We start from the raw sequence: 72,089 nt of genomic DNA, 5'->3' as shown, positions 1-72,089 counted from the left end.
CAAATGGTCTGGATACACAGTTTTTCACTGAAGTGATATATTCAGCCAGGAAGCCCTTCAGCACAGAACAGAGAGAGCAGAGGGACAATGTTGGGCTGCAGAGAGCCCGACCTATGATGGCAGCCTCAGTCAACACGGAGATTCTCTCCGCAGCAGATTTGCAAATATTGAATTTCAATTGTATTTAAAAAAATATTTTTCAATATTTAAACATGCATCATGCTCTAAAACATACTTTTTTATTCTGAAAAAAAAATCTGACTTTGAAGATTGAAAGCCTTCAGAGTTGCTTTTTTGCTTTGTTCTTTTACTTTTTTTTTTTTTTTTTTTTTTAAATCTAGTCCAGTGCTGCATTATTGATTATCAATTTGTCATCTGGGAAGGTTTTAGTAAAAATGCATATATAAGGTAGGTATACACATACCTACCACTCACCCAACATTCCCATGTCTTTTTAAAACTCTAATTTACTAAACCCAGTAACAGAATAAAAAATAATACTTTGCATGTAATAGCTAAGCTGCAATAGCAACATGCAGTGAAAGGCAAATAAAAACGGAACACTTCTCCGCAGAAGATAACATGTACATTGCAAAGGTGATGATGCACCCACTAACATTTAAGTAACAACTTCAATCAGCTCATAATCCTTAGCCTAGAATAGAAATATTGAAAGAAATCTTCCTTCTCTAATCTTATTTTGCCTCATTCAAGTAAGATCTTTACGTGCCTTCATACCTCCTTGCTATGCTCTCTATACAGAATGATTTATATATCTTGGCACGTGTTTTTTTTGTTTGTTTGTTTTTCCTCCTTGTTGTGCACTAAGCTTGGTTCAACTCTGCTTTCAAGGTTTCATTGCTATAGTGACCAGTGACATCATTTTCAGCTTGTGTTTACCTTCAGGGCCTCTGGTGCCACTCCATGTTTGTATTACACCTTCTTCTATCATGTTGCTGGGGGTCTTTGCTACATCAGAATCTTTCTGGCTTTATCCCAAAAGATTGAAGAAAAGTAAAGTAGGGAGAATATTTTCCTCTCATGTTGGATCTGGCCAGAGTCCCATCACAGCAATTTGACAGTATATTAACATACCAGGTTGTTAGATTTTGACTTAATAGTTGTTCCTTTCCATTCCGTTCCGTTCCTTTCCCTCACTAGGAGACACACTCATTTCTTTGTTCCACTACCATCATTGCACTGCTTATTAATTCCCTTTAGTTTGTATACAACTATGGTGAGGTATCTCAGGATGCATGTTGATCTTTGTTGTCTAGAGAGATCACAGGTGCAAAATAAACTGCAGGGAATAGGAATTTCACTAACTCGATACTCAGGTAATGTAACTCAAATACTTTCCTAGCTAATAATAGAACTAATTTTTCCTTTTTCATCTGTTAGAAAATGGCTTAAAAATAAAAAATAGCCCCATGGCTATCTCCCTGTTGGCTAGCATGACTAGACACAATGACTTATGTATACCAGCTTCCTTTTGTAATTTGATCAAGGTCAGGACCTAGACCCAAACACCTACACATAATTGTGTATACTATACCATGGTCTCAGAAGAGTTTCAGCTGAGATTGGCTATCTGTAGCAGCAAAATTGTGCATGGAATGTAGCTGTCCCACTCAGGAGAGGAGAAGAGTTCACTCATAATTTGCAGAAGCAAACCATGCCCTCTCTGGTCTAGGGAATAGTATCCAGTCCATTTTATTTACTAATGTCAGCATGGCTGATAAAACACATCTGTATTCAAACAACAAGGAGAATTCAGGAAACTACAGGCCAGTCCACTTCATCTCTGTCCCTGGAAAGATGATGAAACAACTTGTTCTGGTTGCCATCTCCAAGCAATTGGAAGAGAAGAAGGTTATCAGGACTAGTCAACATGGATTCACCAAGGCGAAATCACGCTTAATCAACCTCATAACCTTCTATGATGTCATCACTGCCTGAGTAGATGAGGGGAGAATAGTGGATTCTGTATAACTTGTGTATTGACTTCAGCAAGGCTTTTGACACTGTCTCCCACAACATCCTTGTAATGAAGCTTAGAAGGTGTCAGATAAACGAGCAGACAGTGAGGTGGATTGAGAACTGGCTGACTGGCAGAGCTCAGAGAGTTGTGACCAGTGGTGCAGAGTCTAGTTGGAGGCCTGTAACTAGCAGTGCTCCCTGGGGGTTGGTACTGCATCCAGTTTTGTTCAACATCTTCATCAATGATCTGAACGAAGGAAGAGTCCACCCTCAGCAAGCTTGCTGATGATACAAAGCTGGAAGGACTAGCTGACACACCGGAAGTATGTGCTGCTATTTACCAAGACCTTGACAGGCTGGAGAGTTGGGCATAGAGGAACCGGATAAGGTTCAACAAGAGCAAGGGTAGTCTTGCACCTGGGGAGGAATAACCATTATACAGGTGAGGGGCTGACCTGCTGGAGAGGAATTCTGCAGAGAAGGACCATGGGAACGTGGTGAACAACTGTGGGAGTGTGGCCATGGGGGTCAACAAGCTAACGAGATAACATCGACTCCTAACAATGAGGCCACAAGGAATGTAAAGAGTTTAAAAGGAACAAAGAAGGGTGATTCAGGAGACGCCTTGCTGTCTCAGACTGCTTGTTCTCCAGCCGTTAAGACATGGAAGTTGCTGGCTGTTTGCTGTTGCCGGGCAAAGTTGTTGACTAATGAACAGTTAGTGGAAAGGTAGTGCTGTAGAGTGAGTGGTATAAGAAGGGAGCCTGTCCTCAATAAGAGGATTTGAAGTTATGCCTTCAACAAAGGGCACCCTTCACTCACGCATGCTCACATACCATTTGTGCTCGCTCTCTTGCTGTCCCGTGCACCCAGTTTTTCTAGGAGCTAGTACTTCCCCAGAGCTTGGAGATAGACTCTTGTTGGGGCAGGAGCCAGGAGGTTGGAATGTTTGGTTTGTTCTAACATCTGCAAACAGAGTTTCTGATGTTGAGGAGTAACAGGTAGTTTTCTACTGACTGGAAGCAACTTGAGCCAGGGTCTATGTACCTTACAATTGGATTCATTGTTCTACAGTGGTCCCCTTTCCCATTGGTCTCAACTATGTATCCATGTAGTCTGCATGTTGCTCTGGTGGTGGCAGAGTTTAATAGCATCTGTCTGATGGCAGAAGAAGCCATCTTTGGGGATGAAAAGCAGGTCACAAATGTCCTGATTTTCTGAGGAGCATAGTATTACAGTGCCTACTGAATTCCAAGATTAATCTTCCTGGGCAGCAGATTGTTGTTATCCGGACATAATGGTAGCCTGCATACAAGACCTGCAGATTGGTATTTTGGAGATCCAGAGCTCTTCCCCGATTGTGATTTTTAGTTTTTCTTTTCAGACATGTCCTTGCCAAAGAAAGATGGTAGAAGACTGCTGAGACTCCTAGTAAGAGAGACAGGCAGCAAAAGTTCAGACAAGTCTTTTAGTTTTAAATAATTTCATCTTTTTATTTTAAACTTGTTGTGCATTATTGCATAGCACACAGACTGTGAAGCTGGTGTCTTTGTTCTTTATGTTGGATTTTATGGTTTTGAACCCTTGCACACTCTCCGCCAGAAAAGTAGCTCCTTCCTGCTTTGGATGTCTTTGAGAATGTTTTTGATTTCTGCAGATTTCATTGATAGGCTTAATTATGGAAGCCACAGAATTGATTTTGCTTTTGGGCTGTCTGAGTGGTTCCCTCATCTGTGGCTCCATAGGGAACATCTCCTCTGAACAGATTTCACCTCTTTGACACCTTAGATTTTCTCCTTCAAAGACATTTGGGACTGGCAGACCAGCAGCTCCTTGATGATGTGACCGTCTTACAGAATGTGCATGTTTCTTAATGATCAAATTAATGGCTCTCATTTTGGAAGCAGCAGATGACATCGTGCTTTTGGGCTGGGGTAGTGCTTCTCTCATCTGTGCCAGTTGAATTGCCTGGTCCAGATAACCCTCACCTTTTTGACTTTTGTCTTCACTTTTCCTCAAGTTGACAGTTTCTGTGCATCTGAGAAACTGATGACAGAAAACATAGACTTTTGGAGACTGAAAACAAGGAAAGAAGAGGCTGCCTTCATCAGAGAAGGAAAGGAAAAGCACAAGTGTTTGAGTTCTATTTTTAATTGTGCTTGTGACATAGTAGAAGTACTTGCTGAATTACAGACTCTACTAAATACTACTTGCTCCCCAAGAGAAACCTGTGCACAAACCCTTCAATTTACGGCAGGATTTAGAGCAACATGTAAGAATTTTCTATATTTCTGCTGCTGTCTTCGAAACATCACAGAGAAATATGAATGGGAAACCTCATTCATTACCACATTCAAACAACACTGTATAGGACACCATCCTAAAACCATCATTATGCACTTCCAAAAGAGGGCAGCTATTGGCAGAATATCAAGATCTTGTTGTACCAAGTAGTGCTGGAGTAAGAGGCAAAGCAAATAAGGATCAGCATCTCAGTATACATGCCAAATGACACAATTATTAATTGATAAAGTTACCTCTTGAGTTTGAAAGGCTTCCACTGGGCCTTTTTGGAGGTTGTTCCACTACACTCAGCTTCCCTGGTACAGCTAACAGTAATCTGGATTTTTGTTTCTGCCTGTGAAGGGACATCACAAAACAATTCTACATTAAGAGGCGTAGGCCCAAACAGTTCCTTTATGGCAGTGTACTGTGATGATTTAATGGGTTACAAGTACCACAAGGATCCCATGTACCAAGAAATTTGGACAAAGTTAGGTGAGGTTCGAGGAGGGCAAGTCAGAGCATGACATACATGTGCAAGCTGTGTCTGTGTAACAGCTGAGAGAGCCACACAACATGAGAAGGTATAGAGTTAACACCCTAGAAAGCTGAAAAGAAAATGGGTTGCAAATTTTCCCATGTCTACTCTGTTTAAGGAGAATCATAGAGGATCACAGTATCATAGAATCACTAAGGTTGGAAAAGACCTCCAAGATCATCTGGTCCAACCATTCCCCCACCACCAGTGACACCCACTAAACCATATTCCTTAGCACCACGTCCAACCTTTCCTTGAACAACTCCAGGGATGGTGAATCCCAAAATAAGGCAAATAATAGCATTTTTCCCTTGAGCTCTTTAGCAAGGTAGACCTAATTTGTTAGTATTAAAAATGTCATTGTTACCTTTGAAGATTTGAGCTGGTGCTTGGAGCAAGGAAAGGTAGTCCTTGAAGGGGTCATCTGCCCATTCTCAAACTGTTTCCTCACTACAGCCAGGCCACCAGGCACAGTGCAGGACTTGATTTCCTCTGAAGTCATGTGATCAAATAAGGCCAGGTGTTTTCCATTTGCAGTAAGAATGTAGCATGCATTTCAATGAGAAAGGGCAAAGTGGTCTAGAGCATAAATGAAGCAGTTCATATATTCTTAATATGGTTTGGTTGGGTCAGGCTTTCTACAGTCATTCCTTTTGGGGAGAGAGAGCTAATGGCAGTATTGTTGGCAGCATCGAGAAGAGGACATTGGAACCTTCTTGGCCCAAAGAACTGCAGAAATCTGCTCTGAGTACACAAGGGCAATTAGGAAATAAAGAAGCCGGTAAACAGGAATTGCCTGTACCTGGACTCAGAAGGTGAGTGTGGCTGGTCGCTGCTTCCCCTAGGTGGTTTCTGGGATACCTGAGTACCCATACCTGAACTGTTTTATAATGTGGTAATTTCAAATTCTTCAGTTTGAGCAGCAAGAGCTCTAAATTCATTGCTCTCCTGAATGTGACTTTATTATTTGGCGATAGAGAATAGTTGTTGTGATAAAGAAACTGCCTTGTTTTGTCATCATGAGCAAATAGGATAACCGCGATGCTTATTTCTTTCCTGTTTATTGTCCTCATACGTGAAGTTCAGGCAAAGGTGGACTAAAGGGAAGAGTACTTCCATGAATTAATGGGGATTGCCCAAAAGACAAAAGGCATATAGCATGACAAATCTCATCTGGTAGAAACAGAGACTGATGGATAACTATGTTTGCTATGTAGATTTCCTAATTTTGGATTTAAATTTTGATCCACTCTACAATCCATCTGATAGCTTGCTTGTAGAAATTTTGACAGTTATGATCTGTCCCTGTGCAAAGTAAAGGTAGAATTAAGAAGATAATGAGACATTGGTATCTTACATTGGAAAAGCAGTTGGTGCTCTCTGACTTGGACACAGCAGCCTGGTAGAGAGCCGTTTTTTCTTTCAAGGAGACATTCTCCTGAAAGTCCATCAGTGTGTTGCCAGTGTTGGGAGGGCTCTCTTCTGGAAGTCCTCCTACAGCTTTGCAACCACCCACTGCAACTACAAACAGATATTATAGTTGAGGTCAGGGAGATGGGTGCATGTGTTTCAAATCTTGAAAGAAAAGCAGTAAGCAAAATGAACAGTAATGCCAACTTCTTAGCAACTGTGTTGTACTTTTACTTTAGAGCACATCAAGTACAGAGTGTTTGATTTGTGGAAACCAGAAAGCCATAAATAAAAGTTAACCGGTTAACCAAATATGTTAAACAGTTAACAAATATGTTAAAGAGTTGACCAAAGTAACACTTTGCCAAGTCCAAACTATCTTCACCAAATGAGAAAATGAAGATAGCACTTTTTCATAATTGATGAATGTTACCCATATTTTTGATATCATATTTGTGATTTGGGTTGTCTTCATCAAAAATTATCTTCTCAAAACATAAGACATTCTGTTGTGTTTTGTTCAAAAAGTATTTAAGAGGCATCAGGCACTCCTCCATAATACAAAAGACAAAATGGAGAAAGCTGGAAAGCTTGTTTTGCATTGATAAGAACACCACATTCCCTTCCTGGGCAGCCTGGGGGCTGCCCTGATATGAGTGTGGTTGCACCTTGTCTCATCAGAGATTGAGTGCATTGAACTAGTGCAAGAAATCAGATCTAAGTGGTAAGGCTAACCTTCAGTGTTGATGTTATGTCCTTTTCCTGAGGACATCTTCTCAAAGATTTCCCTCCCCCTTTTCACGATGGACTCCATCAGAGATATGTCTGTATGGCTCAGAGGCTGTGTCCTGGTTTCAGTTAGGACAGTTATCCATGTAGCCTGCATGTTGCTCTGGTGGTGGCAGTGTTTAATAGCACCTGTCTGGTAGTAGAAGAATACATCTTTGAGGATGAAATGCAAGTCACAAATGTAAGCTGTTTTGATGATGATTTGATGTTTATGTCCTGCTGTGGTTTGTGTTTATTAGGTGTTCAGAATGTATGACTGTCACACCTTGTGTGTTTTTCTTTCTTTCTGAACCACAAAAGATGATGGGAGAAATTCCTGCATTCTAGCATGGAAAAATCATTCAAGTTTGATTAATTGTTTTAATGGGATATACAGGGAGATGGTTCCTGCTGCAGGCAAACTGGTTTTCCACTTCTGGACCCCAGGAATGTGGTCATGAAACAGAATTGTCTGAGGAGCATTTGATGAAGATATCCTGGTGTCAGGACACACCTGACAGAGGAAACAGGAAAATTTAATATAAAAGATTTTTCTCTTTGTGAAAGATGAAAAATCTAGGAGGAGCAGGGGGATTAGAGTAGATAATCTGTAATGCAAGAGAAGAGATGTAGACTTACAGTTTTATTTAAGTACAATGTAAGCAGTTGAAAATTTCCACCCCCCCCCCAAAAAAAAAAAAATATATATATATAAAAAAAGGAATATGTATTCATGTCTATTTAATGGAATATCTACTTATGTTTAGATCCATAACCTTTGAAAGTTTTTCACCTTGTTTTCATATCACTCACATTCACCACTGTAATGTTTGAAAAAGGAAAAATTTCTGAAAATCCTGTTTCACAGAGTAAATAAAGAGGTGATCTGTGTCCTGGCCTAACGTAATAAGCATTGTCACATGTATATTGTTCTGTCTGGAAATGTCAGTGTATTCAGTTAATGAGCTATCTTTATTTTTGCACATAGAGTTTTGGATAGAAAAAGACATTTATGACCATCCAGGATGCCCTGTATGGCATACAAAGTGGATTTTCATCCACTGCATCTAGCACCAAGTCTGTGGTTCTTTCTTATTGTTTATTTTATGTGTGAAACCGTAATTTGCTGGTGATTAGAGCCTTTTTTTTTTCTTTTTTTTTTTTTTTCCTCTGAAATCAGCAAGCTTTTTATTTTAGGTTGCACTACATACTATAGTGAAAGGCAGTGTGGGATACAGTGTTCTAAAATTCTCAATTTGCATTGTAGAATTCACTGCTTAATATGGAGAAATTCTGTCCAAAAAAACATTATAAAAATATAAATCTCCAATTCCCTATATATGTGTATATATATATGTACGTATCTCTAAATTTCCTATAAAAATAGTTAATGGAAGCATATTATTCACCACATTGAAATTTTGATTTTGTTCTCCCTTCAGTGCATGTGACAATTAAAATACTTACTTTTTTACCTCTATGTAATTTAATAAAAAAATAAAGTTAATTTGCCTTAGATATGTCCTACGCTGCTATCCAGATAAACAGAATATCCACAAAGTCTGTGTTAATTTCTTCCAGGTAGTAAGGGAGGAGTTGTATACCCTTATGCCAAAAGAATTTCTGAATGATAAATTGGAATGAAGCTACAGTTCAGAATATATTATCCTCTTAATAATTCTTTTCCACTTTTCTATTTTTTCCTCCTTCCTCCTCATTATTCATCTTCATTCCATGGTTCTTCACATAAGTTCTGCATTATGTATCCCCTGTGTACTGAGTAGTTGGTCAAATTGCCCCTGTAACTCAAGTTAACTTGTTAACTCATATTTCAGGTGAGAGGAATAGCTGGTATTTGGTCAAGAAAATTAACAGTGAGAGGGATTTTTGTTTATTTTAGCTTAGAACTTTTTTTTTTTTCTTTGACAGGGCATGTTTGATGATGGTTAGGAAGGTCTTGGTGGTACCATATCTTCATTATGGTATAAGAAAGCTTGAAAGCAGGGATTTATGTATCATACCCCATGATCTATCTATATATATAATTTGTTGTTTTGAACCTTGTTGTAGTTCTATTCTCTCCAACAGGTTTAAGAAAAACCTTCCCTGGAATAGAGATTGTGGGCTGAGCTGTAACATGCTTGGCATTGTCTGTGGCTGACCTTCTGCCGCATCTTAGGCTGATTGAAGTACCCTGTCTTTGAACTTCTCTTGGTGATATGCTTGAGATCCTGACTTGTTCTGAATGCATGCTTAGGGAACGTGAACCTTAACCAAGTCTTATTCCAAAACAAATACAAATCCTTGGCTAATAGAAGGATGCATACAGAGTCTGTTTGACTATTGTGGCTAAACTGTTGACTACTGTACATAGTAACGCTCCATGGACTTAATTTTATATGAATAGCTATGTTTGTAAAGGAACAAGAGCTCCATATTTTCACACAGTTCCCACAGGCATTTTGTGTTCCGGTAGGGATGTGACAACAAGCACTGAAGAAGTGCAAACTGCTTTTGAAAACAGGCTTGAAGGACTATGTAGCAAACCTTTTTGAAATGTTTCCCTTGTGCCTGCTTTGCACAGACAGAACATCTCATCTGCCTGGTACAACTGAGCTACTGAACACTCCAGATGCAAGCACCTTAGCCCAAAGCATTTTAAACAAGTTAAGGCTCTATATTACATAAAAGTAGGAAGAAACATAGGCATTTACATAGCCAGAGAGCTGGCATTTCACAGTGAGATCTCTTGCACACCTAGAAAGCAGAAATAAAGACATTTAAGCATTCATAGCAGTGAAAAATATAAAATAAAAAATAAACCTCAGCACCCTCAGGTGCATTCCATTGGGGCCCATAGATTTGTGGGTGTCTAGCTTTCCTAAATAACCTCAAACCCAACACTTCTCAACCAGGGAAAAGTCTTCCTTTCTCCAGGTTTTCTCTCTCGTTTCCAGGCTTGGTAATGGGGGCTAGTCTTAGTAGTGAAGACAGAAGCAAAGAAGGCATTCATTAACTGCCTTCTCTGTATCTGCTGTCACGAAGGCACCCACCTCATTTAGCAGTGCCCACAATCTATGGCTGAGCCACTGGGCAGTTAATACATTTTGGCTGTCCTTTACCTTTTATTTTTCCAATAATACCTATATTTTCTGAAAGCATCATCAGATATTTGTAATATTTATGTCAAATAATTGATACCACAGCTGAACTTTATCAGGTATATTAGTCATCAATAATAGTAAGATAATATCAATAATAATTTTAATCATCAATATTAGTGAGACGCTATCAGAAACGGTAGGGCATTACGTGAACTGTACACTATCGAATTTGAAAACTCTTTGAACATGTTCTTCATTGATACTTAAAATAATTCTTAATCACGATAACATGTAAAGATAAGATTGAATGTATTCTGAAAGCTTAAGTGCATTATATCTTTTCAGTAACCAATTTTTAATTTTGTCATACAATGAAAACAAGTATGTTTGACAAGATCTATAAAACATTCAAATGAAACTCTTCCTTTAATTATTTATTTAATTCTTTATCAATTTCCCTTTATTTCCATAAGGATTTAATTCAAATTAGTCAACTTCTAGCTAGTAGGTCAGAGCCTTTTGTTTTGTTTGTTTTGTTTTTATATTATTTTTGAGTATTGACTCAATAGCTTCCTTTCTTCTGTTAACACTAGTGGGCCAGAGGTCTCTTACAGATTTTTCCATTCAGGGTTTTTGGGGGACAGCTAATTTTAAAATTACTATTTGTGAATCTTTTCAGCATTTTCCTTGACTATGTGAAAGATTAGTGACTTGTGTTTTTCTTTGGCTGGTTTGTTTGTTTTGAAGCAAACTTTGAGCATTGGTTGCCTCTCAGATCATGTCACCACACACTGGGATAAGTTCTTGCATTGGACTATATATAGTCTGGATATATATATTGGACTGATAGATAAGAGGAGGAAACCTACTTGGTGTTTGTCTCTCATTATCCTTGTGGTAATCTGGAAGGGGAAATTCTCAAATCTAAAACTTGAGAAAGGAATTATGTAATATGTAAAATGTGTAAAAAGAATAATAAATTATTTTGGGGGCTGTCCTAATCAAAGACATCTCTTCCATGAACAGTTTTCTGTAGCTCTTTAGCTCACACCATTGCATACACTGGATTTTCCTTGATTATATACTTCATGCTTTAGGAGGAAATGGAAAAGCGTAGAAACAACACATTTATGATACCACAAAAATCATGACAACAACCCTACCAACCATGTTTTTATCTTTTAATCCTCATTTTATGTATCTGAGATTTAACATTAACCTTGTTAACATTGAGTTGCTATTCAGTATGTATTGCAAAGTCAGTAATTCTAGTAATAAAATATTCTGTTCTATCTGAAAATAGTAAAACAATTTTTCAATATCAGGAATTTAATTCTGCATGATTTTCCTCTTGCTTTCTAATTGGATGTTATTACTCTATACTCTAAACATTCTGGTAGCAGCAGAAACTAAATACCACTGTCAGTTCTCCCCTCTAGAGCTGGGTTCTATCACCCTAGTCAGTGGTGAGTTCAAAATGTCCTAGAACAGTTTAATACTAAAATACTAATAGTGGCATGTGTGATGACTGTATTACACCTTTTTAAGTAGATCAGGTGATGGGGATCAACATCTAGAGAAGACACACAGTAATATGATTAATGACACCTTGGACATATTTATGAGAGACCACATCTACTGCTGTCTCCTAACTTTAAGACTGCATTAAGGTTTATTTAATAGCAGTTATTGACACATTTAAAGAAACAAGGTAATGAAAGGGATTATGATTTGTCTTGCAATTTATCAATGATGTTTATCTCTTTAAGTATGTGATTGTCTACATTGTTAGTGATTTTGTATATACTCATGAGGATAAATAAAGACTGCTGTTTCTCTCACATTAAAATTTTGCAGTAAGACATCATTTTCAAAAAGGAAACCTTAGATGAAGCTTTAAGCATGTGACGGTTTTTATACACTGCTTCGCACAATTTACTGAATACATACAGCGTTTCTCCATTTGCTCTTACTTCAATTTGTCATTGATACTTTGAGTTTTATATCTCAAGCTAAGCCTTTATATCATCTGTTTTAGTTAACAATAATAAAGTCTATTTTTTTCACCACAGTTCTGAATATTCTTGTTGATGTTCATAAAAGTAACTTTAAAATGAAAAGTACAAAGATCACAGTAATGAAAGTATAACTTTGCTTTTTACAAGAAATTGTAATAGTCAAAGAAAACAGAAATAGAAAATAATAGTAGAAAAAAAAATCTGATTAAAAAATGGCTAAACTGAAATATTATCATAAATCTGAAAAATAGGGGAGCAAAAATCAGTGTACCTAAAAGTGATATGTTAAAAATTTCCCCAGAATGCACTTTCAATAAAATACCAAGATGCAGAGCTTTTTCATCTCTTGCTCTTTTATGAAGTCTTTAAAAAGTGTCTTCATGGGGAAAGCTGGCAGCTCACCTCAGTCCTTTCACTCTCCACTCACTCAATCATCTCAGTTATTTGATCTTCAGCATCCTTGGTCTCACAAACATCCTGAATAAAAGCAAAGGCATACTATTAATACATATATTGCTGTCTTCACTGGCTTTGGCAAGATCTTGGACATAATTTAGAGCATAAAAATTGGCTTCATGTTGTTACAAACATTTTTATGTGCTTTCTTTCTCTACTTTATTGTTTTCTACCTTTCTGTTTCTGTATATTTTTTACCTTTGATAAAGAAAACCAGTTTAGTGAAGCAAGACTATCTTTATCACAGAGTTGCTGTGAGCCACAGGGAAAGAGCAGCTAAAAAGCAGTCTCTTATACAGTCTGATGTTTCTGTGAGTTTGGAGGGTCTTAGAGGAGCAGCTCAAACTGCCTGTTGTGCATGCTGTTCTTTTCTGCAGACTTCTGTGTAATTTGTCTTATTTCATCTTGAGCATAAGAAGATCTGAATTCAACCAGGACAGCAATAAAAACAGCTTTTGACCTTCTCAGCTTACCATTGGGAAGAGCTGATTCTGCCTCAGGGCAGGAACTAGATGACCTTTCAAGACCTATAGTCTAATATTTTCTACTGTAACATTTTCTCATTTTCACAGAAAGGCAAGTTATTACCATCTTTATTACCATCTAAAAGACTGTCAAACAAGAAGTTTTCTTTATAAAATCTCTTAACAGCTAAAGGAAAATGAAATAAGAGGTATTGCCAAATGAAAGCCTTACTGAATACTGAGCATTTAAAATACTTTAATAAATTCTTGTTCTAGGTGTTGGAGAAAATTATACTTATAAAGGAAACCAAGCATGCCAATAAGTTACTACCTAAAACATAAAACTATTCTGAATTCCTTGGTGTTATGCAGTGACTTTTCAAGGACTTGCAAACCTGGTTTCCAGGACTCATGTTATGAGGTGCCACTGCACTTGCTCCCATCCTAACTGGTTATCCTTGTTTGGGCTGAGATAGTGCTACTTTTCTTTATATTGTCTGGTATGATGTTGTGGTTTAGATTTAGAAGAAAAAAATAAAAATAAAATTGCTGATTACACACTGTTGTTTTAGTTGTTGCAGAGCAGTGCTTACACAGAAGCGAGGACTTTTCAGCTTCTCATACTGCCTTTCCAGTAAGGAGTCTGGGGTTGCACAAGAAGCAGGGAGGGAACAGAACCAGGGCAGCTGACCCCAACTGAAAAAGGGATATTCTATACCTTATGACATCATTTGGAATAATAAAAACTGGGGAGAGTTGTGCAGAGGTGTAGTCAATTCTCAGGGACTGGCTGGTCATTGCTCAGTGGGTGGTAGGCAATTTTATTATACATTTTGTATATTACTATTATTAATTTCCCCTTCTTTTCTGTCAAATTACCATCTCAACCCACTGGTTTTACTTTTATTTTTTTAATACCCTCCCCCAACCCACATGAATGAGTGAACACATGGCTGTATGGTGCTTACCTACCTACCAGCCTAAACCATTACACTGATAGGAAAAAAATGAGTAGGCAACTTCTGAAGTTAGGGATTTTGTTTAAATTTAATGCAGAATGTGAGATAATAAAAACATGATTTAACTGTAAACAGATATTTGTTGAAGTGTACTGGGTCTGGCTGGGGTGGAGTTAACTTTCCGCACAGCACCCCATGCAGTGCTCTGCTCTGCACTTGTAGCTAGAACATCACTGGTATCACACTGATGTTTTATTTACTGCTGAACAGTGCTGGCAATAGACAGCATCAAGGCTGTCTTTCCAAATACCCTCCCTCCACTCCTCAAAAGTACATAGGCTGGGGTTGAGAAAGAAGTGGGGAGGTGACATCACCATGGCAGCTGACCTAAACTGACAAAAATGATATTCCATGCCATATGATGTCACACTCAGCAATAAAAGCTAGGAAAGGGGAAGAAGTGATGGACTCTCATTATTCAAGTGTCTGTCTTTTCCAGGTGTGGTGGTTTTATCATGCTGGGCAGCTAAACACCACAACTGCTCTCTCACTCCTCCTCCTTAGATGAGGAGGGGGAGAAGTAAAGCAAAGGACAACTCACGGGTTGAGATAAGGATAATTTTATTAAAGGGAAATAATAATAATAATAATTAAAGAAAGATTATTATGAACTAAACAATTTAACTAAAGGGAAATAAAAAGGAAAAGGGAAAATAAAAAAAAAAAAGGGAGGAAAACAAACAAATAAAACAAATGAAGGCTATGTGGAAGTGCAGAGGAAAGAAATTACTCTCTACTTCCCACAAATGAGCGATGATTGACTACGTCCTTGAAGCAGGGCCTCAATGCACATAGCCAGTGTTTGGGAGGAGGACTGACGTTTTCACAACGAGAGCCCACCCCTCCCCTCTTCCTCCTGTTTCCACCTTTTATTGCTGAGTGTGACATCATATGGTATGGAATATCCCTTTGGTTGGTTTAGGTCCGCTGCCCTGGTGATGTTTTTCTTCTCACTTTTTGCCTGCCCCCTAGGAGGGTTAGAGAGAGGCCTGATGCTGTACCAGCACTGCTCAGCAGTAGACACAATATTGGTGTGATAACACTGCTGTTCCAGCTACAAGTGCAGAGTACAGCACTGTATGGGCAGCTGCAGGGAAAGTTAACATCCCAGCCAGACCCAGTACACCAGGCAACCACTATGTGCATTGAGGCCCTGCATCCCAAAACATGGCTCAACATCTCTTGCTGATGGGAAGCAGAGAATAATTTTTTTCTCCTTTTGCTTCCACATGGCCTTTGCTTGTTTTTTTTCTTTTCAGTTAATCAAACTGCTCTTTATTTCAACCCATGAGACTTATTTCTTATCTTCTCCCCATCTTCCTTTGAGGAGGGCAAATAAGAGAGCAGCATGGTGGAGTTTAGCTATCATTGTGAAATAACCATGTCAAGACTCTGTACAAATTCACTGAAGTTGTTATACAAGACTTTGGAATAAAAGTTCATGAAGCCATGTAAGCCTTTTCAAATTTTTCTGCCATATACTAAATGTTTTGAGCAGGCTATAGCCTATGGTCAGGCTATTTAGGAGGCAAAGCTAAGCTCCTCACAGAGGTGCATGGTGTGAGGATAAAGGTCAGTGACCACACACATGCACAAAAGCAAAAAACAAACAAAAAATGTTGAAAGTAGGTTTAAGGAATAACTTTTTCACCAAGACAGCAGTCCAGCAGTGGAGCATTTTACCCTGAGATATGGTGCATCCTTGGAAATTTCCAAGTCTGTCCTTGTTAAGATCCTGAGCAACCCAGTCTGATCCATTGCTTTTAAGTCTGGATCAAAGACCTTCCAAGATCCCTTCCAACCTGAATTATCATATGATTCCATGACCCTGTGGTTCCCACATAACATAAGTGGTTGCAACTGCTGAAGAAAACCTAAATATTTTGTTTTCTGTTTTGAAGAATTTCTTGCTTGAGGCCTTCAGTTACTTTTAGTTGTACTACCTTTTTAGTCTACCAAGTGGTAAGATAAAAATGTTCTTTTTATTTATACTTTAAATATCATATGGGAGATTTTATTTAGGTTGTGAGAAAATGAAAGACTATTCTGACACCATTTTTTTACCAAAAATAGATTAGCATTTTTGTTTTAACAATTTTATTTAAACCAAAAATTTAAAGAAATGAATGCAAAAGTTCATCTGTATTAGCCCTAGACTGTCTTGGTTATTTAAGGCAAGTTTCCATTGGGAAAGCCAGCTCCCCATGGGAATGTTGTTTTCCTAGTATGCAACTGAACTGAAAGTATGAGTTAACCTGTATGGCGCATAGTGGTCTGAGGATGGAAAATACATGCGTTGTTTGAGAGAGAGCTAAGCGTTAAAGCCTTGCACAGTGTAGAAGTCAAATGAGATACAGTCCCCTTGGGAAAATCTCTTGGAGTGGATTATCCTCTGAGATCCTAGAGAAAACTTAGAGCTATTATGAACAATTTAGAGCAAGCTAAAAATTAAGTGGCGTAGAAGATCCAATGGTCCAATACTGCAAATGAAATTAAAAAACAATAATAATTAAATAAAAAATCAAGACTTCCATCTGTTCATTTTGGCTGTGATAGAGAGACAGGAACTAGTTGTACACTTGTACAAATGACACAACTAAGAAAGTGAGGAACTCGGTTAACAATGTAATATTAAACTATAACTGAACAACCATACCATCATGAAGCTGTTCATAAGAACAGCATCCCCGCAGAAAGTTAAATATGATTCAGCAACAATAAACAGATTCAGCTTATGTTAATAGCAAGATAGACAGAAATAAGTCTAGAAATAATCCTTGGGATTTTAGAAAGATAAACGTTAGGATGCTGGCAAACAAATTTATTAGGCTGATTGGTTTGATAAAATTAAAGATTTGAATTCAGAAAAAGACCTGGAGGAACCCTTTAGTAAAATGTGCCAACACAACTAGAGCAAAACACAAAAAAAGAGCAAACTAAATATTTGTATGAAAGAGCTTTTCAATATAAATAATCATGTGAAAAAGGATTTAATAGGAACAGAGAAAAAAAGAACAAGGAAAAAGTAAAAAATGCAGAAGAAAAAAAAATGCAATGTTTCAGAGGTTAAAGAGCACTACCAGCACAGGTAACTAAAAGATAAAGATCTTTTTTTACATTAAGATTTACACATTATTCTTTATGTAAAGAGGGGAAACTAGAAAAGAAGGAGGCTGCTGTATACTCAGGATAAGAAAGCAGCAAGCATGATCTAGAAATGGCCAAATTTACTAATTTATCCGATCCTCAGTGTTTTGCTTTGTTTAATTGGAGGGTCAGTGTGAGCGTAATATACATTATCTGCTGCAAATGACAGGATCATGATACAAATTGCAATACGGAAGTTAGAAGCAAATCTGATGTCTAAGTGTGAAAGTATTAAAGGTCTTGATAAAATCTATCTAAGCCCACTGAATGAATTAGTGCATAGTGTTGCAAATCTCATAGAAACCATTTAAAAATAATCCATAAATCTTGTAGTACTAAATTTGGAGAGGTACAAATGTAGTAGCAAGATAAAAAGCAGTGGAGAAAGAACATGATCCAAGTAGTTAGTTTGATTATAATTCAATGCAAAGCACTATAGCAGATTTTGAACAAGGGCTAATTAGTTGCATAGATGTAAATGGAACTTGCATTACAAAAGGGTTTTATCTCATGGATTTTGTCAGACTAACTTAATATCTTTTTAGATAACTAACTTCCTAGAGAGGCTAATAAAATAAAGCTAATCTGTTCAGATTTAAGCTAAACATCTGATAAGATTCCTCAAAGGGAAAATAGTATTGAACACGATGACAGTGATTAACACAAGGTGTGAAAGAAAATTCTTAGAAGGTAAGACTAATCCTGGCTATACTAAACAGGCTGGAGAAAAGATGTCTCAGACGTAAGCCTTGGGAGTGACCATTTGCTTATGACTGTCCTGGATCTGGCTGGGATGGAGTTAACTTTCCCTTCAGCAGCTTGTAGATAGAACAACACTGGTGTAACACCAGTGTTTTGCCTATTGCTGAGTAATAATGGCACAGCATCAAGACTCCCTTCAACAACCCCTCCTTCACTCCATCCCCTCCCCCAACCCCAAAAGCCAGCAGGGGTGGGCAAGAGGTGGGGAGGGGACATCACCAGAGCAGCTGACCTAAACCAACTAAAGGGATATTCCATACCATGAGTGCATATCATATTGCACTCAGCAGTAAAAGGTGGACAAGGGGAAAAAGAGGGAGGGGTCTCATTATGAAGATGTCTATCCTCCCAAACAACCGATAAAGTTATTGAGGCCCTGCTTCCCAGGATGTGGCTGAGCATCACTCACTGGTGGGAAGTAGAGAGTAATTCATTTTTTCTCTCTCTCTCTCTGTGCTTCCACGCAACCTGTGCTTGTTTATTCCCTCCTCTTTCTTTTCCATTTAATTAAATTGTCCTTATCTCAACACAGGAGTTTTTTTTTCTTTCCAGCATACTTTCTTCTCCCCCTCTTATTCTAAGGAATGGGAGTGAGAGATCAATTGAAGTGGAGTTCAGCTGCGCAGCAAGATAAAACCACCATAATGATATAGCGGTAAAAACTATGTATGCTTGGGAAATATATAAGCAACAGTATGTTGAGACCACATCAAGAAGATTTGATCATCTTAAGGACAAAAATCACACAAATTATATGAGATTTAATACTGCAATATTCATTGGCATATTAATAATTAAAAAAATTGCTATAAAAGGGACTTTTTCAATCTGATATGATGAAATGGGAAAAAAAAATAAGTGGGTATATTTATTGGGGGTGAATATGAAGTGTCAGGTAATGTAGTTATGAAGCAAAGCTTACGCTATTGTAGAAGACATTGAGTGAACCTCTCTTCTAAGAGAGAGGAGAATGTAAATACCACTATGCAGGACACCAGCAAGACCTCATCTGGAATATTGTTTACATCCTTAATCACTTTTCTCAGGAATGATTAGTTTAAATTGGACCAGTTTCAGAGAAAGGATATGAATAAAGGAACAGAATATTTATTTTACAAAACGAGATTAAGGAGAGCACTGCTTGTTTAGCCTAGCCACAGAAGGTTAAGAGGCGATATAATGACTTTTTATAACTACATTGTGAGGGGATATATCAAGGCAGGAAAAATCCTTTAATTTTAAGATTAATATTAACACACGATAAATGGCTATGAATAATTTTGTCTTGGTGTGCTGATTCTAAGAGATATAGTATGGAGGATGGAGTGAGGACACAACTGCCAGGTTGTGTCCTGCAGGGATGGGGAACATAATGATACTATGGAACTGATAGATTGGATGCCCATCACTGAGTCTAACTGATAACCAAATCATGTCCTCTGGGTGAACTTTGATCATTATAATCTCATTATAATGCCAAAACACACCTCCATCCAAGGCTAACCACCTCCAAGGTCCGACCACCTCACTGAGCATGTGCTCTAAATTTCTCTGAGCCTATGCCTATAAACAAAACCAAGAAAAAGTTATACCAATCACAACAAATAAATGTATGACTAGAGTCACTCAAGCTTCCCCTAGAAGTAAGAAAACAGTATAAAAATGGCTCAAGAGAGGAAACTATCAGGGAAGACCCCATCACAGACAAGATGAAAGGACACTGCTGACTTCTGGGATCAGTCGACTGGCTGAACTTTTTCCCCCTCGTAGGGATGCCTATTGAGTAAGATTCGAACTCTCAGTTATACCGATTGCCTCCCCGGGAAACCTAACATTCGCTATAGAATTGTTTCATAAGTTTGCACATGTGTAGTTGGTTGTGTTTGTCATATTCTTGGTATTTGAACGTGCTTTTCAGACAGTGTATTTATCAGTAGTAATCCAAAAGAATCTGTACTCTTGTTGCTTCAATAAGCTTCACCAGTCATTTGCTAGATTGAAAGTGTATTGTGCTATTTGTGCATTCATGATCATGATTAATGTGACTGGACTTATAGATCTGCAATATTGTGCTATTTGTGCATCTGTGATAATGATAATTTAATATATTGAATGAGACTGGACTTCTAGTGCTGAATTGGGCATCACTCAGAATCTAAGTCCAGATGCCCCCAGCCTCTCTGATATCTGAGGACAAGCTGGAACACAAGGGGCTTTAGGTCCTGCCAAACTACCTTACCCTTTAATGGGTAACTGGCAACAACAATCTTTTGTGAAACTGTGTTTTAGTGCCTCTATCTTTACATAAAACCACAAAGAATTTAATTTCATAAATTCTTTAATGAACCTAGATCAACCTTGATCTTTCTTCTTTCTATATGTCAGTAGAGACTTATGGGGTTTCATGGTCTTTTATATTTTAACTTTATTTAAGATAGTGAGATTTTCTAAGTATTTTGCTGTTATATAATTGTTTTATGGGCTCTTCCACACTCATCTCTTAAGGTATATTCATTTTACCCAATTTTAAATATCATAAAGTTAAATGCAAAGTTCTGAGCAACTTAATCTTGACCCCTCTATAGTCAATAGACAGACACAGAGACTTAATATGGTGTTTTATATGATATATTTATACGAGTTCTGCCCAGAATAACTGTGGATGCCCCATCTCTGGAGGTGTTCAAGAACAGGTTGGACAAGGCCCTGGGCAACCTGATCTAGTGGGTGGCCCATGGGTTGGAACTAGATGATCTTTGAGGTCCCTTCCAAACCAAGCCATTCTATGATTCTATGATCTAATTTATCCATACAGACAACTTTCAGATACTTAGAAAAGCTTCAGATACTTTACAAAAAGCTTCTTTATTTTGCATTTGAAATTTCACAAGACAGGATTAAAAACCCAGGAGGTCGTCTCCATGCCTATTGGTTTGCATTCCTAAGTGCTCAAACTTTTACCTTGTTCTTTGTTTCAGAAGAGCAGAGAGAACTTGTGTATTAGCTTGGATAGCATGATATCAGAGATTATGGGGTTGTGCCTTGGTGTTCTAGCATAAGGAGAAAAGCAGAGAACTTGGAATATCTGCAGCACTTTCTTTTGTCTTGTGTACCGCTCTTATTTTTCTTTTTGTACCATCAATAAGCTTAATCATATAGTTGTTTGCTTTGTTTTCTGTGGTCAATTTTAACACATAACTGAAAATTTTAGAAGAGAAAGAAGAGCTGCCTGGAACTCCCAAAAGCCAGACTTCTCTGTTGAGGGATATGTTTGACTTTCATCTTAGCATCTCCGATCAAATCAAATTTTATGCCAATTCAGTAATTTCAGACAAGGGCTCAAAGATTTCTAAGAATATTATGAAAACCAGGAGCTGGACACAAGGTGAAGATCTGAATCTGTGTCCATAGACAGGAAAAATCAGTTATAACTCAACCTCTTATCTATGCCACAAGACAGCAGCCAGCTGCCAATGTACTTTCTTATCAAGCAATTTATCAATATTTTATCAATATATATTGCTTATTGCATTCATGTGTACTGGGTCTGGTTGGGATGAGCTAACTTTCTTCATATTAGCCTGCACGGTGGTATGTTTTGCATTTTTTACTAAAATACTAATAGTATTGATAATAATACATCACTGTTTTGGCTATTGATGAACAGAGCTAGCACTGTTCCAAGATCTTCTCTTTGTCTCGTCCAGCCCCCAAAATCAGTAGGCTGGGGTCAGTAAGAGGAGGGAAGTGGCCATAGCCAAGACAGTGTACCCAAACTGACCAAAGGAATATTCAATATAACATATAACATCAAACTCAAATAAAAACTCAGGGAATGAAGGAGGAAGTGGGAACATACATGGTTATGTTGTCTGTCTTCCCAAGCAACTGCTGTGTGTGATGAGGGCCCATTTCCCAGGAAGTGGCTGGACTGCTGATGGGAGGTAATGAATTAATTTCTCTTTTTGTTTTGTTTGTGAAAACAGATTTTGCTTTTGTTATGAAATTATCATTTTCTTGGTCCATGAGTCTTTTCACCTTCCTTCTATTTTTCTTCCACAAGGAGAGGATGGTGAGTGAAAGGCAGGGTGAGTGTTTGCCTCCTGGCCAAGGTCAATCCACCACAATCTATAACAAATGTTTGCCTCTGAATCATCCATAGCTGCCACTTGACCAGTTGACTCCTTCAAGCTGGAGGCTTGAAGGGAACAGGAAAGTACCAAAAAAAGGGAGGTGAGAGTACTGGAGAACAGAGATCAATTCTTTGTCAATAAACAGAACTGCCTCATATACTCAGCTGTTATTACTTATTCTTTCTTCCTAGTGAAAACTGAATTTTAGCTAAACACTCAGTCAAACAGGGCAATTTGAAGAAAATAGGGAAAACTAGATCCTAATTCTCATTGTACTTGTAGTTATTAATGGGGTTGTTTTTTATCAGAATCTGATCCAAAGTCTTTTCATTAGTTAAAATTTTATTAGATTCAGTCTCCAAAGTTGAAGGAAAATATATTTGTTTTCCAGTCTATTTAACATTCATATTTGATATGATATAAAATAAGCAGTGAGTATATCAAAATACTTCTAAACAACTGAAATATTTTCATAAATCCTATTTGTTTCTTTGCAATGTGTTATTTTGTAAAAGAAGTGCACAGTACAGCTATTTACATGTATTTACTTCAACAGGATGAAGTAAGAAACATAGGAAGCTTCTTCCTGTGTTTCCCAAAGCTAGAGAGAAGGTGATGTTCTGATAAAACAGATCTGACAAGAACTTAAGATCAAGTAAATTCATTTTGTCACAAAACATAGAGAGCTTCTTGAAAAACAACTATAAAAAAATGCACACAACAATCAACTCTGGAAAAGCTGCTTCCTGCTCCAGCGTATCCTGCAGGGAGGTGGCAACATTTCTTACAGAATCTCTTACAGAAATTAATATATGTATATATATATATTGTAAGATAAAGAGATATAACTACATATAAAAATTGAGATTATAGCATCAAAATACCACACAACATAAAATACAATAATAGTAGGCACCATAACACCACAGTACTCCACCATGTGTGGAAGAATTGAACCTTATTTTCAATGTCCTGTCTTTGTGAATTAATAAAACAATTTATATCCTTTTAAATGGTTAGAGCTGTTTGAATTATCATTTGGATTGTAGCTAATTCATTCATCAGTATAAATAAATAAATAAGCTATTTAATAAAACTGTAGTGAATGTTTGTGATGATCAGTAACCTAACTGAACATCAATACATGAGGAATCAAAAGAATGCTCTAAAGCTATCCTTTAATTTTCTGAAGTTACATTAATTGAATTGCAATCAAGATATTATTTGGCAGCATCAAATTATTATGAACTCTTCTGTTAAATTTCCAATTAAAGTGATCCTTATAAATTAAATGCTAGCAAAAGTATGCTGCCTTTATAATTTTCAGTTTCCACTTTTGCAGAACAGCTGGCTTACAGAGTCCTCACATAGAGCCTCAGAGGAATCCAAACCTTTTCATAACATTATTTCACCATCTTCTCCCACTAAACCGAGTTTCAACTTCTTACTTTGCTCTTTGCTCCCGCCCCAAGTGGAAAGTGGAGGACCAAAGCAAACAGACAAAATTTCTGGGGAAAACATCTCTTTAGGTAATTTGCAATGCTTGTTCTTGTTCTCTCTCTGAAATGTAACATTTTATTATTATTATTATTATTATTATCTAATGAGGAAGAATTGAAGTAGACATTAGGCAACACTTCAGAGGGCTGAGGTGATGGGGTATGGGCCAAAGCTCAATGGTATCCATGAGGTATCTTTTTTTTTTTGGTCTACATTGTCTATTAACTGAAAGGACTTCTGAAGGCAAGGTGAGCTGAGGAGGATGTAAATAAAATGTAGATGGCACATTTGCAAACTTTTATGTACTATTTCAAAATTGTACTACATTTGACAATAAAGAAATTCCAATGATTTTTAGCATACTGAATGCAGGTGACAAAGTGTTGGCAGGTGGGGGCTGCAGGGGCAACCTCTGTGAGAAGAGACTGGGGCTGCCCCATGCCAGATACAGCCAATTCCAGCCAGCTTCAGTGGCCCCACCTCAGGGCATTGCTGGGTCCAGCAGCCAAAGTGGTGGAACCTCAGATATAAGAAAGGTCAAAATGCTGCACAACTTGGCAGGGGAGAGTGTCAATCCTGTGAACACAGATAAAAGAAGCGGGGGAGGAAATGTTCCAGGCACTGGAACCGATATCACCGATAGAGAACAGGGTAAAAGTGTAAGGAGGAGGATACAGCAAAAAGAAACCACTACAGAGTGACCACATCCCCCATTCCCCATCTTCCTTGCACTGCTTGGTGGGGGAATTGTATTGGGTCTGTCTGGGATGGAGTTAACTTTCCCTGCAGCAGCCCATACAGTGCTGTGCTCTGCACTTGTAGCTAAAACAGTACTGGTATCACACCAGTGTTGTGATAGTGCTGAGCAATACTGGCACCACATCAGGCCTCCCTCCAACACCCACAGAGAGCCAGCAGGCTGGGGGTGGGCAAGAGGTAGGGAGGGGACACCTCCAGCGCAGCTGACCTAAACCAACCAAAGGGATATTCCACACCATATGATGTCACACTTAGCAATAAAAGGTGGAAAAAGGAAGGAGAGGGGAGGGATGGGCTCTCATTGTGAAAATGTCTGTCCTCCCGAACAACAGCTACATGCATTGAGGCCCTGCTCCAAGGACATGGCCAAGCATCGCTCGTTGGTAGGAAGTAGAGAGTAATTTATTTCCTCTCTCTTTGTGCTTCCACATGGCCTTTGCTTTTTTTTGTTGTTTTTGTATTATTTTCTCCCCCTTTCCTTTTCTCTTTATTTAAATTATTTAATTTTCCCTTAATAATAATAATTTTACCTTAATAATTATTTTTTCCTTTAATTAAATTATCCTTATTTCAACATGTGATTTTTTTTTTTCTGTTCTTCTTCCCCTCCTCTTCTGAGGAGGGGGAGTGAGAGAACAGTTGTGGTGGAGTTCAGGCAAGGTAAAACCAACAGAGGAATGTGGAGGAATCAGGATGAAAGAAGTGAAATTGAGCCTGGGAAGAATGAGTAGGGTAAAGGGTATTGCTTTAATTTCTTTTGTCATCATTTCTTACCATCCTACTGTATTTTTAATTGGCAATAAATTAATAAACTTACTCATGATGGCAATTGATCTCCCTCCCCGTCTTCATCTCAACCTATGAGCTTTTTCCATCTTTTCTCTCCCTGTCCTGTTGATGAGGGGGTGTGAAAGAGCGCCTGGGTGGGAGTTTTGCCCTTAGCCATCTTTAACCCACCACAGTGTATCAAACTAAAATCATTATACATATGATTTGTGGAAAAAAAAAATCTTAAATCATTTTAGACCTTCATATAATTATTCTTCTAATTATTCTTCTATAATTCATATGTTTTTGCTTAATATTTTAAAATGTCATTTGATCTAGCAAAAAGAGATTTTGTCTGGAGAGTTAGAATCATACTGCACAGGCACACAGACACTTATGAAGAGAATGTTATTTAAGAACAAAACAAAACTTAATTTACTGGTATTTTTGCACCAGGTAAACACTCACATGAGGATTAAATCTGTCAAACAGGAGACTGTCACTGGTGACAGGAGTCTTTCATGCAAGGATCCATGCGATGACATAACACCAGAGAGAGGAGATCTGCACGTCCTTCTCTACTCCCCCTTGTGAGAAAACTGTAGACCACAATGAGGTCACCCTTCAGTCTCCTTTTCTTTAAGCCAAACCAACTAAGCAACCTCAACCACACCTCATGTGTCTTGCCCTCTCTCCATCTTTGTAGCCCACCTTTGTATGCTCTCTAATAGTTTTATGTCCTTCCTATATTGTGGCATCCAAAACTACATGCAGTACTATACGCAGTGAGAGCACACCAGAGCAGAGTGGGACAGTCACTTCCCTCACCTGGCTAGCAATGATGTACCTAATGCAAGCAAGGGCATAGTTGTTCCTTTTGGCTGACACAGCACGCTGTTGACTCATGTTCAACTTGCTGTTAACCAAAAAACTCTTTCTGCAGGGCTGCTCTTGAGCCTCTCATTCTGCAGTCTATCCAGGGTTGCCCCATCCCAGGTGCAGAATCTGGCACTTGCTGTTGTCAAATTTAATACAACTGATAATTGCCCAAGCCCTCTAATTTGAAAAAAATGTCTCTGCAAGGCCTCTATTTCCTTGAAGGAGAGGGATCTTTAATACTGTTATCGTATATTTTGTTGAATGAACCAACAGGTTAAAAACTTATGGAGATAGACAGGAAAGTATCATATAGACATATATAAAACTCTCATTTTACAGGAATATAGGCTTAAAAGGAATGTTTGCATGTTTAGGTATTGACTTAGGTTATTATTCAGGGTATTTGGGTTCTGCTCCCTTTGCTCAGAAGTATTGATATAAACTACTTAATCTCTTGCTTTCCCTTGTCTGACCTGCATGCCAGTGACAGCCTTGTTAATTAATACAAAATATAACTATTGGTATGTGGGAGTGCAGATGTTACTTTAATTGTAGAGTGGGTTGTTTAGTCATTTTAGTCATTTAGCAAATAAATAAAAAAAAAAAAGGAATACAGAATTAATTTTGTTCAAATGCAGATATATATACATGCCTATCTATGGTTAATTTGATCTAGTCATGCCGTGCCTCTGGTCATGATAGAAGAGACCATATATTTTGTTTTAAGCTATCTAGATATCTCCCTAGGAATTTTCATTCTATTTAGTCCTAGTTTAAGTACAAAGAGGGCATGTTCTGCTTTTAGTTACTCTAGTATATATCATGACATTATCATAAAACTTGATTTTTACTTTTATTGTTTGTTTTGATAGAGTATAGGAGAAGAAATTGCTCTTTTAACACTGATTAAAAAAAAAAAAAAAAAAAAAAAACAAGAAACAGTATATTTATACTCATTTATCTTTGAGTAGAATTTAGATTTTCATTTTAAACATATATTCAAACTCACTTAAAGCTCCCAATTTACTGTGAAACATGATTACCTCTGCATATTTTTATACCTAATATGCATTTTTACAGAATGAAAATGCAATTTTTTGCTGTGTTCTATAAACATAAATCCATATTTACTCGTGGCATTCACCAACAAATATTTTTCACCTGATAGGAACATTAAAGTTTTACTATATTTCATAGCTACCCTACTATTTTTGGTTTCAAACCAGCTTCAAACTGCATTGGTATTCAAACCTCACTTCAGGAAGCGTAGCCTAGATGAGTGGATGGTGAGGTGGATTGGAAACTGTCTGGATGGCAGAGCTCAGAGGGTTGTGCTTAGTGGTGTGGAATCTAGTTGGAGGCTGGAAGCTAGCGGTGTCTCCCAGGGGACAGTAATGGGTCCATTGTTCTTCAATTTATTCATCAACAACCCAGATGATGGAACGCAATGCTCTCTCAGCAAGTTTGCTGCAACACAAAGCTGGGAAGAGTGGCTGATACCCCAGGGGGCTGTGCTGCCATTCAGAGGGACCTTGACAGACTGGAGGGTAGAACTGAGAGGAACCTCATGAAGTTCAACAATGGTGAGTGCAGGGTCCTGCACCTAGGGAGGAATAACCCCAAACATCAGTACAGACTGGGGGCTGATGTGCTAGAGAGCAGCTCTGCAGAGAGAGACCTGGGAGTCCTGGTGGACAGCAGGCTGACCACAAGTCAGTAATGTGCTCGTGGCCAAGAAAGCCAATGGGATCCTGGGATGCATTTAAAAGAGTGTTGATAGCAGGTCAAGGAAAGTGATCCTCCCCCTCTTCTCTGCTCTGGTGAGGCCATACCTGGAGTATTGTGTCCAGTTCTGGGCTCCCCAGTACAAGAAGGACATAGAAGTACTGGAGCAAATCCAGAGGAAGGATACGAAGATTATTAAAGGACTGAAGCACCTGTCATATGAGGACAGGCTGAGAGAACGTGGACTGTTTAGCCTGGAAACAAGAACACTGAGGGGAGATCTCATCAATGTGTATAAATATCTGAGGGAAGGTGTTGAGAAGATGGATCTGGTCTCTTTTCAGTTGTGCCCAGTGACAGGAAAAGAGGCAATGGGCACAAACTGAAGCACAGGAAATTCTGGCTGAATATGAGGGGGTATTTCTTTACTGTGAGGGTGACAGAGCACTGGAACAGGTTGCCCAGAGAGGTTGTGAAGTCTCCTTCTCTGGAGATATTCAAAACTCGCCATCATGCACAACGTTCTCTAGGTGATCCTGCTTGGCATGGAGGTTGGACTAGATGATCTTCAGAGGTCCCTTCCAACCTCAGCCATTCTGTGATTTACTGGGGAAAAATAAGCCCTATTAGTAGTGTAATTATAGCAAGTTTTTTGATATAAAGGTCTCTGCTTTTACTATTCATATAATGAAGTGATTCCTAAATGTGGAAAATTATGTCTTTATTTCCATCAAACAGTGAGAATAATTTTAATTTTTTGTAAATACAGAGCTAATCTTGTATAAAGTTGCAAGATTATGGATCCAGCTTTATATTTGTTTATATATATATTTATATGTGTATCTAATAATGTTTTTCTGCTTGTTGCTTAGGATATTTTCCACTCATTTGAAAAACAGTGTTGAGATAAATGCTTTTGCAAATCCATAATACATGTTAAAATGCTCAGAGTATTATTCCTCTGAATAATTTACAGGATTATTGAAAAGTGATCCTCTTATCACTAAACAAATTTCCCTTTTGTGAAACATTACTAATTCAGATTAGTCAGTTAGTGGAACATAGGTATTGAAGTTGATGCAAATAATTTAATTTATTCTCATTTAGTAAACATCTAATTCATTTAAGACCAAACAGCTTGATAAATTTCAGTTAAATCTATCTAAAAGTGACTTTATTTCTTAGAAAGGCTTAGAAGGACATCCCCTGAATAACAGCCATACAGAAGGTAGAAGTCAAGCCACACAAAACTTTCTTTGGCACCTGTACTTGAAAGTAAAAATAGATACTGTATTTACAAAAAGCAGTAGGCTACCTGATATTAAAGAGGAATATACAAACAATTTCTCAGTTATTTTAATCACTGAAATGATACAGTACTTGGGAGACAGAGAGAACAAAAACTAATGAAAACATACTCTTCAAATAAGAGAAGAGAAATGAGAGGGAAGGGAAGGGAAAGGGAGGGGAGGATTATTTCAGCTGGAAGAGACTTTCAAAGATCATCTAGTCCAACTGCATGACTTCTCCAGAGCTATCCCAAAGTTAAAGCATATTACTAAGGGCATTGTCCAAACATCTCTTGAACACTTATAGGCATGGGATATCAACCACCTCTCAAGGAAGCCTTTTACAGTGTTTGACCACCCTTGCCATAAAGAATGTTTTCCTAACGTCCAGACTAATCCTCCCCTGGCACAGCTTTGTGCCATTCCAGTGTGTACCGTCATTGGTTACTATGGAGACTGGTGCCTCTCTCTCTTCTTCCTTCCCTCAGGAAGTTGTAGAGAGCAATGAGGTAGAGAATGTAGAGAGCACCCCTCAGCCTTCTCTACTCCACACTAGACAAACCAAGTGTCCTCAGCCTCTCCTCACAGGACATGCCTTCCAGGCCTTTTAACAGCTTTGTTGCCCTCCCTCCTCTGAAGGAGAGAAAGTGCCTTTCAGTATCCCTCAGGACAATCTTCTCCATAAGCGTACCAGGGACTGAGGACTACAAACTAATAAGTGTGTAGTTTCCTAGGTCTTATCTCATGCCGTTTTTGTAGCTGGATATATATATATTCAAATACCAAGTCTAAGATCTCACAGAGACTGGCAGAATATTTATGCCACAAGATACAATTAAATTAGTTTCCTGTGCCCACAGGACCTTTTGGATGTAGATTTATAGCATGTGCTCCTCCTCAGAATTTGCTCTCCCATTTCATTGTTCTATCTTTCCAGTTTTGAAGCATATTTGTATGATATTCTTTCTGATGGTGTAACTGAGTTGGCTAACTGCACATTTTATTTTCTGCCTACCAGTGGTTAGGCAACCTTTTTCACGTGACACTCATCTCAAAAATATTTCCTTGCCCAGAACTAAAGAAACACTGTGACTATTTACAGAAATTGATTTTCTGGGAATGCCTAGGACTGGCCCACTTCAAAACATACTGCAGAATTATAGAAATCTAAGAGGGGAAAGGTTAACAGCTTCAGGTCTATTTCATATAAAGTTGCAACGACGCAGATTTATGCCTGCATATATATATTGATGTTGCTCAGAAAGAGGGAAGATAATGGAAATTTCCAGTAGTGTCTTATCCTTTTCTTATAGTCAATAACAACTTAGATAGGATGTGAAAGTTCCTATAAGGCTTTCAAGATTTTAGGGTTGTCAGATTGCTAGGTTTTAGTGTTATGCATGGGTTTTGGTGGTGGTGGTGAAGGGTTTTTTGTTGTTGTTATTTTTGATTTCTCTCAGTCTTAGTCTATAAATTCACAAAGCTCGTTTCACTTAAGTGATATTAGGAGGCAGAATCTCATCTTTAAGATGTGATGTTCAGCCCTGGGAAGATTTCTGAGATATTTGCTATGAAAGTGAATGCTAAAAAAAAAACAAAAAAACATTAAAGTAAAATAAAAACCTCACTGAGCACTGTTTACATCAATGGGATTTGCACATCGAAGTGGGGAGAGTGGATGTTAAATTTTTAGCTTAGGAGAATTCTGGCAGTTTTTCACTATTGAGAATTTGTACAATAATATTTAAGGAAACTTAGAGAGTAGTCATCAGATCACCTACTACACATCTAATAATAGAATACTGCAACTTTCCCTCAATTTAAACTAAATATGATATTCCTTATCCTCTTGCTGTTTCTGTGTGTCATGTGTTCTGTGTGTAAGCTGTATTTTTTTCTATTTGTCCTGATTTTAGGAAAAATGTCAAAGCTGAAAACATTTATTTCTGAAAGTAAGTATTTTTAAAAAAACTCTAAGTGCTGATTTTACAAATACATCCTTTAAATATCCCCACTTTATTATTTTTGATAGTAGCCTTTTTTGAAAAATGTGGAAAACAGTTGGAAAGCTGAACCAATTTACACTTATTTTCCATCCATTGGTTGTCATGGCCTAAGGATTCTAAAATTCTAGGGGACACAACCATTCTAGTTCTGTACTTAAATAGTGACGCATATATTCCTATAAAATTTGCTGAATATTCTACATTTTTTTATGTTCCCAGTAATTAATATATTGTACATATTTTCTAAGTTTTAAGACTTTGCATTAAAAGATAATGTGATTAATCTGTAGAAGGGAAAGCTAGGAGATTTTTTTATAGGATGCCATTTTACTCTAGTAATTTTACATACCTTCTTGAACAATTAATATCATCAGCATTCTGCCTTTAGAAGATATGAAATAAAAATGAAAAAGGTTGTCAAGTTGTCATTGCCTAAACTGCAGATCTAAAAAGATTTCATGCAAATGTATTTTTTTTTTTAAGTATCACAACATCCATTCCATATAGTTTGTTCACTTGAAGAGGAAAAAATTGTCGCTCAAACACCAAAATGTCAAATCTGCTGTAAAGCTGTCTTTTGTATACACTCAAAGTTCCAATTAACATTATTAAGTAAAGAACATAGAAGAATCATGATGCTCTTGGTTCTGAAGTACTAAGGAGTTAATAGTCTTGCTTCTCAGTAAATCTACAGCATTCACTTGACACCTAGTCTTAGACAGCTAGTCTAAGAATAGTCTCCTATACTTTCTTTAAACCTCTGCAGTTGTTGCTCTACTTTAAGCACTATATCCCATTTTATCGTAAGCACCAAAAGATGTGGGGCAGGGAGACCATCATTTGCTTTTGTGTACAGAGGACTATTTGTGACTAGTTCAGACTTAGACACCTTACTTTTTTAGATGTCTGGTGGTGGGTAAGTCACATATTCAGTGTTTTTATGTTTGTTGATCTAGATTTTTTAAAATACTTTTTACTGATAATGGAAAAAAGAATATGAATAAGTAATAATCTGAAATATTAATACAGTGGCAAGCTTTCAGTAACATAATGGCACTTTGTATTATTTACATGAACTTCAGTTTTAAAAATATCACCAAGCTCTTTCTGGCTTTTTGGAGTGGGTGGTTGTAAATTGTTGCTTGGTCTATATTTTTTTTTCTTACAGGCTGTGGTGTTCCCTATTTTACCCCTCTAAACATGAACATGAATTTTTTTGTCAAAGCACTCAACAGGATTACATCATCTTGCTTGTTAGAGAATTAAATAGCTTTTAAGCAGTGACAAATATTAAGTGTTGCAAATTCTAACATCAGGAGAGAAGGTAAAATTAGTGCAGTAACAGAAGGCAAACAGAAATATATTGGGCTTGCAGCCCAGAAGACCAACTACATACTGGGCTGCATTAAAAGAGGAGTGGTCAGCAGGTCAAGGGAGGTGATTGTCCCCTTCTACTCTGCTCTTGTGAGGCCCCACTTGGAGTACTGCATCCAGGTCTGGAGCCCCCAGCACAAGAAGGATATGGAGCTGAGGACAACCACAAAGAGAAACACAAAGGCGATGAAGGGGCTGGAGCACCTCTTTACGACAATAGGCTGAGAGTTGGGGCTGTTCAGCCTACAGAAGAGAAGGCTCCAGGATGACCTTATAGCAACCTTTCAGTACTTGAAGGGGTCTTATAAAAAAGATGGGAAGCAACTCTTTGGTCAATGGGATATTGATAGGATGAGGGGGAATGATTTGAATCTAAAAGAGGGGAGGTTTAGATCAGAGGTTAGAAGGAAATTCTTCACTCAGAGGGTAGTGAGGCACTGGAACAGGTAGCCCAGAGAGGTGCCCCATCCCTGGAGGTGTTCAAGACCAGGTTAGGTGAATCCCCAAGAAACCTGATCTAGTGGGTGGCATCCTTGCCTATGGCAGGGGAGTTGGAACTAGATGATCTTTGAGGTCCCTTCCAATCCAGGCCATTCTATGATTTTATGATGTATGCTTCTTCCACCAAAATCTGTGTTTATGCTTGTGTTTCTTACAAAGAACTTCCTAGGAAAATCAGTACTACAGGAACAATGCATCTCTGCCAGTGTTTAATCTCACAACATTAGCTCAAGGCTTCCCCCTTTTGAACTATCTCAGAAATCCCTCATTAAATCTATTACTCTGTTTAATCACCCTACTCCTACAAAGTAGAGAGTAAGATTCAATTAGTTGATTGGGAAGATGTTGAAACAGGAAGAAATTCTAAAGGAAATGGGGAAAGGATGTGATCTTGTGGTTTAAGTACAAAGCTACAATGAGTAGTGGTTTCTATCTTTGATTCTATCATGAACTGTTTGAGACACTAGGGGCCAAATTTCCAGTGACATGAAATGCTTGCAGGTACATGTTACTATGCAATCAGCACAAACAATTACAGCTCATGGACAGCAGTGAGGGAGGAACTATAACTAAACAAGAAGATGAGAACTTCTTCCAAATTTTGGGTGGATCTGTATCTCTTTTCCAAATCCCTGATGTTAAAAACAAACAAATGAACAGATGAAACAAATTTTCATCTCCTTTTATGCTAATCTCCTTTCATGTATAAAGAACTTGCAACCCAGCCCTTTTAGAAGATAACATAAAAGAAGCAATACATACCAATACAAAAAGGAACAAACACTCATGAATTAATTCACTTTACATTTATATCTCTGAGGAATTGTTTTTATGCTAAAAGGAGATGAAAATAAATTTCTAAACACATTGTGAAATTACATTCTTGTTTTCTTGCTTTAACAATTAATTTAACAGTGTTCACATGCTCAAAGTGCTATCTAACAGTTACATAGAGTAACAGCTTAACTACCACAGTTCCTCAATTTTTAGACATTACTAACAGACTTGTTCTTTAGGAGAGATTTTTTTTTTTTAGAAATTTAGTCACTAGCAAAAAAAATCTTTGTAATAAATTACAATGACCTGTTACAGCTATCTTATGGAAAATGATATTGCCATTAAAATGTTTATTGTATAACTATGTGTTCTGAATGATCTCTGAGCCCTTGCACTTCTGTATTGTGTAGCTGCAAATAAATGATCAAAAGTGGTTAATCAACTAGTGATTCTTGGACAGCATTCTTTTTTGTTATAGAATTGTATAACCTGGAATGGACAATTTCTTTTCAGAAAGCAGATTCCTTTGAACAATGCCTTTTGAGGATCGGATCTGATTTCTCCCCTGCTTGGCCTTCTCTTCATATCTATTAAAGAGATATGAACATACAGAATGTTTCAGTTTGTTCAAAATATGTTGAGATACTTCAACATACTAATTTATAAGTTTCTGGGATAACAGTTTAGAAGTGGTAACAGTGAAGTGCACTAGGATAAGCTTCAAAGGAGCAGGAGCCATGACAGAATAAGAACTGTATAAAGTTTGTCTTGAACTTTAGGGCAGCTTCTATTCCTCATCTAAACACATTTTTGTTCAGCATCTCTCTGAAATTCTGAAAAGATTCCCTGGAATGAAAACTACAAATACAGTTGTATTAGTAACTTTATTCCTAGCAAGCATAAAAGAAATGTGCTTATGTTCATTGCTCAAACCATTATTTTTTTGCTTTCAAACTTTTCATGTATAAAGAACTTGCAACCCAGCCCTTTTAGAAGATAACATAAAAGAAGCAATACATACCAATACAAAAAGGAACAAACACTCATGAATTAATTCACTTTACATTTATATCTCTGAGGAATTGTTTTTTTTTCAGCTGAATGTCAGCAGAGAAAATTGGAAGAAAGAGCAAATAAAAAGGGGGCCTTTCAACTAAATTAAACCTACTTCAATTGACTATATAGTTAAACTGTTCACTCCTGCTAGATTACAAGTATACTGCATATCAGCTACTACTCATGAATAATTAATATTCATTATAAATCAAGAGTTTCTCTGAGGTTTTCTCTGCCTGGATTCAGACAGATAATGACAGCCCCTTCAGGTCATCTTTGCCCAGGTTTACATCCATATTGTCAGGATATTTGACTATCATGACAGCAAGACAATATATGAGGTTGCTTTATTATATTACTGAATTATATACCGGGAAGAAACGTCATGCCCTTTAATTAAAATAGTTGGACCAGCATGGTCCTATCTATCGCCTCATTTTAGTCCTTCAAATAACAATGTTTCCCTGTTTTCTCCCTGAACTCAGATGACAGGTTTCTGGCCATGGCTGCCAGTGGTAGACAGCAAATGTTATTTAGTATAATTTTAAAGAACTACATACATAGATTGCACAACAGCAGAGTTTGGCCACTAGGCTGTTGCAGAAGCACATCAGGTGTTCTTGCAAGTTTCTGACTGCTAGCATTTACTTCAGCAACTCACAGAACTGATCATGCAAGTTCTATTTTCATTATTTATTTTTAATGCAAGAAGAGAAACAAAGATAAACACATAGAACTCTGAAGATTAGACCTTTCAATAGGTTGTAAACATCACTGTGAGCTTTGCCTAAAAACCTTTTGGTATCTAGTGTGACTTGGAGAAGAGCTTGTATAATCCAGTATTTGATATCAATATTACATGATTTGAAGTAGCTTTCATCTTTAGAATATGCAACAAATGATAGAAACTCTAAGTATCAAATTGCTGTTTCAAAAGGATAAACCCATATTTTGATTAATTTACTCTGACACAGTCAAAAAGAAGGCACAGATATATGTCTTTAGATCTATATAAATCTCCTTAATAACAACCACATGCTCAGTTTCACACGTTGTATAAGACAGTAAAAGTTAAAACAACCTGATTAAAAATCAAAGAGGCCAAGGGGAAGTGAGAAGCTTACGCTGATTCCATTTTACATAGCTGGGAAAAGCAACATTCTCCATGTTAAGGGAAGCTTCATTTTCTTATCCCTGTATCTTTCCCTTTATTCCACAAATCCCACTGAAAGTGAATGTATTTAAAATATTTTTTACCACTTACATTAGCTTGCTAGTATTAAACTTTCTCAGTAAGTTTTTTCCAGTTTTCATAGTACTTAATTTTACTAAGACCAGCCATAACCTTGCCTGGTCTTTATCTGCAGGAACGTTCTCTGAAAAGGATAAACAATGAACTTAAAGGCCACCAAAAGAAAAACATGGGCAGCCAGCCTTAAGCAATCCTTTTACAAGACTGTTCAGATTCAAAAGGATATTATGGTTAACATTGCTAACAGCAGCTATAAATCTAAGAGTATTGACATAAAGATGTCTTCATCTACCATGAGTGTAAAGAAAGCGTGAATAAAATTTTGAGCTAATTCCAGTTGAAATAGTTTCAGTTACTTATTTGGTCATGTTGCCCTTTCAATATTCAAAGCTGAAGCAGAAGGTAAGGGAATCATTGCTTCTAAAAACAGCACAGTTCTCTGTGCTGTGCTTTGCACACTGTTCAACAAAGCCAGATAAACAAAAACAACACAGCTGCTGCTCATCCTGCTGAATTTATTTATTTATTTATTTATTTATTATTATTATTTTTTGCTTTGCCCTGCCCCTTTCCCAGGTGATTGGTTGGGTGCCAGGTGGGCCTAATGGTATATAAGCTGCAGGTGTCCCACCAGAGAGCTCTTTCTACCTGAGTGGCACTTTGGAGGTGTTTTGTTTTTCCTTCAGCTTTTCTTTCAGCCCCTTGCAGGCTTCTTTAAGTGGGTCAGAGCATATGGGCTGAGGTGTTTCTAAGTTGAGAGAGATAAGCATGCCTTTTGAGGTAACAACTAGTAGGATCTTTCAGAGTAAAGCAAACTATATAGTAGTAAGTACCTTTACTGCATACAGCTCTTCTTCAGGTGAGAAATTTTTACAGTGTGCTTGTGGATAGGAAGATGATGTTATTTTATGTGTTTGCTTTGTGGTTCTAGGTCTCTTTTGAGTTTTGCAGATTTATGGGGCTTACTGTGAACGTGACCTCATGCCTTCACTTATATGTTAAATATTGTCAAACTTACCACCTTGGTGTTAAAGGAATGGAGCAGGGTTTAGGGGAAATGTATCATCCAAGTTCCCTGTGCCAGTGAGTATCTGAAAACAGTAAAAGTAAACACATAAGGTATAGTCTCTTCAATGGCTACAGACAGTTTCTGATATTTCTGGAGCTTTTTTTCCTGTTGTTTTGTTGGCTGTAGAGTCTTTAAACCTTGTAGCCTTCTAGATATTAAGTGCTTGGAATTCCCTTAATGTTTAGCGGAGGTTGCCAGCTAACTTGTTTTTGCGATGTGGTGGGGTACACTTCTGGTTTTGGGTTATGTTTTAATCTCTGGCTATATCAAGCCATTTGTGTAACTCTCCAGAGGATTCACAAAGAGCTTCAGTAGGCACTGCAAGGGGCTTGACCACATAGGTGTAGTGTTACCAAGAGACTGAGCAGGGTCACCTTTCCTTTCACCTGGAAATAATGAAAAGAACATGTTGCATTCTCCTTACTTAAGCTATTTTGAGACTTAGATACAATTCAAATATCTAAATTTTTGAAAATGCTACTACAATATATATGATTGAAATCATCTATAAAGTTACATATGCTGGGAATGCAGAACCTCTCCCCATATTAAAATGTAAGGAATCATTGATGCTTGAATATTGGGGCAACTTCTGCCATAAGCATACTCTGTTGTAAAAGGTATATTTAATAATAAATAATAAAAAGGAAGTTATTTTTTTATCAAGATAAAATTGCAAATGAGGATTAGCCATAATTATAGAAGTGATGGAAAGCACAATTTGCACAAATTTTCTTTTTTAAGTTATCAATACTTCCTTGTCTTGCATTGAATTGTGGGATGTACTTTGTTTGAACATACCCATATTTAATTGCTCATTATATATTCGTCCAAATACTTGAAATTGTTGTTGTGTTCATATCATCATTCTCCTGTGATTTAATACCAGTTAATTCATATAGAGACTAAGGTATTTGCAAACCAGTAGCAGGTACTTCTGCCTGATTCTTTTCTCAGACAATGTGATGTAAAGCACATTGAAACAAGGCTTACAAATATGGCTTTTAAATAAAATATTTATTTGAATTTGTTCAATTCTGCCTTATAGGACTTAGCCTAAATTTATTTTTCTGTTTCATATATCTACAGCTAACCTAAAAATAGCTTTGTGAACACTGGAGTAAAGTGAATCCTGGTATTTTATATAGCTAGTGGTTTAACCATAATAATTTCAGCTAATTGCTCTTCCAATTTTTTCCACTTCAGTACCTGCAGTACCATCATCGCCCTTTGCATTTCTTACGTTAATACTTACAAATCTCTTTAGTTTGTTAGGACTTACAAAGTAGGAAAAGCAAGTTTAGAGGCAAGACAACTGTTGCCATGTGTCTAGTTTATAAGTCTAAAGAGCTCTTTTCAGCTGCTGAAGATGAAACAACTGTCTTTAGGAGAGCTCTGTGAAGATTTTTCATACCCTTCTTATCTGAGCTTATGTAGTGTAGATCTCTTGTTCTGCTAAGTTAAGCAGAAACTAGCCAAAGATTTAAAGTGCCTAGAAAAGAGATTTAAAAGACAATAGAGACTATATGATCACACATTTTTTTTTCTCCATAGAAATTCGTCCAAAAACTAGGAGCTCTAAAATATTTTCATTTTAATGAAGAATAACTATATAAATACAGGCAGAAAAAAATCAGTATGTGTGGTTGAACACTAGCAATGAAACGTGGCTGTAATGGAATCATGGTGTCATATCAAAAATGTTTTGTGGTAATCGTGAAGCTCTCATGACCAATGAAAATAAATGAGAGTCATTTAAATGTATGTATAAATATATTTTAATATACAAATAAAATTGATAACTTCATAATTACAGATTCAAAGGATGTATGAGGTTGGAAGGGACCTCTGAAGATCATCTAGCCCAACCTCCATGCCAAGCAGGATCACCTACAGCATGTTGTGCAGGATGGCATCCAGGTGGGTTTTGAATAGCTCTCAGGGAAGGAGACTCCACAACCTCTTTGGGCAACTTGTTCCAGTGCTCTGTCACCCTCACAGTAAAGAAATGCCCTCTTATTCAGCCAGAACCTCCCGTGCTTCAGTTTGTGCCTGCTGCCTCTAGTCCTGTCACTGCTCACAGTGATAATAGCGCTTACTTGTTTGTTTAGCTGACAGACTTTCAGCTGTAGAGTTTTTCAGCCTGTAGACAAAAATATTTGACAGTGATATTCAGAACTCTTTTTTTGGGGGGGATCAGTTTTGCAAACATTTTTAAAAAGTTATTGAAAATAGTTAAACTATTTAATTTGCATTTTCATTTATGGGTATCAGAAATAGCATGCAAGTAATCTTATGTAGAAACACTGAAATTGTCAATATGTTCTCTATTATGAGTTCTTCAAAAGGTATTTCAAAGTATCTGTGCTAGTAGAATAAAATCTCTTCCCCATCTGATCAGTTTTCTTTGTTTCTAATGTTAATATTTCCTTTACTCATCCAAGTAGTTTTCTAGAAGTATAAACCAGGCATTAAAAGTTAAACTGGAGGTACTCATTAACCACAATTTGATTCAATTGGTCTTGCAATCAAACCTCACTGAAATTTACCAAAAGATCTCTCTTTGACTTGCTCTTACTGACTAGTGCATGCTCATTTGTTAAAATGATGATTTGACTATGATGAATGCAAGTTAATATTTTTGTAGTATGCTATGCAAAAAAGGCTTAAGGAATAATAGATGGTGGCTTCCAGGTGACTGTAACAAGAATATTACAACCTGGCCTTGACTAGAGCTAAGTGACTGAACATCATTATCTGTGGCAGACAAGACGATTCAAATAAGAACTGAATGCAGTGTTCTTAGGTAGGGGCCCAGTAACAACGAGTGACAGGAGAACACCTGAGACTGATGGATAGGTGCAGTGCAATATTGCCATGGACTGAATTGATTGATGGCTTGTACTAACATGTGGCCACAACCCCTCACCCTCCAAGGATAGAGAATGGGGAAAACACTGCTACACAGATGTGCAGCATTGCATATGAACAGAACCCATACCAGGGCCAAACCTCTGCCCAGAGCTTCACCCTGAGCATGGCTAGGTCAACCATCTCATTTTCCCAGGCTGGGCTCTTCTGACCCTCTGAAATGATGCCAAGTTTCAGCTAACTGCAATTTTGCTTGTGTGCATGTTTCTCAAAGATGAGGTGCCAATTATTTTACCTCAGTTAAAAAAAAAAAAAAAAAAGCACCTGATACTCAAGGCTGGTTATCTGTTGTATTGTGTAAAGAATAGCATTTATGTTAAAGGTGATTGCAATCTTACATCTCTCCTGATGTTGGGATCCTTGGCTGTTGCAACATTGGATGAGACCTGCATGTGGATCACAGTATCTTTGGTGTATTTCCCATCTATGGTGGGGATGGCCAGCCTCTCTGTTCCTCACATCTTTGTAATAATTACTGTAAGTGCACAAAGCTATCAGTCTCATATCTGTACATTGCTGAAATTCCTAGGTGGTGCACAGAGACTTTCTGAGGGCATTACACTCTTACACATCTCTGTAGGAGAGCAGTATATAGTTAGGCAGTACATGCTGACATCACAGTAGATCACTCAAACTAACATACAGGTCTTTAAAATTAAGGCCTATGGTTATAGTCTGTATAGTCTATATTCTGCTTGACATCACTATTTTGTTATAACTGTATCTTCCTTGGTGGCCCACTGCTGTGTACATGAGTCTCTTTCTGTAGGTATATGCAAAGCTATTTCCAGCATAGCCTATCCCTCATTTGGTCATCTTTATAGACTGATTTTTGCAGTGCCAGTGGACCTTTTTTCCTATTTTGCCTCATGACATTAATAGGATATTTCAAACTAGATTGTTAGTGTAGGACATAGGACCTGACATTTAGAGTTTCAAAACTGATTAAATTCAATTGCAACATTTTGCCAGGTAGCTGTTCTTGAGATATACTGAAGAGACCAGATTCTGTGTGTGGCAGACTCCTTAATATAACATCTTAGATATTTTTTCTCTGTATACTTCTTGTGAGTTAACCCTAGTAGGCAGCTAAACCCCACGCAGCCACTTGATGACTGGAATGGGAGAGAGGATGGGAAGAGTAAAAATATTAAAACTCCTGGGTTAAGATAAAGAGAATTTAAAAGGTGAAGCAAAAGTTGTAGAAAGGGAGGAAGGAAGAAAGAAAAACATTCTCTACTTCCCATATACAGAAAGATGTTTAGTCATTTCTAGGAAATACGAAATTTGTCATATATAATGGTTGCTTTGGAAGACATGCATTAACTCTGAATAGCCCCCTTTTTAGTTTCTTTCCCTGAGCTTTTATTGCTAAGCACTGTGTCATATGGTATGGAATATCCCTTTGGTCAGCTATTCTGGCTGTGTTCCCTCTCAGCTTCTTGTGCACCTCCTGGTCTGTTCATGGGGGAATGCAGTGAGAAACAAAAAGTCCTTGATATTTTGCAAGTACTTTTGAGCAATAGCTAAAACATCAGTGTTTTACTAAGACTATTTTGATTATGAATCTAAAACGTACCACCATATGAGCTTCTACAATGATCAGCTCCAACCACTGTGGTGTAATTGCCTGAAGTAACTAGGAAAATAAGACTAATATTCACATTTTTAAGGAAAAGGTACAGCATTGAAGAGGCTTTCAGGGTAGGGCATAACTGCATTATCTTAGTGTTCCCTAGGCTCCCAACCTTAGGTGCTATCACGCTGGGGAAACTTGGTGTGCTAGCTCTAAGGAACAGCACGGAGTGTAGAGTGGAGTGGAGACACCACGGCTAGGCTCTGTAATCAGGTGGGGCCTCGATTGTTCTTGTGCACAAAGCTGCACTTTTTGCCACCCTGAGCCAAAGGCCTGTCATGTTTTGACAAATGCTGTACCCTAGTGTACTTTTTGCTCATTATAGTATCATTATAATATCAAAACACACCTCCATCCCAAAAGCTACCCGCCTCCAAGGTGAGACCACCCCTCACTGAGCATGCGCCCTGAATTTCTCAGAGCCTATTACTTTAAACGGAGACGGGAAAACTTTACACCAATCATAACTAAGATATGCTTGACTAGAGCCACTCAAGCTCCACCTAAAAGATAGAAAATAATATAAATTGGCCCAAAAGAGAGGGGATGTTAGGGAAGATACCACCGTCAGGGGAGATACCATCCCAAGGAAATACACCATCCTTAGGACCTCCTGACTGCTGGGATCAGTCGATGGGCTGAGCCTCTCTTCCCCCCTCATTGGGACGCCTTTGGGTGAGATCTGAATACTTGCTTATAAATCTCTATAGAGTCTTTGATCATTTTAATGCATTTATTTCTAGGTTGTGCACCTGTGACACCTGTGTATTTCATGCATACTAGCTTGCTTTTGCAGACAGTTACTATCACTGGCAATCCAAAAGAATCTGATTATCTGTTGCTGTAATAAACCATACTTGATTGCATTGTGATAGCTCTCATTAAGTGCAACTAGGGTAAGGGTGGTTATCCGTGATAGTTCAGTGTTCTGAATCCAACCAGACCCCCAGAAGGTTAATGCGTTTTTGGTGAATGTCTGACTGGACCCCCAGACGGTTAACGCGTTTTTGGTGAATGTCCGACTGGTTCAGTACCCTGAATCCGACCGGGCCCGTAATGGTTAATCAGCTACACCCCTTAACGCGACAACCCCACCTAATCCAGTGCAATAGTTCAGAGCTTTTCATGTAACTTTGTCTAGAGTGTATTTGATCTGTTGGTTGGTCGGTTGTTCTTTAAGTATTGCTCTTTAAGTAAGTATTGCTCTTTAAGTAGGTAAGTATTGCTCTTTAAGTAGGTAAGTATTGCTCTTTAAGTAGGTAAGTATTGCTCTTTAAGTAGGTAAGTATTGCTCTTTAAGTAGGTAAGTATTGCTCTTTAAGTAGGTAAGTATTGCTCTTTAAGTAGGTAAGTATTGCTCTTTAAGTAGGTAAGTATTGACATATCCCTAAGTAGAGCTTAGGGATATGGTTTAGTGGAGGGCTGTTAGCGTTAGGTTGGAGGTTGGACTCGATGACCTTGAGGTCTCTTCCAACCTAGAAAATTCTGTGATTCTGTGACATGAGCCAAAAAAAACCACACTGATCATTAGAATCAATACTGAGTAAAACAGCCATATCCTGGAGTAACTTTGCTATGACCTTGGAGGAAACCTAAGCACAGATATAGGCTGAAGGTTGTGTTCACAGCACTTCAAAGACCATGCTCCACTAAAAAAAAGTGTTACAACTTGGGATGAAGATATTTTCTCTGGCTTTTCCTGTCTTGATGACTGAAGCATGATTAGATATGTCAACAACAACTTAGTAATTTATTAAGCTAAAATTTCATTTAGTTTTAAGTTCATTTTAATACTAAGGGTAATGTTAAGCATCATGTCCAAGGATATTTTACAAGTAGAATTTCACATCACAAATTTGTCGAACTATAATGGAAAGAAATGTTATTACCACTCTTCTCTTGACATATGACTTTAAATTCTAATGTCTATCCTTCTTTGAAACTTTAAATGAATGTGTTCACTGATTGACAATGACACAAGGTAAAATCTTACAGAATTCATCTGTATTTGCTGTGATTATTGGACGAGTAGTTTGATAAAACCCGAGGTGAATAAATTGTTGTGACCTTAAATAGATGATCTGAGATCCTGAAAACAAAAAAAATACATCAATCCCAACCCTCTTTACCCTTTTCTTATAAAATGTTGTTTGCAAGTTAAATTGTTCCAGTAGCTTTCTTACTTCTTATTATTTTCCACTTCATTTTCCACTCCATTACAGCTTCTAATTTTTTTTTTTTTTTTTTTTTTTTTTACAAGTAGAATTTATTATGAAGCTTAGTGTTTTTTTTTGTTGTTTAGCAATACAAAGCTTAAATATCATGGAGCAGTAACAACCTGGTTGCAAAATCTCCCACATAGAAGACTGAAAAAAATACTTTGTCTACATTATTTATAGAATATACATTAGCAGTTCAGCAGCCCAAATGGATAAGAAAATAAATGTGGAACTTCAAACCAAAATCATCTTAAAACTAAAGAAACTAAATTCTAATATTCAGCTGAGCCTCTGAGTTGTTTGTTGAGTGGAAGAAACAGCAGAAATCCTTGGCTCACATTTTCCATGCTCCTCTTGATTTGACAGGTGTTGTCATCTGCTTGTTGTTTCTTTCCAAGATTGAATATTTTTTTTAAATTTTTTGGCATTTTACATTTGGAAGCCGCTGTTTTGTATCTTCTGTTTTTGAGATTGGATGGATGAAACTACTCACATTAAGAGATAAGTACACCCTGGATTTATTACTGTGACATAAGGATGTTTTATTTTTTTACCCTGTTCCTTTCCTAATATTTCAAACATTCAGTTTTGTTGTTGCTGTTAATAGTGAGTAGAGAGCTAATACACATGTGGATACAAACAATACATATCAATACACTTGCTGGATCTTCCTGTAACTAAGATGAGGTGGATAATTTGTTTCTGTTTTTGTTTGTTTTTTTTTGGGGTGTGGCTGTATGTTTAGTTTGGTTTTGTTTGCTGCACATAGTGGCAGCATTACATTGTGCCATGAAACAGATAGCTATATCAAATGGGAAAGGGAAATGTTTCCAAATGTATGCTGCAAAGACTCCTGCTTTGGCATTTAGAATCAAGAAAACTGAACTGTGCTCATGGACTGTTCAAAAATTATGCAAATGAAAAGTTATTTATATGCTGGGTGTAAAAGAAGTTGGTAATATGTCTTTAAATGATTTGCAAGTTCTCTTACTATGATTACTTCATAATTTCTTATATCTAAAAAGTTTAGATATAACTTCTTATATCTAAAACTGTTAGATGAGCTGCATGTATTTTTAGTTAAAAGTTGCATGTGTAATTTACTCAACAAAAACAATTATTACTGTTCTTCATAATTCAGTTGTTGAACTGTTGGCAAAAGACATAACACTAGTAATAAAATGGACTCCTACAAAATATTGTAAAATAGAGTGATTAAAGCCTAGCAGAATAAAGGCAAGTAAAAAGCATCATTTTGCTACTGGGACTGTGAGTAAATTGCTTGTTTAAAAAAGAAAAGGTTAATGTGTGACTTGGGGGAAATAGAATTGTTTGATAGCTCAGTAGAGAACTGACCCACCTGTATCTCAGACTTAAAACAATATGACTAAGTAATATAGTAAATTATGAGAAAAGCTTTGTGATTTTAGTGAGGGTAATGGCAGTTAACCTTTTAAAGCTATTACATAAACAGTTTAAGACTTTCTATTAAACCAGTGGAGAAAGCATTTTCATAGATTATGGAAACTGCACAAAATCACCTAGTCCCTAAACTGCTGGTGACTTCAGACTGTTTCTACTTCTATACATTTTTTTGAAGTGCCTGAATTAAGGAAATTAACAGAGCATTGCTGGTTCAGAGTTTAAATGATCCATTAAGGGACCAGTTAGTGCATGTATGTACAAAAAGAAAAAAAAACAAAAGTGGTAAAGTGAGAGTAATTTGACCTTACCACATGCCCTAGAATTTCTTTATCAATAAAGAGAGCTACTAACCATGCCAGGGAGATCCATCTATATTACAGAAACTGTGCAACAAGCAGGAAGCAGTATAATGGCAGTGTACTCATATGCCATAAACTTTCTTCTTCATCTCATGATTCAAGTGATTGTCAGTCTGAGGACAAAGTGTTACCAAAAGTAACAGTAAAGTGAAAATAAAAGCAGATCATTTCCAACCCTAAGCAAAGACTATAGAAGATCATATGTATATTCAGGAGTTTGCAAATTAAGATTAGATTGAACTAAAAGCAATGTTTTATTTGTTTAGTCTAGATGATAATTGATGAGTTCAAATTCCATTACAATTTAAGAAATAAGATTTAAACTGGAGTTTAGTACAAGGTTACTTATTAATTGTAATTCACCAGGGGTTTATCAGAGATAAAATGATCCATGGAAACCTGGGTTTAAACTGCTACCTGATTTTATCAGATAAAAGCTCTGAAGAGCAGTTCATAGGAAAGACATAAAACAGTTTCTAAACACAAACTCCACAGCATGTTTTGGACTAATGATATATACCAAAATTACCAAGCATAGAGAAGTATAATGTGTTGGAAGTTGGCTGATATAATTTAATCTGTTCATCTGCCCCTTTGGTTAGACAAAAGAAAGAAAGGCTCTACAAGAGAAGATTCAGAAGACCAGACCTAGCAGGCTGAACTTTCAAGTTATTGAACAGGAACAAGAAAAATAGTAATTAAGATTACATCAAATAAATGATTTGATAACATACTTTCTAGAATGGTTTCAGTGCTGCTTTAGAGTTAGAAGTTTTTATTAAAGAAGTTTATTATAAAAGTAATGCCTGGATTCCTTTCATTATTTCTGTTTTGTCCTGTAGAGTAGAAAGTTTAAATAAACCCAGAATTCCCATAACCAACAGTGGAAATCTATGATATGAAAGACATGCAATTATTTAATATTTGACATGACATAGTGTTCCCAAAAGACATATAATATTTAGCACTCCTGGTTATTTGTGCTTATGGTAATTATATGAATTCTTCACACACTTGTAATTAGCCCAAAATGAACTTTTCTTATTATGGAATTTCATAACAAAGCAAAACAAATTGAATGGAAAATTCCTGTAGAAATTCATATTAAAAATTTGTGAGAATAGTCAGAAGAAAGGCTTCAACCTGTCTTCCCATAATCACAGGACGATGTTATTGGTTATTTTTCTCAACAAAATCCTATCCTGGACCTAAGATAATATCCTATAGAAAGTTTTATTAAAACTGAGGCACTTGCCTTCCAATAAAAAGTATTACAAATAGCTCTTCTTGTAAAAGGCAAAAAAAAAAAAAAAAATCCAGAATATAACATAAGACATGTCATACCCTTTACTGGAAGTTAAAAGAATTACTGACATGAGTATTTCGGTGCAAGTCCCAGTGCAAGATGCATCTTTGTGCTGTTAGGAATGCTTCCTGTTTAATCTTCAAATGTAGTGCCTGTGAATAACATAGAAGTCTATGTAATGTTTTCTTAGGAATGGCTTCCTTCATGGATAAGATTTGTAGCTCTTGATATAAGAATTCTGTAACCCCTAGGGCCTTCAGAAGTAGATTTATGAGTTTGGTTTGGGCTGAAGATGTGTTATTGAATTCTTTGCCTTTACCTTTCTGCCTGAGAAAGGCCTGGTCATTTATAATAACTTCAAGGATATTTGAAAAAGGATGGAAATTCCTGTGGTACCTCTATTCCTGCAATTTACTAATCTGTGAAACCCAAAGGCCATAATTCCGAGTTCTGTAAAAGGAAAATACAAATAGCACTATGCAGAATATCAGGGTTTAATAAAAGAGCAGGGTCTTTAATGGTGTAAGTCAACAGATGTAAGCAGATTTATACTATTTGAGGTTATTGCCCATAGACTAATAGAGGACAATTTCTGGCACACACAGATACCTTCATTTCACAGTTAAATTAACTTTGTAATTATCAAGATCTGACTCATTCTCTAAAAAACCCTAATGATACTTATGTTGCTGATTTAAAAGGAACAATATAGTATTAATCAAATGCTGAGTATTCATAGAGAAAATAACTTTTTCTTCATGATGGGAACAGGCCTGATTTTTCAGATATCAATAGTGGCTACAGGTACTCAAGAATCCAGGAAATAAGGCAATATATTATTAAAATATGTCAATAAACATATAATAGACTATTATACATATACTAAACTATTATACATATAATAGTCTATATAGAGAGCAATAAAGCAAGTAAGTAATATTTCTAGCAAACTTTTAGGCAGTTTAGATTGCAAAAAGGTACATAATATCAAGTTTTATTTGAGAACCATAAGTTTCTCACTTATGCCCACATAAATGTTAAAAGAAAACCTTTATTAGATAGAAGACATGATTGCATATTGTCATGGTTTTTGCTGGGATGGAGTTAATTTTCCTAATAGTATCTGGATAGTGTTGTGGTTTTTTTGGATTGATACTGAAAGTAGTGTTGATAACATACGGATGTTGCTGAGCAGTGCTTACAGAGTCAAGAACTTTTTTTCTCATGCTGCCCTACTAGCACAGAGGCTGGGTGTAGGACATAACCAGGATGGCTGGCCCAAATGAACCAAGGCAATATTCTATACCATATGACCTTATGATATGAAGTTCTGAAGACCTAAAGACTGAAGTAAATAAGGAGAAGAGAGGATGTTCAGAGTTATGGTGTTCGTCTTCCCAAGTAGTGGTTACCTGTGATGGAGCCCTGCTTTCCTGGAAATGGCTAAATATCTGCTCGTCAATGGAAGCAGTGAATGAATTCCTCACTCTGCTTTGCCTGTGCATGCAGCTTTTGCTGCGTGAAGTTCAACCGTCAACCTGACTTGCAGTGTCCCAGCACTAAACCATGCCCCTTAGTGGCATACCCACACATCTCTTCAATACCTTTAGGAATGGGTGTTCCACCACTTCCCTGGAGAGCCCATTCCAATGTTTGACACCCTCTGTATGAAAAAATTCTTCCTAATGTCCAATATAAACCTCCCTTGTCACAACTTGAGACTGTTTCCTCACACTCTGTCACCTGAGAAAAGAGATCAATGCTCTTCTCTCTGCAGCCTCTTCAGGTATTTATTGAGCATGATGAGGTCTCTCCTGACCCTCCTTTCCTCCAGAATAAACAACTCTGGTTCCCTCAGCTGCTCCTCCTATATCTTCTAGTCCCTTTACTGGCTTCATTGCTCTTTTCTGAACATGCTCGAACAACTCAGTATCTGTCTTGTAGTGAGGGGCCCCAAACTGTGCAGCATACAAAGGAAAAATCAGTTCCCTAGTCCTGCTGGACACACTGTTTCTGATACAGGCAGACAGCTTTTCTGAACAGTTAGTTTTTTTTTTTTTGTTTGTTTGTTTTTTTTTTTTTCCTGAACAGTTTATTATTTTATTTTCCTTTTATTCCTGCAAGTGTACTTCCTACTTGTAGCTCTTCTCTGGGAGTAAAATCTAGTACTTACGACAGTTGCAATCACAGGTTTATGTGATGAATAATTTCTGTAATCTTAGCATCTGTGTTCAGCCAGCTTAATTAGGTATTTATAAGTACAATGGCAGTCCACTTGTCCTGTTCTTACTTGAATAAAAAAGCTACAAGATGTTCTTTATTGAGGTCTAGCATTTGGGGGGAAGCGGTTGTGGTATTTTTAGATCTCACAAGGTGGCTAGTAAGCTCAAAGTGTACCTGAAAAAGAAGCAGTTTTATAGGTGGGAAAGTTGATAATGAAATAAATCAGATATACATGTATGAAGATAGAGTTCTACAGATACATAGTTATTCTAGATGTTAACCGAATCATAATCACTGCGGAATACACAGATTTCATGGAAACAGTCTTGAACTTAGTATTGAATTGCATCTCATATGAAAATGCAAAGAAAGTATGAATTTAATTTATTGTTTTATAATGAAATTCTACATCATGATATATAGAAATATTCTACATTGAACAACTCTGTTAGCTGTTAATCTGAATATAATTTAAATTGTATTTTTTTTAATAGCAGTTTGTTATATTTAACAGATTCTATAGCTAAACATTTAGTGATGGTACTTACTTTTTCAAAATCTACTTTCACAACCCTGTATGAGAAAGTGGGTTTTGTTTTCTATGACTCAATGTGAAGACAAATTTGAAGCCTTGTATAGAGTAAGAGTGCTGTTAACTGTTAATAAAAGATCTTAGTTGTCCCTTAGTTTTATTCAATCTGCAACATATCTTGAACACATTAATAGCCTAGAAAAAATAAAGTTTTGTGAAAACAAGCACATATCCTTAGTCCCATGGCAGTTCTAACAGTATTCAGTCTGAGGTCAGAATTTCTTAATCTGTTCCTTCACGAGCAAGTCTGGGTGCAACTACACCTGTATAAACTGCCTAGGAACAAGGCGCGTCCTTAAGCACTGTCTCTTGATCCAGAATTCCATGTACCTGTTTGCACAATTTGGTCTATGGGTCTATGCCTGCTAATACTCACCCAGATTATACCCAGGCACAGTTAAAGGACAGGCACAGTCAGAGGACAGGAACCGCTTGTTCTGGTTTAAGGATGATGGGCAGCAGAGAGCTGCCACACATGATGAGAGCACCACACAGCTGCTCTCTCACTCTCCCTCCTCTACAGGACGGGGAGAAAATATGATGAAGAGAAGTTCACAGGTTGAGATAACAGGGAGATTGGTCACAGATTACCATCACAGGCAAAACAAGTTTGTCTTGGGGAAGTTGAGTTTAACTGATTATCAATTAATAACAGCATAGAGTAGTAATAATTAAAGTAAACTTAAAACACCTTCCTCCAACCTTCCCCTTCCTCCTCTACCCAAGCAGTACAGGGGAATGGGGATTGTAGTCAGTTTACAGTGCTTCTTGCAACTCCTTCATCCTCATTCTTTTCCCCTGCTCAAGCACTGAGTCCCTCTCATGTGATGCACTCCTTCCCATCCTTCAGTAATTGATCCAAAGTTAGCTTACCACAGACTTCAGTTCTTCAAGAACTGCTCAAATATGAGTTCATATCACAGGGTAACAAAGCTGGAGAAGGGTCTAGAGAACAAGTCTTATGAGCATCTAAGAAAATTAGGGTTACTTAGCTTAGAGAAATGAAATCTCAGCAGAGACCTTATTATTCTCTACAACTATCTCAAAGGAGGTTGCAATGAGGTGGGGGTCAGTCTTCTCCCAAGCAACAAGCAAGGAGACAAGAGGAAATAGTCTCAGGTTGTGCCAGGGGAGCTTTAGGTCAGATATTAGGAAAAATTTATTTTCTGAAAGGGTTCTGAAGCATTGTAACAGGCTGTCCAGGGAAGCAGTTGAGTAATCTTCCCTGGGGGTGTTTCACAGGTGTGTAGGTATGGTGCTTAGGGATGTGGTTTAGTAGTAGACTGACAGTGTTAATGATTGGATTTGATGATATTTGATGTCTTTTCCAACCTAAAAATTCTTTGATTCTGTGGCCATACTGTGCAGTCCTTCAGGAATGGATTATTCTAGCATGGGTCCCCACAGGCTGTACCTCCTGCCAGAACCCCTGCTCCACCAATGACTCCTCTACACAGGATTTAGTTTTCTTCAGGCCATATCTACTCACCCCAGTGTGGGCTCTTTCATGGGCTGCAGGATGGATATCTCTTCTGCTGTAGTACGCCATGGGCTACAAGGGGACAGATTACATCTTCATGATATCATCCACAGGATACAGGGGAACTTCTGGTCTGGAGCCCAGAGGACCTCATGCCCCTCCTTCTTCACTGACTTCGTGTCTGTGTGGTTGTTTCTCCCGCTCCACTCTCACAGCTTCTATTGCAATTTTTTCCTTTCTTAAATATGCCCCACAGAGGTGTGAGTGACTACACAATGTCAATTATTGGATTAGCTTTGGCCAATGGTGGAGCATGTTTTTGGCATATTTTTGAATCTTGCTCAACTCCCTAGTATACACAGATAATTGGAAATGCTGGATAGACATAAGGAGTGAGATCCTAGTCACCTAATATATTTAATTTCCTTTAGTTGCTGGTTTGAAACAGTCTCCCTAGTGCATGTAAGTTTCCTGTCTTGTCAAAGAAAAGTGATAGGAGTCTTTCAGGGTCATGTGTGAGGCTTTCCTTTTTTTCCATCTGGGGCACAGAACTTAGGGAAGCTGGACCCCACGCAGGTTTTTCAGTAATAGATGCAGCAAGGAGCTGTCTGATTGCATTCATGACCTACCTCTGAGCACTTTCTGACTCTTCATAAATGATTAAATATTCATCTTCACACCACTTCTGTGATTTACGGAGATAGCCTTTGTTTATAGGGGTATAACTGAGATCTGGAGAGATTAAACAGACTAGTCTCAAAGCCTAATAAAGACTGGTATTGATTTGAATGAGAATTAGATCAGGCCATTAGTGAATTAACTTCCTGAGTGTGAACATCTGTCTAAATCTATTTTTAGTACTAATACTTTTAACACAAGCACACCCCTTAAATTTTGTATTACTATACCTTGTGGGGTGGGGTGATTTTTCTAAATGCCCTTCTGTCTTTCAAGGAAAGATATATATTTACTTCTATATTATAAAACATGTACTGGGAAGGATGTTTTGAGATATGTTTAACTGGAAAAAATTGAAACATTTAAGCAAAATCTTGTGTTTTGTCAGACAGTAATGCAACTGTAGTTGAAGTATTTATTTAATATTTTGTCATCAGTTATATAATATTTAAGCAAACTGACTAAAGTTATGAAAAATATAGCAGGAGAGTCAATTAAATTATATATGGAATAGAACTTCTGAAATATATATCTTCATCTTTCCTGTGAGTCAGATTATTTTAATATGTTAACAATAGCCCTTTTAAATTCTGAATTCATAAGTTCCTCTGAAACAGTGAAGGAGGGGAAAGGGATTTTATATTCATTTTGTAGGAAATCTGTTGCATCTTTTCTTCATTTAAATTACAGTACCTTCAAGATCTAGAGATAACTACAAAGCCCTGAAGCCAACCCAGAGGAAGAGATGACAGAATTTTGTGTATATTTTTGAGCTACAATTATACAGAAACATAATAAGAACTTCTTAGGAATTATTTTTGGGAGATACGAAGCCCAGCTTTGATGTTGTTAACATTACATGACCCAATTTAACAGCACAGTTGACAAGCATTTCAGCGACTAAGACATATGATTACTGGAAAGAATACAGAACTGAGCACTGACAGTTACTGGTTGTATGTGACTGTTCTGGGTTCAAATGCAAAAAAAAAAAAAAAAAAAAAAAAAAAAAAAAAAAAAGAACATATTTCCATATATTTAAGAAAAAGCATTTCTGGTGGAAAACAGTTCTTATCATAGAAATATTGGAAAGATGGTATGATAGGAGGAGATAGGTGTGAAAAAAACATCAGAGTGAATAGATTCTGTCAAGTCAGAGTAAGGCTAAATAATTCATTATTTAGTATATGGCTCTGTAGATCAGAATTTCTTTATAGGGTGGAAAGACTGTTTCCTTTAGATATGATATACTCTTAGTGATTTATTTATAAATATTATACCTCATTCTAATTTCTCAGTGAAACTATCAAAGATGTTGTTATTGTTTCATCTGCAAAGTTTTAATCCGGTTAATATCAATAGTTAATTTGAATTTCAGACTGATTGCTAGTTCTAAGAAATACTTATTTACTTCACTAAGAAAATGTCAAATCTGATAAGTCTCCATTGCTCCTCAAAAACAAATTCTGATTTTATTCTCCTGCAGCTGAAATCCTCTGGCCCAGTATTTAGGTGTTTTTAGACGTTTATAAGGGAACTAAGGGATTATGGATCATTGCTATAACAGATATGCATGGCTTTAATTTCATACTGGCATTACAGTCAGTTCTTTATCTCAAAGGCAGAAATTTTTCCACACTGCCCTATTAAGCCAAATCAGATCCACCATTGTAAAAAGTTATTTTTGAAATTTTCAAGCTGATGTTGAAATAGGTTCAAAATCAGGCAAAAGGCAATACCTTCTGATCAGCTAAGCCTGAAGGAAGTTTACTTGGAAAATAATACTTCATCTAAGGATGTAAAGCTGATTTCATTCAAACATCGATACTTTATCATTATTATAATTAACTGAGAACCTGAAATAGGTGAATAACACAGTAAAGTACTGTGATTAAAGATAAAATGTAATTATGGAAAAAACTTTAAGGAGGAATAAATTTGGTAAGGTTATTGTACTGGGTTTACATAGCAAGGGCTTGGTAGCAGGGGTCTGCAGGGGTGGCCTCTGTGAGCAGAGCCCAGCAGCTGCCCCCTGTTGGATCTGAGCCAGCTCCAGCCGGCTCCAAAGGGACCTGCTGCTGGCCAGACCCAAGCCAGGGAGCGACGTTGGGTGGGCCACTGGGAGAGCAAATGAGGAACCAGCCCTGCAGACCCCAAGGTGAGTGCAAAAGAAGGGCAGAAGGTTCTCCAGGTGATGGAGCAGAAGTTCCCCTGAGGCCTGGTGGAGCAGGCTGTCACCCTGCAGCCGGTGGGTTCCACATGGAGCAGATCTCCACGCTGCAGCCCATGGAGGAGCCCCCGGTGGAGCAGGTGGATGTGGCCTGGAGGAGGCTGCAGCCCATGGAGAGCCCCCGCAGGAGCAGGCCCTGGGCCAGAGCTGCAGCCCGCGGAGAGGAGCCCACGCAGGAGCAGGGGGCCTGAGGGGAGCTGCCGCCCATGGGGGACGTGTGCTGGAGCAGTTTGCTCCTGGGGGATGGATCCTGTGGTACAGAGCCATGTGGGAGCAGTTCTTGAAGAGCTGCTGCCTGTGGGCAGCCCCTGCAGGCTCAGCTCGGGAAGGATGGCATCCCGTGGGCGGGACCCCACGTGGAGCAGGGGCAGAGAGTGACCGTGAAGGAGCAGCAGAGACGAAGTGTCAGGGACTGACCGCAGCCCCCGTTCCCAGTTCCCCTGAGCTGCTTGGGGGAAGGACATGGAATAGGGTGGATGTGGCGGGGAAGGTGTTTTTATTTTCCTTTTAGGATAATGTTGAATTTGTTTTGCCCATGATGGTAACTGTAGTGTGATCTCCCTATCCTTATCTCAACCATTGAGCCTTTTCCATCATGAGGAGAGGGAGTGAGAGAGCAGATGTGGTGGAGTTCAGCTGCACCACCAGTTATTTATAGTAATCCATTTTAATAAAACTTTGGCCTCTGTCATTGGTGAAAAAAAAAACACATAACAGTACAATATCAGAAGAGTACAAATGTGTGTGTTTGGTTGGTTGGTTGGTTTGGTTGGTTGTTTTTTTAATAGAAAAAAAAAAAAGCTACAGACTGGTTATTTTAGAACAAGCTCAGATTTTAACAAATAAATTGCATTGCCTTTGTTGAGTTTTATTGTATGTCATGCCTAAGACCTTGTTAGAGCATCAGGTTTTTGGAAAGTGAATATTTATGGTTACTTACTGTATTTTTTCAAGACTTGGAGAGATAGAAATGCCTTAGTTTATACAAATATACAAATATACATAAAAGAAACTTTGCTTCATCAGGAAATATCCTACATTTATTGGGCTACTTAGTAAGTCACTCTTATTGACGTCTTTTTGGTGTTTTTCTTGATGAATGTATCTTTCAATGTAGCCTATTTTACATATAATAAATAAAATGTATTACTGTTTTACTAAAGCAAAATATTTTTCATATTGTGTGAGCTTTCAACTTTGGAAAAATACATGATACAAACATATAGAGAGACTACATATATATAGTGTATAACTTGCTGTTAAGACTGATCAAAAGGACAATGAATCACTGACTAATAACTGATTTACTACCTTAACAGAAAATATTTAAACAACTGATGTTGTTTTGAACAGGATTAGATGACATTATAAAAGATTTTCATTCTGATTAGATTACAACTCTAAATTCAATAACTTCAGGTAACTATAATAATGAGATTAATCTGTTTTGTATACAACTTGGATGATGTACTCTATTTCTGCTTGTCATTGTTCTTTATCTCCAAGACAGGAATAATATTTTTCTCTGTTTTTTTATAAATACTTAAACAAGAGAATCTCCATCCTTTTTTGGATGTTGAGGGAAACAAAGCGACAAGAGATGAGGAAAAGGCTGAAGTACTTAATGACTTCTTTGTCTAAGTCTTTAGCAGCAAGACCAGTTCTCTGGGTACTAAGTCGCCTGAGATGATAGATAGGGACAGGGAGCAGAATGAAGCCCTCATAATCCAAGAGGAAATGATTAGCAAACTGCTAAACCACTTAGAAGCATGCAAGTCTATGGGGACAGATAGGATCCACCTGAGGGTACTGGAGGAGCTGGCAGAATTGCTTGGCAAGATGTTTTCCATCATTTATCAGCAGCCCTGGCTATCAGGAGAGATCCCAGTAGACTGGTGGCTAGCAAATGTGATGCCCATCTATAAGAAGAGCTGGAAGGGGCCTGTCAGTCTGACCTCAGTGCCAGGGAAGCTCACGGAGCAGATTGTCTTGAGTGACATCACAAAGCAGTTACAGGACAACCAAGTGATCAGGCCCAGTCAGCATGGGTTTGTGAATGCCATGCCAGGTCCTGCTTGACTAACCTGATCTTCTACAGCAAGGTGACACACTTGGTAGATAAGGGAAAGGCTGTGGACGTGGTCTACCTAGACTTCAGTAAGGCTTTTGACACTATTTTCCACAACATTCTCCTGGAAAAGCTGCCTGCTCAAGCCCTGGATGGGCGTGCGCTTTGCTGGGTTAAAAACTGAGTGGTGGGGCCAAAAGAGTTGTGGTGAATGGAATTAAATCTAATTGGTGGTCAGTCACAAGTTGTGTCCCCCAGGGCTCAGTACTGGGGACAGTTCTCTTTAACAACTTAATCAGTGATCAGGATGAGGGGATCGAGTGCACCCTCAGTAAGTTTGCAGACAATGCTAACTTGTGTGGGAATACAAATTTACTCAAGGGCAGGAGGGCTCTGCAGAGGTATCTGGATAGGTTGGATTGATGGGCCAAAGCCAACCATATGAAGATTAACAAGGCTAAGTACTGGGTCCTGCACTTGGGGCACAACAGCCCCATGCAACGCTACAGGTTGCGGGAAGTGTGGGAGTTTTCTTCACAAGGGGGAACAGAGAGGCAGGCACTGAGCTCTTTTCTCTGGTGACCAGCGATAGGATCCAGGGGAATGGCTTGAAGATGCAACAGGGGAGGTTCAGGATGCTTATCAGGAAAAGGTTCTTCACTGAGAGGGTGGTTGAGCACTGGAACAGGTTCCCCAGGGAACTGGTCTGCCAGAATTAAAGAATTGTTTGAACAATGTTCTCAGATTTTGTGTGTGTGTGTTTTCTTTGTTATGTAGTTAATGCAGCACATTAGTTTGATGGCAGCAAACTAATGATTGAGTAGGCTATGACACTGAGACATGGGAGAGCTGGGTTCTCATCCTGGTCTAGCTTTCTGAGTGTTCTTTGGGAATCCATGCTCCTCGTAAAGCTTCATTTTCAAAATCTACATTATATTGATAAACACTAAGCTAAGTAACTGTACTGGGTCTGGCTGGGATGTTAACTTTCCCGGCAGCAGCCCATACAGTGCTGTACTCTGCACTTGTAGCTGGAACAGCAGTGTTATCACACCAGTGTTGTGTCTACTGCTGAGCAGTGCTGGTACAGCATTGGGCCTTTCTCTAACCCTCCTAGGGGGCAGGCAAAAAGTGAGAAGAGAAACATCACCAGGGCAGCTGACCTAAACCAACCAAAGGGATATTCCATACCATATGATGTCACACTCAGCAATAAAAGGTGGAAACAGGAGGAAGAGGGGAGGGGTGGGCTCTCGTTGTGAAAACGTCAGTCCTCCTCCTGAACACTGGTTACGTGCGTTGAGGCCCTGCTTCAAGGACGTGGTCAATCGTCGCTCATTTGTGGGAAGTAGAGAGTAATTTCTTTCCTCTGCACTTCCACATAGCCTTCATTTGCTTTATTTGTTTGTTTTCCTCCCTTTTCTTTATTTTCCCTTTCCCCCTCCCTTTTCCCCTTTTCCTTTTTATTTCCCTTTAGCTAAATTGTTTAGTTCATAATAATCTTTCTTTAATTATTATTTCCCTTTAATAAAATTATCCTTATCTCATCCCATGAGTTGTCCTTTGCTTTACTTCTCCCCCTCCTCATCTAAGTAGGAGGAGTGAGAGAGTGGTTGTGGGGTTTAGCTGCCCAGCACAGTAAAACCACCACAGTAGCCTTTCAGATAAAGCAATTGAATTAAAGAATAAAATGTATTAAGTGATTTATATATATATTTTTTAGTTTGTCAGAAGAACTGGAAACAATCTTTACTTTCTCATTAGTCTCATCCTGGAATAACATATTCATTATTTACAGTGTTATCATTTGAATACATTAATTCTTGAGATAAGGCAAGGAGAGATACTGCTGGATTTTCTAACCACAGCTTTGCTACAGAGCATACCTCATTTATAAGGTGGATATGTTTTATTGATTAAAATATGTTTAAAAATGCATTACATTGGGTTTATATAATGAGAAAATTAAGCATGTCTTTTTAGTAGAATTACTCCTGTTTCTGAATGATAGGGATGACTACAAAGCTGTAATATAAACTGCTCTGCAAGGTTTTAGGTAAAGGTTAAGTACACATTGGCAATTTGGTATTACGGCAGTGTTCTGGAAAATATTTCAGTACATAGACTTAAAGCAGCAGTGGAAGCCTCAGCCACTAGGGACTGGGCTCTCTGGAGGCATCATTCCTCCATCTTAAGAGCCCACAAGTGTGGGCAGCTGTACAAAATTGTTTTCTCAGTCTGTCCTATCCTGCACAGCACCGTGTATATAACCATTGGGAAGCATAGCTTTGCATGCAGTTTGCAATGAGTTTACATGGCTTTAGAAAGCAATCCTCCTCCAGCCTGAGAGGATATTGCCCTAGTTCTTTGGCATCCATTGATTGGTCAGTTGATACAGTCATAAGAAGGTAGACATTTTCCCAGTATTTATATTAAACTTCTAGGATATACTGTGTATGTTTTTCTTTACCAAATGATAAACTACGCATATTTTACTTCTTTAAGAACTTATTTCAGTCCTCATTTTTTGTAGATATCATTGTGCTCTAGTTAAAATAATAGAAAATAATAGATAAATGTTTTTTAAAAAACTGTTATTTCAAAATTGATGAGCGTCATAAATATATTATGCTTTTTATGATGGATGTATTTTATGATGTGATAGGCAGTGCTTTAAAATCTGTGGAAAAATGTTCTTTAAAATATAAATTTATAACTGAAATGCTGACCCTGTTTCTTTTGGACAATTGTGCCTAAGAATATATGTTAGCAATTGAATGCTCTAGATTGTTTGCATAAGTTTTGTCATAGTCTGGATATTTTAATTCAAAATTCTTCTGATCAGGCCATCTTACCTGCTTGCAATTGCTCAAATTGTAAATGGGTAGGAAAGCAATCAGATATTATCCTTGAAAGAAATGCAGCTGTTGCTTATAGAGAAACTGAAGTTAGGAAAAAGTTGCCTTTTAATGCTGTTATCTGAAGGGAAATAAAGTATAACATTCTTATGTCAGCTGCGCAGCTTTCTGTAGACATCCACTTGTGGCTGTTGTAGAATCCACAGCAGAAATCCAATTTTTGTACTATTTTTCTTGATTATGAGTTATACACACGGCAGATTGTTAGGTCAGTTTTGACCTTGATACTATGAATATACCAGGTATCCCTATGGTGGCTCTGACTAGATCAAGTAAAGCAAATTAAACTCAGACCTGGCAGGGAAGAGAGCCAAGGACTATGGGAATGTGCAAGACATATTTAGGGGTAAACACCAAAAGTAGTAAGAGATGAAATCAGGGTGAATTAGGAACAAATGTTGGAAAATAGAGGGAGAATATGGTAAAGGAGACTAGGTGGTGTGTAAACAGAGCACTTGTCAATATGCCTGTGTGTGAGTGAGACTTATACTTGACTGCTGCTATCTATCCTACACTGCAATCCTTTATGTAAGTGTCTCCTGTGTGGGTGCACTCTCTATTCTGAGTTTGTGTGTAATCACAGGCAAAAGTGAAGCAAGAATAACAAGAGAGTATGGTAAGAGGTTTTGAGTACCAGCAACCAGAGTGAGAAACCATGAGACCAAGGGGCTTGGAGGTCTGGGAAATCGGGATAGATCAAGTGTCTGAAACCTGTTACAAAGCATCCCTTAGTATGTATCTGTTTTTTAACTGTAGTGAAGTCAGTCCTCATCAGCCACAGGGGAAGAAGAGGATCAGGACATCTCTGATGCTCAATATTTATGTGAGTGATTTGTATTCTGTGTGTGTCAGTGAAGGCACCGCTTCATTCTGTCCATCTTGAACTGCACGGTTGGCTGCGTTAGTACTGTGTTGGCATGTGTGTGTGTGTCTGTATGCCTGGCTTCTGGGCACACCGGGGACATAGCACTAGGGCAGCCTCACCTCTGCGGTGCTGGGACTGGAGAATTTCCCTAGGTCCTGAAGCCCACTACTTTCATAAAGTCTTATATGGTTCAGTTGGCTCTTAGAAGCTTACAGACACTCAGCTAACCAAAAAGGGTAGATAATATTAGTTGGTCAGATAATCCTCTATCACCAGCTTTATAGAGAGAGATCCTAATATCATTAAGTCATATAATTACTAATTTACAGGCAGTACATGCAAACATTTCTGCTCTGATATCCTTGGCAGCTCTTTCCAACTTCTGTGTATCCTGGCATGTCAGTACAGGGCCTTCTGTACGAGAGTCACTATCAGCATGTTTCTACTGTGCTGCTATTAGTGTCTGTATGTGTTAGTTTTAAGAAGGTCTTCTTCCCTAAACAGTCTCATGCATAATTGTCGGGTAGAGTGATATCTAATACGAGCTTTATTAACTGAAGCCTTCTCTCTAATGGATTTAACTGATTGTTTTGTTTTTTTTTTTCACTGAAGTATTTATTTATATGTATAATAGATATTAAATATGTAATTTAATTTGAAATTAGTAGAAGAATCCACTTTTTTCAGTAACTGTCTCTGCCTTGTATAAAAAGGTGTGATTTTGGTTTTAAATTATTCCAGTGAGAGGATACTTATACTCTACCTTACATGAGGCATAGTTTACCTAAATGGAAATAGTGATATGGTCACTGTCCTTCGTTAGGCTGCATATTGTCATGAATCTTAGGAACACAATAATTTACCATTAAATATGCGATTGAACTTGGTTAATGATTTGAAATTTGTTTGAATATGCAGAAATACAGAGATAATATGTTCACATAACTTCCTGAGGAAAGCAGGATAAAATGGATTCACGAGACATTCTCATTTCTATGTCATCCCATTTATTCACTTCTTGCCAACAGAATCAACTGTTAGGCATATGGCTGAAACAGCTTTTGCAGAATAGCTTCAAGTTATTTTGTCTTTCATGTTCCCTCCATAAGAGGCATGTCTGCTACTTCACATTGGCATAATCCCTTTGGCATATATTGGCATATATTCACATAATCCCTTGTCTGCTACTTCACATTTCCACAAGGAAGACATTTCACACCACGCTCGGAAAGCTTTCAAGATTTACTTTTTTTTATTATTATTATTTATTTATCCATGATTTTTTTTCCTGAATTCATAGGTTGACTTTAAACATTTCAATCAAACTCTTTAGCTGTTAATACTAAAATTCCAGTACTGTGATAAAAGTAATCTTACTTCCTAAAATCATGAGTTCCCACTGAAGTCAGTGGAAACTCTTGTTGCTTACTGCTTCTAAAAAAACCTACCACTTTAATACAAGTGTTTAAATTAGGATCATACAATGTTGAGGAAACTTACAAATGATTAGACAGAAAACTATTAGAAAAATTACTTGTTTTGTAGGTCTCAACAGAAAGGAAAAAAAAAAAAAAAAAAAAGGACTCTATTTAAATAAATTCCATATGGAATTTTACTATCCTAAATAGATTTTAAATCTTCCAAATTTTGTCCTCGTCTACACATTTCTGAGAGGATTCTGTAATTTCTCAGCTGCTGTATTTGGGATTAGTGGCGTAACCACTAATTATAACCATGTAACTACAAATGACCACTAACCACTAAAAATTTAATTTATTTTATTATTTATTTTATTATATTAAAATTAATAAAGAAATTTTAAAATATGGTTAAAGCTTTATTATAGAAGATACCTTGATCCTATTGAAGTAAATCAGAGCCAATCTGGGAATGCTTTCTGAAGCATTCAGAAGTTTGTAGGGGTTATTGTTCCTACTTCCTGTGCCTTGTTTAGGCAGCACTGTTTAAATACAACGGTTCTGGGCTTGTGCAGAAAAGTTAGATAATATATTAGAGAGTTTTTACAAGGTTCATTAGCTGTAGGACTCAAGTTTGAAACAGGTGAATAGTAGAAATGCAGATAAAACTAGATGCAGAGGTAAAAAGAAAGGACGGAATTTTAAGCATGTTATTGGGCACGCTGGTTGTGCTCAAATCCTTTTTTCTTCTTTATATGTTTACGACTTATACCACTTCCAGTTGTTTCTTTAAGGATGGATTTGGTGGTCTTTATCACAGAGAACAAATTATTCAAAAGCATGTTAATTTTTAAAGGATGTTTTGTCTCAGCAGTAGTATTGCAGTTTGACCCACCAACAGCAATTAAAAACCCACTCCTTAGATTTGCAAAATTGTCTTTCAGTACTAATGTATTTTCCATCCAGACTTACCACAGTTCACAAATTGTTAACTTCATTAACAAAACAGCCAAGAAGTGAACGTGGACAGAATTTAAACAACCCTTATCCTTCCTTGAACTGTTTAGGCATGAAGTTTTAGTGACATGGGATGTTTGTATTACTAACAGATAGTCTGTGACAGAAACTTCATTTTCAAAGGTTGTTAGAAGGAGAATTTCCACATACAGTCAATTTATATAATTTATTATTATTATTATTGTGAAAAATAAAAAATATACTAAAAAAACTCTCTGGCAAATAGATTTGTTAAAGTAATTTACTATTCTATGATGTTCAACAGCTGTCTCACATAAAACATTATTCATCCTAGTTGCAGAAGAATAACCATGGGATGTTGTTCAATCAAGAAAGGTCATTCTCACCCTTCAGGAATGAGTTCTGTTAAATTGCTAGTGGTAGTAAGTGTCCCTAAATGAAACTTCTCTATCCGCCTTAAGATATTTTTTTAATCTGTTAAATATTATATTTTTCAAATGGCTGGATTTTAATTTTAATAAAATCTGAAATACTCTCAGTAACAGTGCAATGTTATTCTGGGGAAGAGGAGGTGGGGGAGGGAGGGGAGAATGGAAGAGAGGGTGGGGAAGATGGGGAAGGAGGGGAGAGGAGAGAGAGAATTAAATTTGCTAGACATAAAATTCATGCATAAAATTATTAAGAAAAAAAAAAACACAATACTGTTCTACATGTATGTGTATGTACAAATGCTATATACAGATCATTCTGTATTCACAGAGTATTACCTATCCTTACCTGTCATGCTAATGTTAATGTGTTTATTCTCATTCTTAAGAGGTACTGTTTAAAATAAAATTTCATTTTGCCAGAAACAAATCACATTTTAGTAGTAGTATCTCTCAGAATGTTATGAGAGAAGCCATGCAAGTGTGGCCTGATTGTTACGGTATATTTACAGTGGAATAGCTGAGAGAACAAACCATACCACTCAGTGACATAAAATCTAACATTTATGGGTATAAATATGGGAAGATAGTGATTTCTAGTCGAAGATCTTCTAAAATACATTTCTGAAAGCTGTTGGATGTTTGTGGATGTGTACCCACTGAGAATATTGTTTTACTGTTTTTAAACTTACATTGTCATTATAAAACTTAATTTGCCTTAATAATCCAAAGCAACCCCAGGCCAATCTCATTGACCTTCTCCATATTTAAAACCAATTAGCAGTTGTTACCTAGGTTTCTCTGCCCTTGTTGCCTCCTGTTCCAAACATGTTACAAAGAAGTAAAATTTTTAAGAGTTCTTCTGGGCTTCACAGTTTCCTTCCTGAGTGCAAATAATTATTGTGGAGCAGAGGTAGTCCAGATCTTTTGGACATATCTGCACAATAACAATTACTTGTGCTGCTTTGTTCTTCCAGGATTAAGTACAGTTGGACAGACTGGGTCCAGGTCTCATTTATTCTGAATGGTGCTTTTGGGTAGGCTTTGCTCTGTATGTTAGAAGTTCCCATGTTGGCTGCTCATGGCAGAAGTGCTCCACTCTAATTCCTGGGTGAGAGAGGAGACCTTAGTCTTTACACATGAGGTGTTGCAAAATAAAGTGTGCTTGTGATTGCAAATGTGATTATAATTTCCTGTATTTTTTATTCTGTGTATCAGTAGCTGTATAAGCATGATCATGACTCAGAGAGAAATTCAGAAAGAAATTAACATTTTTATAAGTCCTTGAAGAGGCCTAGTTGATTTAGGCTCTGAGCATTTTAAAAACAGATTATCATTGATTTATTCTGTTTAGCTCAAAACATAAATAGATAAATTGAGGTGCCAGTACCCATCTGTTGCTTAAGAGCCTCTTGGCTCAAATATAATTTGAGTTTATTTCCCTCTTATAGTTCCCTCCTTAGATCAAGGTGCTTAATTTCTAATACAGTGTTTGTGTGGAAGTCTGCATGCCCTTCCCAGAGTTTAGTTCTCTAATGGCTTAACTAAAATCAGACTCATTCTATTTGTTTTATTTGGATCAGTAAGAATCATGTTCTTTAATGGAACTTTATGTTCTCCAAACAATTTGCAGTCAAATGAGTAGAGCACTCATCTCAGAAGCAAGGAATGTGTCCTTAAGCATGCTAAGGCTAAAGTTGGAGTTCAGTGTTGAACTTCCTAGTTAAGTATTCGGGATAATTGTGAAATGTTGTTTCAGCAGCTCCTCCTACAGCTATTGTGGCTTGGAAGCATTGAAACCTTCTGAAGATAGATTACTTTAGATGTGTGCTCAGTATGTAATATTTTTGAGTCACTCTTCATAGTCGTTAATCACTCTTCATCAGTTATCTTTTCCATATGTCATATAAGAAGTGTTAGGTATCTAAACTGTATGTTCTGAACCACAGTCCTGGGGCTAGGTATCTATCAAGGCAGTGTTTTAAAACACTGCCTTGTCTTCATTGGTAATGTCTAAGTGGAGTTTCTGTATCTCATGTGTATACTTATGTCAAACATTTAGTCACCAATTAAAGCTGTAAAAATCCAACTCAGTCTGCTGAAATCCAAAAGGTCCTATGAACTACGATGTTTAGCAGTGATCGGATTATGCAAGTTCAGAAAACTCTTGTTAGATCTTTTGGGGATCTGTATACTGGAAACAAAATCAATTGGAAATGTTGTTGCTTAATATTTCAAAAGTGGTTTCTAAAACCTACTTCAAAAGCTTAATCCCTAAATGATTGCAACAAAAATCACATCTAAGTGTGAATTTAGTTCATTTCATGAATTACTAATAGACATCCATCTGAAGCACTGGGCACCTTTACAACAAATTACAAATTGTATTACCAGTCTAACAAACAGAGGCAATAAATATATTCCAAGAGTTTCCTGAAAAAGTAATCATATACATTGCCCACCATTGCAAGCTTACTATTTTTCTAAAAGACAAAAATGTCATACATTGCAGAATGTATTAGTAACATTTAATTTCTGTAAGACACACTACAAAAGCTTACTACTCTTTACTTGTGTACATGGAGCTTTGATTTTCATGGAATCTTTTGAGCATGTAATTGGTAGAGTTCAATGATTCACAGCTTTCTAATTCAGCTGATATTCTGGCTAGTTATTAGCCAGCTGCTCTTTATTGAAGCAGATGTTATGAACCATGCATAAAATTGTCAAGGTTACAGTCAGTACAACTAAAGCTCTATCCTTCTCTTGTCAGGCTTTGTAATAAAACATCTAATGACATCATCAGGAAAATCAGCTTCAGAAACTTGGTATTGCTCAAGTTCACCCCCCATTATTTTGTGCTCTTCTTGAATCTTTTCTTTCACCTTCTCTTTATGGCCAACTTTCTTCAATCTTTAATTTCATTTTTAGTAAAGTTTGTATTTTGTTGTCACATCCTCAGGTTCTAGCCTTCTTTCATGCTGATTTCTGCACTTTAAAACGTCCTTCAGTTAGTATTTTTCAGCTCTTCACTTGTGCTTCTTTTACTTCCTCTGACATAAAACTGAATAATCTGTAGGGGCTACCTTTTTCTTCTTTCTACAATGATTGTTCTGCATATCTCAAAAGCAATAATAGGACAGCCACAGAATACTAGTTCAGTATAATGGACCTACTCACAGCCAGATATTGCTGCCTCTTTGGGGCAAGAAATGGGTTTGTCTAGTATTTTTTCTTCATTGTAAATCACAATGTGTGACTGTACATCTCCTGTACAGAAAGTGACTGGGATGGAAAAAGTACAAAGTGTTATTTCACTAAAATCTGAGATTATCACTTCAATATTTGCATCATTACTTATATTTTCTAATACTTACTATAAAATATAATGTGAAGAATGACAATGCATGAGACAGGTAGCAAGAGTTGAGTTTAAGAATTGTAGCATTAAAAATTTAAGCCAAGTATATTATACCTGCATTTTTTTCTTTAAACAGTTGTTATTCTTTCTAGATTTTTATAACTTGCCAGTAGAGTAGTACAGTATCTGTTTGAATAATTAAGTGGGAAAAAAAAAAGTATTTATCTAGGGTTTGCCTAATCATAGCTCTATATGATCTACATCTACTAATATAGTTGCTGCCTAAAGACTGCAAATAGTCATTATATAACCACCCATTATAACCACCACATTAATTTCAGCTGAAATAACTAAGTTTTGAGTTTGACTCTGCAGTCTGTTTTTCATACAGAAAATATTTGAGAAATATATTACATACATTTGTCATTAGTCTATTAAGTACCTTTACAGCACAGTAATTTATTGATATTCTTAGCAATTCTGGTTGTTGTTATTATAACTACTATTTTATTTATGTAATTAATTTTACCTCTAGGTAATTTGACAAAACCCAGATAGTTTCCTTGCATACAAAGACTTGCTTCTTTTTCCTTACTAATATTTTCAATAGGCAATTATCCACATATCTATCTCATCATTTATACATAACTAGGCATGATCAGGGCATACAGTAATTGCATTCAGGTGTGCTATTGTGATTACTCTTTTCCATATGTAATTTAGGAAGTCACAAAATGAATATATGCTGCTTTTAATGACACTGCTAAGCATTCTTATACAGGCATAGTACAAAAATGATCTAGCTTCTGAAGTCACAGACAAATGAGACAGAATAAGGATGACCTCTTTGTAGCAGATCATTTTGATGTTTTGTATGCAAAAGGAAGTCAAAATATATTTTAAATTAAACCCTGACGAAATCATAAATTTATTCTCCAACATCTATATGATAATTCGGTATGAGACAATGTAAAGTCAGATACTGTTCTCAGGTGAAGTAAAGGTAAAAACTCGACAGTTAATGAATCTGATTCCAAGCATAGAAATCTACATGTAAAATGCTTGGTGGAAAAGAAAACAAATGTTTTGGTTTTTGGCTTTAAATCATAAGAAGGAGCAAGAGTACCTTTGTATATGGAGAGGCTAATGGAAGCTAAAATTTACAGAAGTGATTTCAAATAAGAAAAATATTGAGATGTTGCTTCCTTTGGGACAGAAACATTAATGTGTCTCTGTAAAAGTTCCTGAAGAAAACTGTAGTACAACTGTTGCTAGTGGTCATTAAAAATGACTTAACAGCAACAAATTCTGAAGCCAAATACAGTGTTGCTCTTCCACAACCTGCAACAAGTATTGAAAGAAAATATATATTGTTATATTTTACCTAAGTATTGATTATGCTTTCTATGCACTAGAGGTAATTATAAAAGTATAAATGATTTGAAATACACTGTTTATCTTGAAATCCTGTACATAAATTTTTAAGTGGCAGTTAAAAAAAAACAGTTACACAACTTATTTTTGAAAGGTTCTGTTTGCCAAACAACTACTTTGGCAATTGTTATGAAATTTGGACCATTTGAAAAAGGAAACATAAAAAGGTTATTTAGATAAGTTACAACTTGCTATTTGTCTTTTAGTACTCTAAACAAAAACATGCAAACAACATTTTCCTGTTGCTTAAAAGTAATGTGAAAGTATTAGTATGAAAATAACCACAAGCAAAGAATATAACTGTTTAAAATAATTAAACTGGAAATAAGTGTTATTTTCTAGCTTTTTAAGCTATAATAACAATATGTCATTGTAGACCTCACTGACATCTGTGCACATAGAGCCATTTTCATTGTTAACGTCCCTATTCTGTTCTTCCATACTGAAAGCAATTATGCATGTTATACCCTCAAAAGTACATTAGTGCTTCCTACTTTTTTGAAGTACAGTGCAGTAAATCACTATATCCTTAATTTCTCTTTATTGCAGAATGTTAAACAGTTCTATATACATTTTCCCTACACACTGATCAAAAATGAACTTCACAGAACATTTATTCTGTTTACCAGATGGCCAGTTGCATCCATCTATGAAAGACATGGACTCCTTTATCTGGAAAAGTTTTCCTGAGTAGTTTTAAACTCTAATAGCTGCATCTGTGTTGTTGTTGTTCTTATGGTTTCATTTGGTTTTCCATCTAGAACAATAGAGGAAAGATGCACATTTATGTTGAATTTGTAAAACTTGAATATGCATTGAAATCTACAGGTTTGAACAGACCCCAGTACAGCTTACAGTTATTTTGATTATTACGAATAAAAGATATGTATGAAATAATTATGATTAATTTGATTTATTTACTTTACAAGTTCAACATAGCATTTTACTGTGTATCAACATACTGCTATCAAGCAGCAGAAGGTGTGGTTTAAGCCCAGCAGGCAGCCAAGTACCACACAGCTGCTCACTGACTCTCCCCAGATGGGATGGGGGAGAGAATCAGAAAGATAACAGTACATCAAATCATTCACTGAAAAAAAGATAGTTTACTAGGTAAAGCAAAAGCTGCACATGTGCAAGTAAAGTAAAACAAGGATTTCATTCACTACTTCCCATTGGCAGACAGGTGTTCAGCCACTTCCAGGAAAGCAGGGCTCAATATGTGTAATGCTTTCTAGGGAAGACAAATGCTGTCACAAATGTCCCTTCCTTCCTCCTTCTGTACCCCAGCTTTTATTTTTCAACATGATGTCACAGGGTATGGAACACCCCTTCGGCCAGCCTAGGCCAGCTGTCCTGGCTGTGCACCCTCCCATCTCCTGGTGCACCCCCAGCCTCCTTGCAGAGCAGCATGAGGAGCAGAACAGTCCTTGGCTCTGTGTGAGCACTTCTCTGCAACAACTAAAACATCAGTATCTTATCAACACCATTTTCATCAAAAAATCCAAAATGTGGAATCATATGAACCTCTACAATTAACTCTACCCCAGCCAAAACCATGGCAAGCTGTTCCAGACTAAGTCCCAGAACATTGCAAACTCCAGAAGGAGAATCAGTGGTGATATAAACTGTCTGAGAGACACCTGGGAAGATTTTCTGATTAAGATTCAGCCTGACTGAAAATACATAACAGAAGAATAGTATTTTCTGGTCAAGATAAAGGGACTTCTATAAACGAAGACCCTAATGCTCCAAAATTTGTTCCTGCAGTCTCTCTAGAGAGTCTCTCTCTTGAAGGCACTCCTCTCCCCAGTTCCCAGTCTGAGACATTGTGGAAACTATCCTCACTGGAATCCCACTAAATTGTTATTGCATGTTGCGGTGAAAAGCAAGAAGGACATTGTGTGTCAAGGTCTGCTTGTGAGATAAGTGTCTTTTCTAGATTTTTGTAAGAAATGTAACTTTGAGAGCTTTGTTTAACAAATTCAAGACACATATATTATGCTTAAGGTGATATGCTCTTATTCTGTAGATTCCTGGAGCCGCTGGCATTTCTCTTCTGTAGGAGCTTATCCAGATCCAGGAATGACAGTCTACAGATAATGTAGATAGCATCAAGTGAGAAGGAGTTGGATTCGATGATCCTTGTAGGTCCCTTCCAACTCAGAGTATTCTCTATTCTATGACCTCAGGAAATAAAAGATCATGGGAGAGATCTGCAAGTTGGAATTGTTTTCTTGAAAGGGTAGGTTTATGAGAGGTCTTTCTAAGCATGTCTGACTCCAGTGCTTGGAGCATACTACTTCCTTGATGGAATCTGCCTCATAGGAGCAGAATTGTGGAAAGGGAAAAAAGTAAGGGAATGGAAAATACATGTAGTTATGTTCACTGGTGAATGAAGAAGCAGTTCTGGTTGTGTGAGCATAGGTGTTAAAAGTGTATGTAAGCAGATGATTTTCTGAACCTTTCTCCCATCCTGTGAACCAGGGACACCACCTGAAGCTGCAGAAAGGGCCACCCACATCTATAGACAGCCATCACATATGGAAAACCTCTTACCAGGTATCCCTCCAGCTTATGGGACACTAATCCTGAATCAGATCCAGGACACATTCTATTTTGCAATGAGAAAAGAAGAATATTTGACTGTGTCTTGGCAGGAAAACAAAAAAAGGATGAAATTCCAGGAATCCCATACCACGTCCTTGAAGCAAGGCCTCAACGCACGCAGCCGGTGTTCGAGAGGAGGACCGACGTCTTCTCAACGAGAGCCCACCCCTCCCCTCTTCCTCCTGTTTCCACCTTTTATTGCTGAGTGTGACACCACATGGTATGGAATATCCCTTTGATTGGTTTAGGTCAGCTGCCCTAGTGATGTTTCTCTCCTCACTTTTTGCCCACCCCCTAGGAGGGTTAGAGAAAGGCCCAATGCTGTGCCACTGCTGCTCAGCAGTAGACACAACACTGGTGTGATAACACTGCTGTTCCAGCTACAAGTACAGAGTACGGCACTGTATGGGCTGCTGCCGGGAAAGTTAACATTCCAGCCAGACCCAGTACACTAGAGAGGATGGAAACAAGGGCAGGTAACCTGGGAGACATACAGAGACGTTGCCTGAGCAGCCAAGGATCATATTAGGAAAGCTAAAGCCCAGATAGAGTTGAATCTGACCAGGGATGTAAAGAGCCACAAGAAGGGCTTCTACAAGTATGTCAATGATAAAAGGAAGATAAGGGAAAATGTGGGCCCTCTGATGAAGGAAACATGAGACCTGGTTAGCTGGGACACAGGGATAGAAGGCTGAGGTACTCAATGACTTTTTGCCGCGGTCTTCACCAGCAAGTGCTTTAGCCAGGCCATCCAATTCACAGAATCCAAAGGCAGGAACTGGGAGAACAAAGAATCACCCACTGCAGGAGAAAATCAAGTTTGAGACCATCTAAGGAACTTGAAGGTGTACAAGTCCATGGGACCTGATGAGATGCATCCTAAGGTCCCAATGGAACTGGCAGATGTAGTTGCTAAGCCACTATCCATCCTCTTTGAGAAGTCATGGCAGTCTGGTGAAGGTCCCAGTGACTGGACAAAGGGAAACATGAGCCCATATTTAAGAAGGGGAAAAAAAAAAAAAAAAGAAAAAGAAAGAAACAAAATGAGGATCTACACTAATTATTTCAGAGCAGAATTTTTTAGATAAAATTTTAAAATGTTTATATCAGTTTTTAGGAACATATATTTTTATACAAGTGAAGTCAAAAACCAGGTGCTACTCTCTATTAACATACTGTTACTAGTGCCATAATGTAGGCCACCTATTTTGCTTTGAAATAGCAGTTTCTTTGTATATAACAGTTTGGAAAACCAAGATGTTATTGAATTTATAAATTCTTACAGTTTGAAATTTGTGTGATTATGATTACTATTATTTTGCAACTGATGAGTTTTAAATGGATGATTTTCTAAAGAAATATCCCACTTTCACTCAACATAGGTAATTTAATCACTTTAACTTTTGAAGCAATGGAAAAGTGGTGAGAGACAGTATAATTTTTATCAACTTGGTCGTCTGAAAAATCATTGCAATAGTCTAGGATTCTGAGTTACTGAGGCAATTTGAAAGAAGTAATGGAGTTTATGGTTCGATTGGGTGTAATTTTTAGTACAACTTGTGTATTGTACATATGAAAAAAGCACAGCTCAGCATAATTGTATATTGAATATACTACATATTTTTATTATGTATGCTAAATCCATGCAAGAGTGCCAACTAAATATCGTTCAATTGTGAAGTAGGGTGGGAGCATTGCACATGATCAGATATATAAAATAAACCTGGCTCTACATTAGTTTACACTGGTCACAGCTATTTGTAATTTACCTTGTCTTATTTATTTGTGTCTGCAGTATTTTAATCTTTGGCTAGGGGAGTTGTGATGTCCCACTGCAATATGCTAATGCTTTATGTGTTAGTGATAATGTCAGAACTGTAGATCTAGGAGTGC

At 37.4% G+C, this 72,089-nt stretch overlaps 2 long non-coding RNA genes across 3 annotated transcripts; one reads left to right on the top strand and one right to left on the bottom strand.

Moving 5' to 3' along the window:
• Positions 1-2,702: 2,702 nt before the first annotated feature.
• LOC311434656 lies at positions 2,703-5,304 on the bottom strand. The gene is made up of 3 exons (XR_014691627.1): positions 5,169-5,304; positions 4,518-4,618; positions 2,703-4,026 (listed from the first exon to the last, which is right to left on the bottom strand). It is a non-coding gene; the product is annotated as an uncharacterized lncRNA (long non-coding RNA).
• Positions 5,305-36,628: 31,324 nt separating this feature from the next.
• Positions 36,629-48,563, top strand: LOC311435275. Of its 2 annotated transcripts, none has more exons than XR_014692019.1 (3): positions 36,629-36,827; positions 38,854-38,957; positions 48,153-48,563. It is a non-coding gene; the product is annotated as an uncharacterized lncRNA (long non-coding RNA). The 2 variants fall into 2 exon arrangements; XR_014692020.1 differs by lacking the exon at positions 48,153-48,563 and adding an exon at positions 40,291-40,423.
• Positions 48,564-72,089: the final 23,526 nt, after the last annotated feature.

The sequence above is a fragment of the Aythya ferina genome, assembly GCF_964211825.1.
Source record: "Aythya ferina genome assembly, chromosome: 3".
NCBI lineage: Eukaryota > Metazoa > Chordata > Aves > Anseriformes > Anatidae > Aythya > Aythya ferina.
The sequence above is the reverse complement of the archived record's forward strand: the minus strand, read 5'-3'. Positions and strand labels throughout refer to the sequence as shown.